This window comes from Nicotiana tabacum, chromosome 22 (genome assembly GCF_000715075.1).
Source record: "Nicotiana tabacum cultivar K326 chromosome 22, ASM71507v2, whole genome shotgun sequence".
Taxonomy (NCBI): Eukaryota; Viridiplantae; Streptophyta; class Magnoliopsida; order Solanales; family Solanaceae; genus Nicotiana; species Nicotiana tabacum.
Window position 1 is genome coordinate 221,755,778 of NC_134101.1, and position 72,089 is coordinate 221,827,866.

General features: G+C 39.8%; 3 protein-coding genes and 1 long non-coding RNA gene across 9 annotated transcripts; 2 read left to right on the forward strand and 2 right to left on the reverse strand.

The window, feature by feature from the left end:
- Positions 1-4,781: 4,781 nt before the first annotated feature.
- Positions 4,782-8,122, forward strand: LOC107800313 (LEAF RUST 10 DISEASE-RESISTANCE LOCUS RECEPTOR-LIKE PROTEIN KINASE-like 2.5). 2 transcript variants are annotated; one of them, XM_016623467.2, is made up of 5 exons: positions 4,782-5,835; positions 5,932-6,009; positions 6,156-6,188; positions 6,292-6,324; positions 6,827-8,122. In XM_016623467.2, the coding sequence occupies exons 1-5, from the start codon at positions 4,986-4,988 to the stop codon at positions 7,966-7,968; spliced, it is 2,136 nt and encodes a 711-aa protein (XP_016478953.2). In that variant the 5' UTR covers positions 4,782-4,985; the 3' UTR covers positions 7,969-8,122. The 2 variants fall into 2 exon arrangements, with proteins under 2 accessions (XP_016478953.2, XP_016478954.2); XM_016623468.2 differs by having other exon boundaries at positions 6,304-6,324.
- Positions 8,123-19,980: 11,858 nt separating this feature from the next.
- Positions 19,981-22,089, reverse strand: LOC142176798 (uncharacterized). Its single transcript, XR_012705602.1, has 3 exons — positions 21,953-22,089; positions 20,962-21,119; positions 19,981-20,285 (listed from the first exon to the last, which is right to left on the reverse strand). It is a non-coding gene; the product is annotated as an uncharacterized LOC142176798 (long non-coding RNA).
- Positions 22,090-29,804: 7,715 nt separating this feature from the next.
- On the reverse strand, positions 29,805-32,727 carry LOC107800315 (rust resistance kinase Lr10-like). Of its 3 annotated transcripts, none has more exons than XM_075245163.1 (4): positions 32,438-32,722; positions 31,754-32,020; positions 31,192-31,221; positions 29,805-31,102 (listed from the first exon to the last, which is right to left on the reverse strand). In XM_075245163.1, the coding sequence occupies exons 2-4, from the start codon at positions 31,890-31,892 to the stop codon at positions 29,991-29,993; spliced, it is 1,281 nt and encodes a 426-aa protein (XP_075101264.1). In that variant the 5' UTR covers positions 31,893-32,020; positions 32,438-32,722; the 3' UTR covers positions 29,805-29,990. The 3 variants fall into 3 exon arrangements, with proteins under 3 accessions (XP_075101264.1, XP_016478959.2, XP_016478958.2); XM_016623473.2 differs by having other exon boundaries at positions 31,754-32,023; XM_016623472.2 differs by having other exon boundaries at positions 31,754-32,727.
- A 315-nt stretch (positions 32,728-33,042) lies between these two features.
- On the forward strand, positions 33,043-36,082 carry LOC107800314 (rust resistance kinase Lr10). 3 transcript variants are annotated; one of them, XM_016623470.2, is made up of 5 exons: positions 33,044-33,500; positions 33,609-33,995; positions 34,154-34,186; positions 34,299-34,328; positions 34,794-36,082. In XM_016623470.2, the coding sequence occupies exons 1-5, from the start codon at positions 33,197-33,199 to the stop codon at positions 35,933-35,935; spliced, it is 1,896 nt and encodes a 631-aa protein (XP_016478956.1). In that variant the 5' UTR covers positions 33,044-33,196; the 3' UTR covers positions 35,936-36,082. The 3 variants fall into 3 exon arrangements, with proteins under 3 accessions (XP_016478955.1, XP_016478956.1, XP_016478957.1); XM_016623471.2 differs by having other exon boundaries at positions 33,051-33,500; positions 33,918-33,995; XM_016623469.2 differs by having other exon boundaries at positions 33,043-33,995.
- Positions 36,083-72,089: the final 36,007 nt, after the last annotated feature.

Here is a 72,089-nt window from a genome sequence, read left to right on the forward strand (position 1 = left end):
GGTGGATCCTGTTCAGCCATCGATTTGATCCCCGAAATATGCACTTTTTAGCTAGACTTTACTCCAAATTCGATCCATTCGTACTCGAGCTCGGGGTAATAACTTTGTCTCCGAAATCGGGCTCCCCCGATTTCGACCATATACAATCGCGTTAGAGAGCGCCAGTAAGATGATCCTCATTTGCTTATCCTCAAGGATATGGATTAGCACGGTAATGCTAGAGATGTGACTATTGGAGATGATAGGGTGTTGAGGATGCAGGGCCGGATATGTGTGCCCAATGTAGATGGGTTACGGGAGTTGATTCTTGAGGAGTCCCATAGCTCGCGGTATTCCAACCATCCGGGTGCCGCGAATATGTATCAGGACATGAGGAAACATTACTGGTGGTGAAGAATGAAGAAGGATATAGTTAAGTTTGTAGCCCAGTGTCTTAACTGTCAGCAGGTAAAACATGAGCATCAAAGACTAGGTGGCTTGCTTTAGAGGATAGAGATTCCAGAGTGGAAGTGGGAGGGGGTCACCATGGATTTTGTAGTTGGTTTCCCATGGACTTATAGGAAGTTCGATGCAATTTGGGTGATTGTGGATCGGCTGACCGAGTCCGCGCACTTTATTCTGGTTGGTATTACTTATTCTTTAGAGCGGTTGGCTGAGATTTACATCCAAGAGATTGTCCGCCTTCATGGTGTGCCAGTTTTCGTTATTTTAGATAGAGGCACGCAATTTACATTGCAGTTTTGGAGAGCCGTGAAGCGAGAGATGGGCACTTAGGTTGACTTGAGCACAACATTTCACCCTCAGACGGATGGAAAGTCCGAGCGCAGTATTCAAATATTGAAGGAAATGTTATGTGATTGTGTCATTGATTTTGGGGGTTCATGGGACTAGTTTCTGCCACTCGCGGAGTTTGCTTACAACAACAGTTATTAGTCGAGCATTCAGATGACTCCATATGAGGCTTTGTATAGGAGGTGGTGTAGATGTCCAGTGAGTTGGTTTGATCCGGGTAAGGCTAGGCTATTAGGTACTGACTTGGTTTAGGATGCTTTGGACAAGGTTAAATTAATTCATGAGCGGCTTTGCACGGCGCAGTCTAGACAAAAGTGTTATGCTGACAGGAAGGTCCGTGATGTTGCTTACATGGTTGGGGAGAAGGTTCTGCTAAAGTTTCACCCACGAAGGGTGTTATGAGGTTCGGGAAGAAGGGCAAGTTGAGACATCGGTTTATTGGACCCTTTGAGGTACTTTAGAAGATTGGGGAGGTGGCGGCTTACAAACTTGCCTTGCCACCTAGCTTGTCGAGTGTGCATCCAGTATTTCATATTTCTATGCTCCGGAAGTATATCGGCGATCCGTCTCATGTTTTGGATTTCAGCACGATTTAGTTGCATGGTGATTTGACTTATGATGTAGAGCCGGTGGCCATTTTTGATCGACAGGTTCGAAAGTTGAGGTCAAAGGATATAGTTTCGGTGAAGGCATAGTGGATAGGTCTGCCCGTAGATGAGGCTACTTGGGAGACCAAGAGGGAGATGCAGAGCAGATATCCACACCTATTTGAGACTCCAAGTATGTCTCTAGACTCGACCGGTCGTTTCGAGAGTTGTAGCCTCATTCCCCCATTTTCTACTTCTTTTGTACTATAAGCTGTTATATGACTTACCGGGTTAGTTAGTTCGGGTTTGAGAGATTTCATAGTAAATTGAGACACTTAGTCTATTAATTAAAACCTTAAGTTAAAAAAGTTGACCGGATGTTGACTTATGTGTAAAAGATCTCGGATTTGAATTTTGATGGTTCCATTAGCTCTGTTAGGTTATTTTGGATTTAGGAGCATTTCGGGATTGTGATTTGGAGGTCTATAGTAGAATTAGGCTTGAAATGGCGAAAATTAAAATTTTAAAAAGTTTGACCGGGAGTAGACTTTTGATATCGGATTGGATTCTCGGAAGTTGGAGTAGGTTCGTGGTGTCATTTATGACTTGTGTGCAAAATTTGAGGTCAATCAGACGTGATTTTATAGGTTTCGTCGTTTGTGGAATTTGGAAATTTCAAAGTTTATTAGGCTTGAATCCATGTGCAATTCGTGATTTTTATATTGTTTGAGGTGATTTGAGGGTTCGACTAAGTTTGTATGATGTTTTGGACTTGATGGCATGTTTGGTTGAGGTCCTGGGGGCCTCGGATGAGTTTCGAGTGGTTAACAAATCATTTTTGGACTTAGCTTGATAGCTGAAGACTGTTGGTGTTCTACATTTCTGGTTTCCTTGTACGCGATCCCATGAATTGATTTGCGATAGCGTAAGCTTATTTAGGGAAAAGGTAATTTTGTTCTATGCGATTGTAGAGTCAGGAACGCGATCGCGTAAGTGTGCTAAGTTGTGCTTCGCGAACGCGTGGCTAAGGCTGCGTTTGTGTAGAAGGATTTGAGCAAAAAAGGAGGTCAGACAATTACTTTACGTGATCGCGTGAAGCATGATGTGATCGCGTAGGTTTGAGGGGTAGTGATCCACGATCGCATAGGGGATTCCGCGTTCACATAGGGATAAAATTGTAGGGAATTATAGTTGTGCTTTGCGATCGCAAGGTATTTTCCGCGATCGCGATTGAAGGTATATCTGGGCAGGTCTAAAAGATTCAAAACGAGGGTTTTGAGTTTATATCATAAAATTGAAGTGGGATCTTGGTAGAAGGCGATTTTTGGAGAGATTCTTGCATGGGTGTTTGGGATAAGTGATTCCTATCTAATTTTGGACAAATTCCATGATTATGCCTTTAATTCCATCATCTAATTGGTGATTTGGGGTGAAAAATTGAGGAACATAAGGAAGAGTTCTTGGGCTAGAATTTTGTGGTTTTGAATGTGAATTTGTTATCATATTTGATTAAATTTGGTATGGTTAGACTTGTGAGTGAATGACTTTCAGGTTTTGTGACTTTTATCGGATTTTGAGACGTTGGCCTGGGGGCCGGGTTTGAGCCGATTTCGAATTTTAGCTATAATTTTGTATTTTTCTTGTGGAATTGATTTCTTAGCCTATATTGATTCTATTGTACTACTTATGGCGAGATTCAGGTCATTTGGAGTAGAGTTTTGCTCGGATTGAGGTAAGTAACAGTTTTAAATTTGGTCCTGAAGGTATGAAACCCCAGATTATGCGTTATGTGATTAGTTTGGAGGTGATGCACATGCTAGGTGACGGGCGTGTGGGCGTGCACCGTAGGAATTGGGACTTGGTCCATTCCGTGGAACTATAAAGTTGAATAACTTGTTTTTAGCTATATGCTCTCCCTATGTTATAGAAATTTGACTGCAAATCATGTTAGAAATCATGCTTAGGCTATATGATGACAGTATTGGGACCCGTAGAGCTCATGTACTTGTTGAATTATTTGCTATTTTCTGTCTTGTACTCAGTCACGGTTTTACTTGCGTATCATATCTTAGTCTCTTCTTGTTTCTTGTTGATACATATTATTATATCCAATTTCTGAGAGCTTTGGGATGATTTTTTTATGATTTCTGAGAGCCCGAGAGACTGGAGAGGTTGGTGACTGAGTTAGGGCCTAAGTGCCGAGCTGTGAGCTATATGTATGTACATGGATCGGGTTGCACGCCGCAACGAGCCTTAGGGATGTGTATATGAATCGGGTTGCATGCCGCAACGAGCCTTGAGGGTTGTATGTATATGGATTCGGGTTGCACGTCGTAACGAGCCTTTGGGCATATATATATATATATATATATATATATATATATATATATATATATATATATATATATATATATATAGATCGGATTGCATGCTGCAACGAGCCTTATGGATATTTATATATTATGGATCGGGATGCACGCTGCAACGATTTAGCGCTTGGGCTGAAGGAGCCCCTCCGGAGTCTGTACACCCCCAGTGAGCGCAGTTACCTATTGAGTGTGAGTGTCGAGGGCTGAGAACCGAGTGATTGAGCTATTGAGAAAGGTTGACTGACTGTTGCCCTGAGAGATTGTACTTGCTTTCATTTGTTGTTGCACTTAGCTGCTATATGTCACTGTTTTTGAAATATCTGGAAGATATTATATACGGTTTTACTTGAACTTGGTAATATATAAACTGATTTGACTTAAATTGCCGGATTTGAAAGCATGTCTACTTTCTTGCTGAAATTACTGAAAATAAACTATAACTGTGTAGCACATCACTAGCTTTTAGTTCCTTATTTATTATTGTTACTTACTGAGTTGGTTGTACTCACGCTACACCCTGCACTTCATGTGCAGATCCAGGTGTTTTCGGACACGGTGGGCATTGATTTCGTGCGCGGTTGATTGTCGGAGATTCACGAGGTAGCTACCCGGCATTCGCACTCCTTGTTTCTCCTTCCTTGTCTTTTCTTTATTTGTATCGATGGTATAAACGCTCATGAGCTCTGCGACACCCTGATTTGGGAGTTATATTTCCGCACTTGTGTTTGGGTTGTTACCCCGTTTTGTGAAAATTGTGAATATCCAAAATATCTTAATTTATTTTCTGTAAAATTTTAGAAGTATTTTAGAAATATCGGCTTGCCTAGTACCACGATGCACCATCACGACAGGTTAGGATTTGGGTAGTCACACGGCACCCCGAGGTGACTTGCTGGTTGGACCAAAAGTCAATGTTGGTGTCTCTTTTTTATCTGTGTACACTGTACATTATCAAGAAAACTCTTGCATCCATTAATGACTCTCTTTCTTTGTCAAGACTTGGACTTTTGTTTTATTTGATGAATTTGTACAGTAATGACTTCTCTTTCTTTGTGAAGACTGACTTTTCTTTCAGGATTTAGTGACTTCATTTCTTTCTTTTGCAACAGCATAATTGGTATTTTTTCGGCCAAGAAAAGGAGGGGATGAAAAATTTATCTTCTTGAATACTACTAGCAGTGTTTGGCACCAGTACTGAAAGGGAAAAACCCAAAAACAAACATAGTTAACCATAATAATGTCTGGAGGAACCAAATTTCTTTCAGTTCTTACGATTCTCATCTTCTTGCAGCTCTCTGACACCCCATTTGCCAAACAGAACCAGCGTTGTGCACCTTCTAGTTGTGGGCATATTAAGAACATCAGCTACCCCTTTCGATTGAAAACTGATCCAAAGCACTGTGGCGACGAAAAATATGAATTAAGCTGCAAAGGAAATCGCACCATATTAACGATATTTACATTTTTAGATTCTCTGAACGCCACATATTCATGGAACGCTGTAGATTCTCTGAACTACTATGTGCAAGCCATCAATTATGATAACTCCACTATCCGCCTTGTAGATCCTGGGATAAGAGAACAAGTTGTTTGCTCTCTTCCTCAGCATTCAATTACAGATTACACGTTTTTCACTCCCTCTTTTCAATATGATTTTTTTAAAAGTGATGGTTCTGATGCTCCTTTAGCTGTGAAAATCGCTATTTTCAGCTGTCCATTTGCCATGAATTCTCCCGCCTTTGTGGAAATCACTAATTGTCTCAACAGGAGTGACGCTTCCAATGTTTCTTCCAAGGGACACACGTATGCAGCTACGGGAAACCTATATCCATCTGATTTGGGAGTGGGATGTAGTGTAAACCTCATGTCACTGACTTCACGGCCTACTATTGATGATGCAAATGTTTATATTTCAATCTTAGAGCTGCATAATGCTTTGGCGTATGGTTTTGAACTTTCATGGTTTAGTGTTTACTGTAACAACTGCCCCAATATATATGAATGCGTAGGTGAAAATTCAAGGAATGTTCGCTGTCTGGAGATCAACTGCAAAGATTACAATTTTAGATTCTTCAAGGTGCATACTTGTAAGAACATTCCCAATGTCATGCGAGAATTTAACACTTTTAGCAATTTTTCTGTTCAAGTCTGAAAGATCTCACCTGCAAATTATGGTTGCGAAGGTGAAAATTCAAGGGATGTTCGTTGTGAGGATTACACCTGCAAGGTTTACAATTTTGAATTCTTCAAAACCTTATGTGGTAAGAATATTCCTGATGTTGTGCCAGAACTTAACACTCTTTTAGCATTTTTCTATGTAATCTGTAAAACTCTCTCTCATTCATATATTTTGTTTTTCCTTTTTCGTTTTGGTTCTGGAATTTCTCTTTGGATGACCACAATCAAGGTCATAAAAGACATGTTCTCAGTGTTCTTATAAGTAAGCACTCGTTCTATTGTCAATTCTGGTTTTATATATGGAAGGATTATATAAACGCTAATTAAATAGTTGCAAGTTAGATTAACTGTGTCATTAATTGTAGGTGTTCTTGCAGGAATCATCCCATGGATACTTGGTAAGCCACATCTGTTGTCTTTAAAATTCATTGATTTGTTAGGAAGAGAAGAACTGAGTAGTTCTTTATTACTCTCTGATCATTTTATATGACAAAATTTGACTAGATGCAGAGTTAAAATTATTATTTGATTATTTATTATATTATGGATAGTATAGTAAAAAATATAGTAATAGTTGAAAATTAGTATGATAAAGAAAGCACAACATCAAATTCAAAATTTAAATAGCAAATTGTGTAAGCGGTACATAATTATGAAATGATGTTAAAACAGTTTTGAAAGTAGCAAAAGGGATAGAATGTGCTTTTAGTCTATCAATCATTAATCCACTAACGTGTACTCAAAAAATATGGTGTACTACTACTGCTACTTTTGGAAACCATTTTATTTCGAAATGACAAGTATTGAAATAGCTTCCTCATAATATAGCACCTTTGTGGTTGCATTTTAATTTAAACATTCGCAATCTTTTCTTGCTTGCTTTATGATGGTTGCGTACAGGAGATATCGTTGTGGCAAAAATCATACTATTCCCATGCATATTTGTGTTTCTAATGATTGAATTACGAAGAAGGCATTTGTCGATTTTTGATGCAATTGAAAGTTTCCTGCATAGTGAGCATAATTTCATGCCTATTCAATACCCCTATTCCAACATAAGGAAGATGACTAGGAATTTTAAGGAGAAAGTAGGCCAAGGAGGTTATGGTTCAGTATATAAAGGCAAGCTCCGAAGTGGTCCTGATGTTGCAGTGAAGATCTTGACCAAGCCCAAAGCTGATGGGCAAGACTTCATCAACGAGGTTGCCACAATCGGAAGGATTCATCATGTTAACGTGGTACAACTTATTGGCTATTGTGCTGAGAGATCTAAACGTGCCCTCGTATATGACTTCATGCCTAATGGATCACTTGACAAGTACATCACACCCCGAGAAGGAGGAACTCTACTTAGCTGGCAAAGAAAGTCTGAAATTGCTCTTGGAGTTGCTCGAGGTATTGAATATTTGCATCGAGGTTGTGACATACAAATTCTACATTTTGACATCAAGCCGCACAACATACTTTTGGATGAAAATTTCGTTCCAAAAATTTCTGACTTTGGTCTTGCTAAATTATACCCCACGGATAACAGCATTGTTACTCTAACAGCAGCAAGGGGAACAATCGGATATGTAGCTCCAGAACTCATCAACAGAAGCATTGGTCCTATATCTTATAAGGCAGATGTTTATAGCTTTGGAATGTTACTGATTGAGATAGCAGGTATGAAAGGAAACTCGGCAGCAAGAGAGGATATGTCAAGCCAGTATTTTCCACATTGGATCTATGATCAATTCGACAAGGAAAAGGAAATTGAAGTACTAGACGAGACGCATGATGATGAAATGATCATAAAGAAGCTAACTTTAGTTGCTTTGTGGTGCATACAAATGAATCCACTCGATCGTCCGTCAATGACTAAAGTAGTTGAAATGCTTGAAGGTGAATTACAGGCTTTGCAAACGCCTCCTAGGCCTTTTGAATCACTGCAACCATCTCCGTTGGAATTCAATCTGAGTTCTTCACTAGGTTCAACTGAGTCTATGATTTTGGTTGAGAATTGTTCTGATTCTGCAAAAGTAGATGTAATTATAGGTTGACATGTGAGTACCACAAACTGTAACTTCACATTATGTAATATCTTTATGTAACTTTCTATTTTTGTCTTTTATGCCTTTATGTGTAAGGAACATGGATTTTGCAAATTAGAGTAGGGGTGATTGACAGGAATAGCCCAAGGGGTTGGTCTTTAAATATTGTCTCCCTTTTTTGAATGTATTTAAAATATAATCTCCATACCCGCGTAGCTCTTTAGGAATTTTTCTATTGGATCAGTTGAGTTTATGCTATATTTACTTTATCTGTATTGTTAATTGTTCACAAGCTTTATCCGATTGACATAATTTTGTGATTTTTCGTTCACTAAATTTTACCAGATTGGCGTAACTTTGTATTATCTGCAGTCCACTTATCTGTTAAATTATTCATCAAAGTCTACCCGATAGGCATAATTTTTATGTGCACCCACCCCAAATATACTCGAAATGATCTTAAATTTAAAACAAAGATTTCAAATACTAGCATAACCGATCACTACTCACAAATTTAGTCAAATAACACCAAATCAAGAAGACTCACTTTGTCTTCTTAAATAATTTCAAGGGACCAACAATAGAGTTTTTAGACTTTTAAAGCAAATCACTAAATTAGTATTTAAACTAAAAGTTTAAGTATAAATATCAATACTCAAATGATTTTAACAATACCATTAACTTCAAATTTTTCGCTCCAAAATTAAAGAATTATGGTGTTCTTAGCGAAGAAGGAGAGACGGAGAAGAAGGAGCCAAAGAGTGCAAATATATCATTTCGCACACAAAGAAAATATGAGGAGTCTATTTATTAAATTTACATAGACATTCAACTAAAACCATTCTCATTGGAGGACAACCGCAAAATTTTTCTAAATAGAAGTTGGCTAAGACTTGGTCAAGTAGACATTTTTCCATACTTCATTTCATTCCTGCTTTCTGCTCTCTTTCTCTCTCTCTATAAAATTAACTACATCACAAATTTTAACTAAAAGAAATAAAATGCTTGATGGATGAAACATGTAGGCTGACGTGGTTAGAATAAAGGGATGAGAGTGCATGCTTTAAATAAGTTTACTTAGTTAATTAGGCAAAATACATAAGTACCCACCTAACCTATAACTCAAATCCCCCTTACATATTTTCTGTGGACGATAATAATATTACACACGCAACCTTTTAAAATTGTGCCTAATACACACTACGTTTGCCAGATGGCACGCGCGTGTTTAACAAAAAAAATAAGCGCGTCAAACCAATGCATTATCTGTCCAAGTCCTTATATAAGCACACGTGCTTAAATCTTATTTATCCACTTATTTTTGTTAATTTAATAATTAAATGAAAAGAAAATGATATCCAAGCCCTTCTTCCCCATTTGGAGCCCTCCCCGGAAGCCGGCGACAACCGCAACCTCCTCATCTCCTCCCTCTTGCATCTCCTATAAGAAGATGTCAGTCATAACTCGTAATACCGGCAATGACCTCAAGCAACAAGCCGAGAACTCCATTGTCAGGTCATTAGTTTCACTGTCAGTTCATGATCGATGAGCTCAGATCTTCTCCGCGTGGGTGGAGCTATCAGATCTTTCGGCAAGCTGGTGTTCTTCGTTCAAATCTGGTCTCGTTTAGTTAAAAAAAGGTAAACAACAGCGACCTCCATTTTCGACCACTGTTACAGTGGCAAACCCATCGGTAACAATGGTGATTCCACAGCAAACAAAACAAACAAAACCTAGAAACTAAAAAAAAAAGTGAAAATTTTATAGACTAAAAAAATGGTGAAAATTCATGTTAATATTTTGTTCTGGTGGGGGTTTTCCATGGCTGATGGAGTTTAGAGGAGGAGGTCGACGGGTATGGGGTTCAGAAGAAGATGAGAAACGTGGGGGGGGGGGGGGGGGGTTTCTTTTTTGTTTGTTTTCTTTTAAATATTATCAATTGGTGTAAATTTAGTATTTTCTTTTTTTTCTTGAGTTAGGACATGTGTCACGACCTTATTGGCGCGTGACCTCACACATATTTTGAAAAGCTGGTCAAGAAAAAAGTGGTGTGTACTAGCTACACTTTAGAAAGGTTGCATGTGTAATATTATTATCGTCCACAGAAAGTGTGTAAGAGGGATTTGGGCCATAGGTTAGGTGGATAGTTATGTATTTTGCCTAATTAACTAAGTAAACTTATTTAAAGCATGCACTCTCATCCCTTTATTCTAACCACGTCAGCCTACATGTTTCATCCATCAAGCATTTTATTTCTTTTAGTTAAAATTTGTGATGTAGTTAATTTTATAGAGAGAGAGAAAGAGAGCAGAAAGCAGGAATATAAATAGTTAATAATAGATTATTTATTAATTCAGTAAATTATTCAAATATAATTAATTATTAGTATATGTTTATTGAATGTTTAGATAAACAAAGAAAATTAATCTTTTGAAGGATTAATGTGATGGATTGTATCTGTTGTAAAATTTGAGATACTATGATCCGTCCCTAGTCTGTTATAGTTTTTGACGAATTTAATCTTTAATACGTAAAAAAATTGTGAAGGATTACAACAACAACAACAACCCATTATAATCCCACTTAGTGGGGTATGTGGAGGGTAGTGTGTACGCGGATCTTACCCCTACCCTGGGGTAGAGAGGCTGTTTCCAAATAGACCCCCAACATCCTTCACTTCAAGAACTTCCCACCTTGCTCTTGGGGAGACTCGAACTTACAACCTCTTGGTTGAAAGTGGAGGTTGCTTACCATCAGAGCAACCCCTCTTGTCAAAATTGTGACGGATTAAAAAAATATATTTATCTCTATTTGTGATAGACCTTTCTTCACAAATTAGTCAATAATTTTGTGGCTCGATTATTTATTCATCACATGAATTTGTGACATTTGCGATCTACCACAGAAGCTATCCACCTTATTAGGAGGACGGTGGAACAATACAGGGATAAGAAGAAGGATCTCCACATGGTGTTTATCGATCTAGAGAAAGCGTACGACAGGGTTCCTAGGGAGGTCTTATGGAGATGCTTAGAGGCTAAAGGGGTCCCGGTTGCCTACATTAGGGCGATTAAGGACATGTATGATGGAGCTAAGACTCGGGTTAGGACAGCAGGAGGCGATTCAGATTATTTTCCGGTTATTACGGGGTTGCACCAAGGGTCTGCGTTCAGCCCTTTCCTATTTGCCCTGGTGATGGATGCTATAACGCATCATATTCAGGGGGAGGTGTCATGGTGCATGCTATTTGCTGATGACATAGTCCTAATCGACGAGACACGACGCGGCGTCAGCGAGAGGTTAGAGGTTTGGAGACACACCCTTGAGTCCAAAGGTTTCAGGTTGAGCAGGACGAAGACGGAATACCTTGAGTGCAAATTTGGGGCAGAGCCGACGGAAGCGGGAGTGGAAGTGAGGCTTGATTCTCAAGTCATCCCTAAGAGGGGTAGTTTCAAGTACCTGGGGTCGTTTATTCAGGGGTCCGGGGAGATCGACGAGGATGTCACACACCGTATAGGGGTGGGGTGGATGAAATGGAGGTTAGCGACGGGAGTCCTGTGTGACAAGAAAGTGCCACTGTTACTGAAAGGTAAATTTTATAGGGCAGTGGTTAGGCCTGCTATGTTGTATGGGACCGAGTGTTAGCCGGTGAAGATCTCACACATCCAGAGGATGAAAGTTGCAGAGATGAGGATGTTGAGGTGGATGTGCGGGCATACAAGGAATGATAAGATTAGAAATGAAGATATTCGAGAGAAGGTGGGTGTGGCCCCCATGGAGGACAAGATGCGGGAAGCAAGACTCAGATGGTTCGGGCACATTCAGAGGAGGAACACTGATGCACCGGTGAGAAGGTGTGAACGACTGGCGGTGGTGGGTACGAGGAGAGGTAGGGGGAGACCTAAGAAGTATTGGGGAGAGGTGATCAGGCAGGATATGGCGCGACTTAGGGTTACTGAGGACATGGACCTAAACAGGGAATTGTGGAGATCGAGCATTAAGGTGGTAGGTTAGGGAAATTGTGATGTCTTTGTTACAGCACACTAGAGTGAGACTAGCCAGTTAGGAAGTAGTCTTAGGATGCTATTGATCAACTACTGATGATGGGCTTTATCTCATGTGTATTAATACCTTACATCTTTCTCGTATTTCCTATATCTCTTATATTGCTGTTACTTTGTTTTTTATGGTATTTATGTTATGTTATGGATTTTATGGTACTTTATGTTGTTTTATTATGAGTCTATTGATAGTACTAATATAGTGTCTCTTGTTGCCTCTTTGAGCCGAGGGTCTCCTGGAAACAGCCTCTCTGCCCCTCGGGGTAGAGGTAAGGTCTGCGTACATATTACCCTCCCCAGACCCCACTTGTGGGATTACACTGGGTTGTTGTTGTTGTTGTTGTTGTAATAATCTATCACAACTCAGTCACACTTAACTTTTTCTTTTCTTGCATTAATGAGTTCAATAATGTTGTGGTAATGGAGATGAGGTAGACATGTGCGAATACAAATAAATTGTCACGACCCAAACCGAAGGGCCGCGAAGGGCACTCGATGCCTTACTCAACCGAGTACCAACATAACATATATTTCTTATTATACTATCTTAAGTAAATGAGCCAGAAACCCGTCATGAGATAACAAGAATAAATCATAAGAGAATACTCAACATATGACGATCCAACATGATATACAAATTTATACATGTGACATACAGGCCATTTGTAAACTCAACGCATAGGCCAATAAGGCCATACACGTATCCATAAACCTGATATCTGTCTACAAGCCTCTAAGAGTACATAAAATCATAAAGGTCGGGACAGGTCCCGCCATACCAATCAATACATATCCAAAGCATACTGACCAAATAGGCAACTCCAGAGCAAGTGGAGTGCACCAACACCTCCGCTGAGCTGATAGCCTACTAGGAAGACTGTCAACCTATCAATCGGGACCTGCAGGCATGAAACGCAGCGTCCCCAAGCAAAAGGGACGTCAGTACAAATAAAGTACTGAGTATGTAAGGCAGGAAAGCATAAACAAGAACATTAATGTAAAGAGAGATAGAGGAGATACAACCTGTAACATCTGTGTGCCTCTGGGAGCTACTGACATGAAGTGCATAATACATAGATATACATAAACTTTTAAAAACATACGCCTCTGTAGGCATCATCATCATCATATCGTACCCGGCCTCAAATAGGACTCGATAAAAACTTACCCGACCATCAAAAGGCTCGGTAGAATCGTACCCGGCCACGTGAAGCTCGGTAAATCCAACTGATCAGTGGTTGCACAATAGGTGTCGTACCCGACCTACTATAGTGCGGCTTGGTAGATCAAAATAGATATTTTATATAATGCATGCTAGACTCATGGAATCACGTTCTAAACCTTTCAGAGTGACGTAAGGTCCTTTCACCTTTGATTAGCATTATGGACATCATACCATCAATATGAACTTCACTAGGACTCAGGGATCATACATACTTTCTTAGAATAACTTTGTACGGAAATAACAACATGTACAACCTTATTTGCTAGGAGTAGATTCATTATGAAATAGTGTATCGTTTATGTTCATTTCAATTTAGATCATGCCAAAAGAAAGAATAAAGTGCCTTAACATACCTTAACCATGGTGAGTCCTTAATACCTCCCAATCTACTCTTCAAACAACTCAACTCAATCCACCATTACATAAGGAGATTCAAAATCAGTGTTGAATAAAGGCTAAATCTGCAATTTAAACTTGTAGCTTGTTTATATAAATTCGGGTAGCATCTCCCCTGTAACAAGAGTGTCCTCCAATATAATATACCCACAAAAATTACCAGAGAAATCTAGCAATACATAATTATCAAAAACAAGACACCATAAAACAACAACAAGTCATAACTATTTTACAACGAGCGACAAGCTCCAATTGGAATTCATATACCCCATATCATCCCTTATAAACCTTTTATTTTAACTTAATAGTATAATTAATATGATAATGAAGTCATTCATCAGTAATTCCAGCCTTATACCATATATCCATAACAAATAAAATGATCCACAACTCCAATTATTCTTAATTGGCAACTTTATTCACTAGTTCATGTCTAGTTCATCCATTTAACTCAACCGATGTCAATATAACCTTAAGAACTTGTTGGAACACAATATAATTACCTCCTACAGTAGATACAAGTCGAAATCTATGTTATATTTAGCTTACAATATCCCAACATACCCCAATCAATTCATACCAAAAACAACGACTATAGTAGTGTCCAACACCTCGAAAGTATTATAAAGAATTACTAATCCATTATTTCACCAATATGTGGTGTTTCTCCACACCATTTATCCTCCAAAAACTCCATTAAATAGCAGCAAAATATATAGCTCAAAAGCTACACGAAACAGCCCACAAAACAGTCCATTACAAATGAAATAACTCGAACTCACGGCTTCCGATCACCATCCCGTGAGTTCTAAATATTATGAAATGAATTAATCAACCTTACTTGATATTTAAGATCTTGAAACCAGAAATTAGGCATTTTTATTAACTTCAAAATACCTTCCAAAACTCAAACTACAAAGAAAAAGAGAGGTTATATAGCAATACTTACGTCGTGGGGATAGTTCTTGTGTTATTGCTTCGTGATTTCGTGCCTCGGATGATAGTATCGTTGAAAATCCTTATGGAGGACTTGAGGATGAGTTTAGGGGTGTTATATGGTCGAGCTCTCTAGAAAACCAAAGTTAGAGACGAGATAGAGAGAGAAACATCCCCTTTTCTAAAAGTCAAAAAGGTGCCACGTTCCACTCTCTTATTGGCCTTTTTTCAAACGCTTATATCTTTTTATCCGGATGTCGAATAAATAAACGGTTAAGAGCGTTGGAAAATACATTACAAGACCTTCAATTTTGTATATAATATGTCCCAAAAAGATCTCATATAACACACGAAATATATTACTAAAAAAACTTCATTACAAGGTAAATCCTTAGTCGATTTTTTCACAACTTAAATCCGATTTTTCTCAAACTTTATACTTCATATTCAAACATCATATATAGTCATATCATGTCTTTAAACTCATTTAAATCATGATTAACAAGTTTCATTCATCTTAACTTGCGTAACACTTCGGCAAACCTTTCTTGTCCTTGTAGAAGGATTTCATCTTTTTTGAGTTTACATTACATAATCCTATAATGATAGTAACATCTGAAGTACGGGGTGTAACAACATGTACCCTTATAAACATTTATCCTTGAATATTAACTCTCAAAGTCTTGAAAACAAAAATATAGGATGTAACACCATTAAGTTACTTTATATACTTTCCAAGAAGATCTCATTTTCAAGCTTCCATCAACGGACTTACGACGTACTTTCACATACAAAAATATGGGTTGTAACATTATTACCCCCTTTGGAACATTTGTCCTCGAATATTGTCTGATGCGCTTCTCATTCTCATACCATATGGCTTTTAATACTTTAACATTGTCCTTTGTCATCTAGGCAATTGTTCTATGAATAAATTTAAAAACCAGGGCATTCCCCCCTTTAGTCCTATTCTCACCTCGCGAATTATGGCCGGAGTCCTTCCGATCTCGTAACTTCGACTACCTTCTATGATGTATCGTATATGACTATGCCCTTTTATGCACGACTCTTCTCTCCTTTTTCCTCCAGCTTTTTGCCAATATGTTGGCTTCGCTTTGTGAATACAAATATAGAACTATGACAAGATGTCCGTCTGGGCATATATAGGTATACTTAAGCTCTTCGTTTGGTACTTTGCTGAATGTACGACTATTGCTATATTTCGTTTTATAGCCTTGGTATTATTACCGAGGTGTGCTACACAACTCTAGGTTACTTTCTAATTGCTTGTCCCATAACCTGCTGGCACAACCCTGCCACATTAGGAACATATAATCGACCTCGATATCTAAGGACTCTATCTCACCCTACTACATTAGGAACATATAATCGACCTCAATATCTAAGGACTCTATCTTCTATAATCTCAAGTAGTGTCTTCTCCTTTTGAAGGGTTGTATCTATATAATGATCTAGCACATGATCTTCATACTGGCATTCCTTCACTTCAGCTACTAAAGAGGAGATTTTCATGTCCTAAGTAGTAACTCTGGTACCACATGCATCTAGTAATCGAATTCCAAGATTAGCTAGCAGATGAATCTCGCAAGCTATCTCACTCTTCTATGCCTGTAAATTTGATAGGCTAAACATAGATCTACGATTGAGGACGTTGACTAATACATTCGCCTTCCCTGGATGATATAAAGTATAAACGTCATAGTCCTTCACTAACTCCAACCATCGCCTCGGATGTAATACATTGTCACTAAGGCTCGCGTCTCATCGGGGAACATCTGAAGTGATTTTCTTGATGCACCTAGGGACGATACTATACTTCAATATGCATTTTCATAACATCCCAACGTATTCATCTTATGGGGCATTCTAATACCGTGCCATCCATGAAATCTCTTTTCTTTAAATCATTACTCAATCGAAGGCCCAAACGTCATTCTCTTAACTATCACAATTACACCTTTATTCTACTACCAGGGCAGTATTCCATCTTTTCTAATTGCTCATGTTCTTATACTCCTCTGAGTTCATTCAAAGTGTACCGAGCTTTCTATAGCTCATGGAAATCATCAAACCTCTTGTTTTGACGGGTTTAGTCCTGAGACCTTGCCTATTATTGTCACCTTCTCACTCATGTTTACCATACTTACCTTTAAATCTCGCACCGTATCTTCTATCAATTTCATAACCTCCCTTCTACATTAGTGGAATTCACATCCATACCTTAAAGCTCTACTATAATACTTGCAACCCTGGTGCATACACAATCTGGTAGGAGCTTCGTATTAACGTCTTATGAGGCTAGTTTTCTAATTGCTTTATCGTAGATCTTTTATAGAATATGGTTGTTGTACTATCCCTCTTATACCTCTGCTATTAAAAGTGCTCATGTTATGGTTTGAGTCACGATTTCTATAATCATCTGGGTCTAACAATCGGACTCGTGATGTAACTTTCGAGCTTCCTCTACCTTATCAGCCTTTAATTAAGCTTAGGCTATCTTCCAATCTTCAGCTTAGGGTATTAGCTATTACATTAGCCTTTCATGGACTCTATGTAGCATCCATGATATAATCTTCTAACAATTCAAGTCTTTGTCGGTGACGTGGACTTAATTCTTTCTTTTACTTATACTAGAGTCTCCTATAGTTGTATGAATGTCATGGATATAAATCTGAAATCTTAAGTGCGTTCACAACGTAACCAACTCTGGGTCATTGATTGAATAATTCCTTTCGTGCCTTCTCAGCGTTCTCTAAATCTAAGCAATCACTTTTCCTGGTCGTTATGACACTTGTTGCGTGAATACTTGGCTTATCTTATTGCCCACCAATACTTGAATTTCCTATAACTCATATGATCTCAAATATCACTTCTGACTTCCCGTTCATTAATCACGATAGGTGCCACTTTCTTATGGAGTGTATACCATATTGTAGTGAGACTGTTGTTACAAGATCATTTCTTCTTTAGATCGGTTATACTTAAGTTGAAGCCTCTTCCTTATTTCCTCAGCTAGTCTTTCTTTGTAGTACTTAAGGAGATCTTCTGGATCTTGTAAAGTTACGATCTTGTTATACTGTATACCCAAAGGAATTTTCAATATTCTTACTCGCCTACAAACATCCTTAGTTACATACCTTCGTACCCTCGTGCTCGTAGGGTTACTTCTAAACTCAGATTTTGATTGTCTCCTTAGTGGCACTATCCATTATTTCCATAACACTTATACGATACCTTTAGTAATCCAACTCTTATCTGAATACTTCTCAAGGTTACGACATCATATCTGCGAGACTGAATTGACTAGATTAGGATTCACAACGTTTATCTTGCATGATTTGCTTATAACCTTTTGTCTAGCCATAACTTGGCTTTTCCTGAATCAACTACAAACTACTCGTTGGTCCATTCTCATATCTATATTCCTCGTAACCTCTCTTTGGTTATTTACTTTGTCTTAAGTTACCTCCCACACTCACTCCTTATGTATCAAGTATTCATTTTCACTTATTTATCAACATCATCGGGTGTGCAACACTTAAAGCTTCTCTCTCCGACGTCATACTTGCATAATGTTCTGGAGTCATATCATATCTATAGGATCTGAATAGATTCTGTCTCATTCCTTTCACCCTTTTACCTCAATCCTCCTTTACTATTCCATAGTTACCTCTTCATCTTGCCATTTTTTCACATCTTCACTAACATCTTACTCGCCTTGCGGTAACCCCTCTCTATCGGGGATAATCGAATTTATTACGCATAAGGGCGACACTTAGTGTAACTGGCACACTTAGTTCCCTAAGCTTAACTCTACTCCACGTGCTTGCTTTAGGGAAGGATCTTCCTAAATGAACCTTAAAGGTTATTATTTTGTTGTCCATTCTATTATTATCGGAATGTTATCTCTGAAATTCTCATGATATCAACCATTATAAAATCCTTCAGTCCCTAATTCATGTTCAGTTTATCTTGTTCACCAGCACATACTGATTTTTATTATTCTGGGGTCTAACCTTTCCTCCTGGTAATCACATTGAAGGCACCAACTCATTTCTCGGAATAAGGATATAACTTTATGGCTTATACTCTTTTATTGCCTCAAGGCCTGTCACCTCTTGTATTTTCCTTCACTTGACTATGGACTCTATCATTGTGTCATATTTTGATTTACCGTTATCATCCATTTATCACATCTTACTCATGATTCTTTATTTACTCCCTTCTTATTCTCCGGATAATATCTTTATCTATCACTTTATTCTGAAAACTCTGACAAAATGTTCTTTCCCTTTTAGCTCCCCTTTCTTCATCTCACTGGCTCTTCGGAATGCCTAACATTCTCTTTTTTCTTTACTCGGGGCTGGAGTCATACTAAGGTAAATATTTGCCTATTCTAGGATCTCACCGCCTATCTTATGAAATTTCTGAATATTCTAGTATTCATATCTGATTATACTATTCTAAAGTTCACCATCTAGGTGTCTCACAAGAAGATATATTACCACATTTGCGCTATTGTTCGGAAACATGAATTAATAATAACAATCCATCCATAATTTTGAGTTACTCTAACCCGAGTTGAATCTTGATATCACCTTATTCTTTTAAATTATATTTGTTAGCTCCCATAGGGCAAAACTGAGATGAGTGTCGTCAATTGTATATATCACCGTTAATATTGAAGGTAACACCAATACTTACATTTCTCTGCCTGAATTGTAAATACTGATAATCTTCATTAACTAGGTACCTCGTACCCTTCGTCATCTTGCTTGTTTTACTTACTGAAACTTGTGTCTACTTTCCGATTCACTTATTCCTTTTTACCATACGAGTGGATAGATATTCTTGCCTTAGGGATCCTTATCAAGAAGCTTACACATCTTATAACACACATGATCTGCTGAAGACCCCACATTTGCTCATCATAAGCATGATGCAAAATCGAGTTCCTCTGACTCAACTCTTCAACAACCACATTCAATCTCATACCATCTATTTATTTGGATGAGGTATTGTTGTATTACGAACACAATAGAATTTAGAAGTTTGAATTTTTACAATTGAGCTCTACAACACGATCTAGAGTAAGAAGAAAGAGTGACAATCCTAAATGCCCCGTAGCCTCCTGCTTATAAGTGTGGTACACAACACACCCATAAACAAGACTCTACTAGACACGGATTGTAGACTCCCTAGGACAGAACTGCTCTGATACTACTTTTTTCACGACCCAAACCGAAGGGCCGCGAAGGGCACTCGGTGCCTTACTCAATCGAGTACCAACGTAACATATCTTTCTTATTATACTATCTTAAGTAAATGAGCCAGAAACCCGTCATGAGATAACAAGAATAAATCATAAGGGAATACTCAACATATGACGATCCAACATGATATACAAACTTATACATGTGACATACAGGCCTATAAGGCCGACATGACCATTTGTAAACTCAACACAGAGGCAAATAAGGCCATGCACGTATCCATAAACCTGATATCTGCCTACAAGCCTCTAAGAATACATAAAATCATAAAGGTCGGGACAGGGCCCGCCATACCAATCAATACATATCCAAAGCATACTGACCAAATAGGCAACTCCGGAGCAAGTGGAGTGCACCAACACCTCCGCTGAGCTGATAGCCTACTAGGAAGACTGTCAACCTATCAATCGGGACCTGCGGGCATGAAACGCAGCGTCCCCAGGCAAAAGGGACATCAGTACAAATAAAGTACTGAGTATGTAAGGCAGGAAAGCATAAACAAGAACATTAATGTAAAGAGAGATAGAGGAGATACAACCTGTAACATTTGCGTGCCTCTGGGAGCTACTGACATGAAGTGCATAATACATATATATACATAAACTTTTAAAAACATACGCCTTTGTAGGCATCATCATCATATCATACCCGGCCTCAAAGAGGACTCGGTAAAAATGTACCCGGCCATCATAAGGCTCGGTAGAATCGTACCCGGCCACGTGGAGCTCGGTAAATCCAACTAATTAGTGGTTGCACAATTGGTGTCGTACCCGACCTACTATAGTGCGGCTCGGTAGATCAAAATAGATATTATATATAATGCATGCTAGACTCATGGAATCACGTTCTAAACCTTTCAGAGTGACGTAAGGTCCTTTCACCTTTGATTAGCATTATGGACATCATACCATCAATATGAACTTCACTAGGACTCAAGAATCATACATACTTTCTTAGAATAACTTTGTACGGAAATAACAACATGTACAACCTTATTTGCTAGGAGTAGATTCATTATGAAATAGTGTATCGTTTATGTTCATTTCAATTTAGATCATGCCAAAAGAAAGAATAAAGTGCCTTAACATACCTTAACCATGGTGAGTCCTTAATACCTCCCAAGCTACTCTTCAAACAACTCAACTCAACCCACCATTACATAAGGAGATTCAAAATCAGTGTTGAATAAAGGCTAAATCTGCAACTTAAACTTGTAGCTCGTTTATATAAATTCGGGCAGCATTTCCCCTGTAACAAGAGCCTCCTCCAATATAATATACCCACAAAAATTACCAAAGAAATCCGGCAATACATAATCATCAATAACAAGACACCATAAAACAACAACAAGTCATAACTATTTTACGACGAGCGACAAGCTCCAATTGTAATTCGTATACCCCATATCATCCCTTATAAACTTTTTACTTTAACTTAATAGTATCATTAATATGATAAAGAAGTCATTCATCAGTAATTCCAGCCTTATACCATATATCCATAACAAAGAAAATGATCCACAACTCCAATTATTCTTAATTGGCAACTTTATTTACTAGTTCATGTCTAGTTCATCCATTTAACTCAACCGATATCAATATAACCTTAAGAACTTGTTGGAACACAATATAATTACCTCCTACAGTAGATGCAAGTCGAAATCCATGTTATATTTAGCTTACAATAGCCCAACATACCCCAATCAATTCAAACCAAAAATAACGACTATAGTAGTGTCCAACACCCCGAAAGTATTATAAAGAATGACTAATCCATTATTTCACCAATATGTGGTGTTTCTCCACACCATTTATCCTCCAAAAACTCCATTAAATAGAAGCAAAATATATAGCTCAAAAGCTACACGAAACAGCCCACAAAACAGTCCATTACAAATCAAATAACTCGAACTCACGGCTTCCGATCACCGTCCCGTGAGTTCTAAATATTATGAAATGAATTAATCAACTTACTTGATATTTAAGATCTTGAAACCAGAAATTAGGCTTTTTTATTAACTTCAAAATACCTTCCAAAACTCAAACTACAAAGAAAAAGAGAGGTTATATAGCAATACTTACGTCGTGGGGATAGTTCTTGTGTTATTGCTTCGTGATTTCGTGCCTCGGATGATAGTATCGTTGAAAATCCTTATGGAGGACTTGAGGATGCGTTTAGGGGTGTTATATGGTCGAGCTCTCTGGAAAACCAAAGTAAGAGACGAGACAGATAGAGAAACATCCCCTTTTCTAAAAGTCAAAAAGGTGCCACGTGCCACTCTCTTATTGGCCTTTTTTTTCAAACGCTTATATCTTTTTATTCGGATGTCGTATAAACAAACGGTTAAGAGCGTTGGAAACTACATTCTAAGACCTTCAATTTGATATATAATATGTCCCAAAAAGATCTCATATAGCACACAAAATATATTAATAAAAAAACTTCATTACAACGCAAATCCTTAGTCGATTTTTCCGCAACTTAAATCCGATTTTTCTCAAACTTTATACTTCATATTCAAACATCATATATAGTCATATCATGTTTTTAAACTCGTTTAAATCATAATTAACAAGTCTCATATTCATCTTAACTTGTGTAACACTTCGGCAAACCTTTCTTGTCCTTGTAAAAGGATTTCATCTTTTTTGAGTTTACATTAGATAATCCTATAATGATAGTAACATCTGAAGTACGGGGTGTAACAACATGTACCCTTATAAACATTTATCCTTTAATATTAACTCTCAAAGGCTTGAAAAAAAATGGGATGTAACATCATTACATTACTTTATATACTTTCCAAGAGGATCTCATTTTCGAGCTTACATCAACGGACTTACGACGTACTTTCACATACAAAAATATGAGTTGTAACATAAATAAATAAATAGAAAATTTTATTTATCATCATTAATATTTAGTAAGTCTAAAATTGACAAAGAAGGTGATAGAAAATTCCATATATACCGTATTGAATATTCTTACATTAAGACTTTTTTTCTTCACATTATTGTTTCAGTCTATCTGTCCTCTTTCATTTAGTTTTAGTGTAATGAATTTTCTTTCTCCAAGATTTTGCAGGAAAGCAAAAGGTCGAAGGAGAGTTGGACTTAGTCAGGAAAGTTAGCATTGCTTATTCTAGAAGATAGACTAGACAGTGAGTCCAAGCAAAAAAAGCGATTATTCAAATTAGATGATCCCGTACATTTGACGTTTGAGAGTAAGTATAGTTTTGTCCCTATTCTATTATCTTGAATATTGGGGACATTAGTTCATTTTTACTTCAAAATTTGTAGGAAAGAAAAAGGTACATGAAGATAAGATGTTGGTCAACCAATATTTGAGCATTCTTTAGGTGTCAACTTCAACTTTCAGCTCTTGTTTTGTGTCTTTGAAAATTTTACCATTGCTTAGTCAAGGAAATAGACTAGATAGTTGCAATGAGTTCAAGCAAAGAATTATTAAGGTTTGCCCTGAATTTTATCATAATTAAAATTATTTTTTTTTGGTGTAACAAAAAAAAATTCTTGGTGGAAAAGAGTCCTCGGTTGAAAAGGTCTCTTCCATATTTAGCTAACTTTTTCTTATAGGAGAAGTTTTGGACTTTTATAAATTGAGGCTTTCTTCTTACACAATTATAAACAACATTATCCACAATGTAGTTAGTAAAAGAGTCTCTCAGTAAGTCTTTTTCTTTTGCTATTAGTAGATTTATATGGATCACTTGACCATACCATATTAAGAAAGTATGTTTCTTTAGTATATTTTCATTGTTGCCCGATTTGTCGTCGCTAAGATTTAATTTACCCTATTAGCTTTTGCATGACGCCTTATTATTTCGATCCCAACAAGTGATATTAGAATCAACGGTTAAATCCAGATTGAAGGCAAGTTCAAGGCAGGTTCAGCTGAAACAATGACCATTTAATGATAATGAAGCTTTCTTGTCAAGAAAAAGTTCAAAGTACTACATGTGGAGATAAAACCATATTTCAATATTCCTGCTGGATCTTTAAAAGCAAAAAATTATTTTTAACCCATATTTATGGGCCCTAATATTTTCAACTTGTTTTAAATGAATTATGCGTTCCGAGGTTTTAAAATTTTTTTCAGCATCACCTCGATTTGCGTGCACAGTCCGGGTGCGTAGTCAGAAAGCCATTTTTGTGAAAATCTGTGAAAAATGATGAATTTTAACTTTAAAATAGATTTAAGTTGACTTCGGTAAATATTTTAGGTAAACGGACTCGGACCCATGATTTGACGGTCCCGGAGGGTCGGTGAAAATATATGGGATTTGGGCGAATGCCCGGAATCGAATCTGAGGTCCCAAGACGGAGAAATGAATTTTTTAAAGAAAAATTGTTTTCTGAAAATATTTCTGAGTTTTGGAAATGAAATGTGTTTAAAACTCGATGATATCGGGACCGTATTTTTGTTTCGGAGCCCGGTACAGGTCTTATATGTGATTTAAGATAAGTCTGTGAAATTTGGTAAGAAATGAAAGTCATTTGAGGTGATTCGGGTCCGTAGTTGTGAAAATTCATACTTTGAAAGTTTTCACTATGCATCCACCTCAAAGATTTCACTATACTTTGAGGTGGGCCAACTCTGCACTACTTTCACCTTCTTCGGATCCACCTTGATCCCTTCACTTGACAATAAGTGACCCAAAAATGCCACAGAATCTAACCAGCACTTACATTTTGAGAACTTTGCATATAATTTCTTTTTTCTCAGGGTCTGAAGCACAGTCTTCCGGTGCTGCTCATGATCCTCCCGACTACGGGAGTACACCAGAATGTCGTCAATACACACAATGATGAAAGAGTCAAGATAAGGCTAAAATACATTATGCATCAAATGCATAAATGATGTTGGGCGTTAGTCAGCCAAATGACATCACAAGGAACTCGTAATGACCATACCGAGTCCTGAAAGCAGTCTTCGGGATGTCTGGCTCCTGAATCTTCAATTGATGATAATCTAAACATTCAATCTTGGAAAACACTCTGGCACCCTGTAACTGATCAAATAAATCATCAATACGAGGCAAAGGATACATGTTCTTTACTGTAACTTTGTTCAAGTAGCAATGATCAATGCACATATGCATAGAACCATCCTTCTTCTTCATGAACAATACCGCGGCACCCAAGGTGACACACTGGGCCGGATGAAGCCCTTATCAAGCAACTCCTGTAACTACACCTTCACTTTTTCAAATCAAGAGGAGACATACGATATGGAGGAATAGAGATGTGCTGAGTGCCCGACAACAAATCAAGACCAAAATCAATATCTCTATTAAGCGGCATGCCCGGAAGATCAGCCGGAAACACATATGGAAAGTCCCTCACTACTGGAACTGACTCAACTGTAGCGGTATCAATACTGACACCTCTCACGTAAGCTAGATACATGTCACACCCCTTCTCAACCATTCGTTGAGCTTTAAGAAATGAAATAACTTTGTTGGGAGAGTAATCTAAGGTACCTCTCCACTCTAATCGCGGTAAACCTGGCATAGCTAGCGTCACGGTCTTGGCGTGACAATCAAGAATAGCATAATGGGGCGACAAATAATCCATGCCCAAGATAACATCAAAGTCTACCATGCTGAGCAATAATAAATCAGCTCTGGTCTGAAAAACACTAAGAGTAATCAAACATGACCGGTACACACGATCCATAACAAGATAATCTCCCATAGGAGTAGACACATAAACAGGGAAACTCAAAAAATCCCGAGATATGCCCAAATACAGGGCAAAATAAGATGATACATAGGAATATGTAGAGCCTGGATCAAATAATAACGATGCATCTCTATGACAGATCGGGACACTACTTGTAATGACAAAATCGAAAGCAAATGCCTCTGTACGAGCAGGAAGGGCATAGTATCTGGCTTGGCCTCCCCCTCTTGGGCGACCTCTACCTACCCGACCCTACCTCGAGCTGGCTGAGTAGGTGGAGTGGTAGCTGGTGCTGTAATCATAGTCTGGGGACCCTGTGGAATATACTGTGGCTAATAAGTCTGTGGAGGTGCACCTCTCCTAAGTATAGGGCAATCCATCACCATATGGCGAGTGTCGCCACACTCAAAACAAGCTCTAGGAGGGCGTGGATGCTGTGACTAATCTGGATGGTCTGCTGGACTGGCCACTAAAAGCACCTCGTGCAGGAGGCACACTAGATACTGGCGGTGCATAATAAGGCTCCTAGGGCCTAGAAGGGGCTTGGAATACCACTGGCGGTTGGAAGAGCTGAATCAACGGGGCGACTCATATAGCCCCTACCATGTCAAACTGCAGCGGGGCACGAGCACAAGAATAATGGCCAAACTCTCGAGACCTCTTGGCATCTCTCTCCTCTCTCTCCCGAGCAAGCATGCCCTCCACCCTCCTAGCAATACTCACAACCTGCTGATACGAGATATCCATATCTAACTCCCGCGCCATGCTAGTCTTGATGCTAGGTTGGAGTCCCTCAATAAACCGGTAGACCCTCTCTCGAACTGTAGAAACGAAGGCCGCTGTGTGTCTAGCCAAATCACTAAAACGAACTGCATTCTCTGACACAGTCATAGCACCCTGGCGCAACTGCTCAAACTCGACGCTCCATGCATATTTTAGGATCTAGGGAACATACTCCCTCAAAAACATATCCGAGAACCGAGTCCATGTAAGTGAAGCTGCCTCAGCCGGACTGTCCAAGTCATAAGCACGCCACCACTAATAGGATGCTCCCTAAGCTGAAACGTAGTGAAAGAAACCCCACTCGACTCTGCTATGCCCATAATACGGAGGATACGGTGGCACTCCTCTCGAAATCCCTGAGCATCCTCTAACGCTAGGACACTGAATGTAGGAGGGTGACACTTCTTGTACCTCTCGAGTCTACACTGCTCCTCCTCTGAAACTGCTGCCCTATCCTCGGGCTGAATTGGGGCTACAGGTGGCACCGGTATAACCTCTGGAATCTGATCAAACTAAACCCGCTGCTCTAGGGTGCGGGCGGCAGGAGTCTGTGCTCCTCCCCCGGACTGAAATGTGGCAGGATCAAGGGGAATCAACCCTGCGTGAGCTAGAGTACTGAACATGCACATGAGTTGTGCAAGGGTCTCCTGAAGAGCTGGTGCAGTAGTAGTAGGAATCTTAGGTGCTTGCGCTCCGACTAGAGCTACTGGTGGCTCCTCTGTGGCAACTCATGCGGGTGCTCTGGCTGCACCACATGGACGTCCTCGACCTCTACCCCGGCCCCGGCCTCTGGCGACTCTAGCAGGAGGCGCGGGTGCCTGGTCATCTCCGGTTGTACATGTCCTCACCATCTGTGAGAGAATAGAATATAGAAGTTTAGAACTTTGAAGTACACAAATCTTCACACAACAAGGAATCAAAGAAGTGTAACTTTCCTAGCAGTTCCATAGCCTCCCGAAGATAAGTGCAAACGTCTCCGTACCGATCCGCGAGACTCTAATAAACTGGCTTGTGACTCACTACACCTAAAGAACCTAGAGCTCTGATACCAATTAACTAATTTAACGATGTTATTTTATTTTAAAATATTGAACTCAAAGTGTTGCATATTATATATTGTGATTATATTAATATGAATAGAAAGTACGAAAATCAGTCCTTTATATAGTAGATGTTGAGAAAATACTCTAGGGGGTAACTTATGTATTTTATCAATATAAAATAATATATATACACACTATCATATCTTTTTTTATTTTTTTTTAAGAAAAAGAATCTATTACACAAAGAAGGAAAGGAAAAGAGACAAAAGACAATGAAAAATTGTACCTATATTTAAAGCCCGTTAGTATTGGCTGAATTTAAGTAGCTTTTAGGTACCAAATGCTAAAAAATACTTTTAAGTAGTGTAGCTTAATTTTTCAATAAATAGTTACATAAGTGATGAAGGTGAAGATAAAAAGTTTGATGTGTTTGATAAAATAATTATTTTTTCTATCTAGATTGATCGAATACCCTTAAAACTGTTAAACTAAAAATAAGCTTATTACTGTAGTATTTTAAATTTTAGATTAATTCAAATACCCCAAATTACTATGAGTATCATTAAGTTATAAGCTGATTAGATACACTTATTTTAACAAATGCATAGGATTTATTTACATGACATAATTTAAATACGTCAAGGAAAGAAATTACAGCTTGTGCAATTTAAATTTTTGCTAAATCATCACAAGCAAAAGAGCACAAAATTACTGTCTTTCTTTATTCCCTATGAGCAGAGGAGAGGATAGAACGATAATGGAAGCAGAAAGAAAGAAAATGGAGTTAGGGTTTTTAATTAAGGGAAGGGTCTAATTTTATTTGCCACGCAATTAACCCTAAACAAACCCAATGCTGGTGAGATTATTGGAAACCCTGTCCCTCTACAGATTTTTTTTGTTTGTGTGTGTGTCTTCTTGAGATGGTATCTATATAGTGAATGCAGCAATCAGTTTATTCAGTTGCGGATATTTAGAACAATGAACTCTAGTGTAAAGCCTTCATTTGTTGTGATGAAAGCAATTGGATGAATCACATACATTCTAATTTGGGATTAAGGTGTAGTTGATTGATTAATTCTTGTTATCACATTACAGTATTAGAGCTTCATACATTGTAGCTTTCTTTTTTCCAGAATATGCTTGCTAATATTAGAAAATCTCAGGGCCTCCCAAGATATCATAGCAGACACCATACATTTGCACATTTCTTGCTGCCATGTGACTAAGAGGTCACGGCTTGAAATGCTTTGGCGTAACGGGTAAAGTTGCTTTGGCGTAACTGGTAAAGTTGTTGCCATGTGACTAGTGGTCCACCCTTTCCCCGAACCCGCACATAGCGAGAGCTTAGTGCACCAGGTTGTTTTTTTTCATTGACGATTGCTAACATTTGATGATATCTTACTTGTTTGAGTTCATTACAGTATAGTATAGAAACAAATATGTGGAGAATGTGTTTATGCAATGACAGCAAACTGTTACAAGGCAGATATCAGCCAAACTTGCTCGGGAAAAAGAAGGGTATATTCACCTGTCAAAAACAAAGAGAAGAGATGTCCTATATTCACACCTAATATTAGTCGAATTATCATTGTAGAACCCACGGAAAAAAAGGACATCAACGTGAGAAGCTAGCTCGTGCAAACGGTGAACCAGTAACCAGCTAATATTTTCGTAGAACACTAGGCAAATATTTTATCTTGAGAGGCTTGCTCATGCAAATGTTGGATATGTATGTGCTAATAGAGAATCAGCAAAAGAAAACAATCAAAAAAGAAGAACAACAAAAGAAGACGAGTAGTACTCTGCGGCACGGCCTTGCTATTCATTTAAAGCTCCCCAGCGTACACTACAAACATAACGGTAACTGCTTGAGGTAAAAGCTCATCTAGTTTAGATTAAAAACGAGAATTCACCGGGAAAATCAACCGTGTGTTCGGCTTGTATCTCCCTTCCGCAGAAAAATCAAAACAGGCATGATTATGAAATTTGGAAACCAATTCATAGACAAAGGTCATGAGTGTCGGGGTCCTATTTCTTGGCGCCAAAAATGGGCAATTGGGCGCCAAGGCAGGCAGTTGGCATAAGAATGCTTGGCACGTTGAAGGAAAATGTTATCTTGAAGGCAGTTGACATAAGCATGCTTGTACTCCTTTTGCAAAGTATTAGTTGGTGTTTTCTTCTGACATGACTGAATGTGGTAAGTTTTCAGCTAATTATATTCTTAGTGTTGCATTAGTTATGCGGAGATTATATTTTCTTATATGGCTAATCAAACATTGTACTGATGCGGCCTAGCTAGCAACGCCATTGTGTTATTCTATAATGGATTTCATGCGAAAATTATTTTACTGATGTGGCCAATCAGATGATCCCTTAGGGTACCTGTAATAACTTTTGAGAGAGCGTTAAGTTGAGAATCATTTATTAGAACAGTTAACTACTTAATGTTACAGGGAAAAACAAACTAGACACAGTCACAATAATTATCTTGCACATGTAAAAGAGTTGTGTCGTAGGACTAAATAACTCAACAGATATCTAATCAAGTTACTAAAATTCAAGCTTCCACTTCCATTAGATGCGGCTTCCATTCATTCTAGTTCTGATATTTCTCTCAACTCTTCTCTAGAAGGGCATTCCACCAGTCCAGCTCCTACGTGGGTGGTGTATCTTGCTGTAAAAGGTGGAGGGATAGTTAGATTGCTCCCATCTCCTTCTAGCATTTGAGTAACAACTTTGATGGAGGGTCGATCCGTTGCATTCCACTGGATGCACCAAAGTCCTATAATAGCCAATTTCCTTACAATTATGATATCATCATCTTCCTCTATCCTGATTTTCAACTCTTCTCCTTCATTCAACTGTTGATGAATCCACTCAGGAAAGTTCACTTGGCTATTACTGGCCTTTGCGTCAAAATTCTTCCTTCCTCCAACCATTTCATGTAGCATCATTCCAAAGCTATAGACATCAGATTTATGAGATGCTTTTCCAAAATTGCTGGATAATACTTCTGGTGCAATATAACCCATGGTTCCTCTAGCTTCAGTCATGGTTACAGCACTTTTCTCTTTAGAGCATAACTTGGCAAGACCAAAATCAGATATCTTTGGGTTCAAGTTATGGTCTAACAGAATATTTTGGGGTTTGATATCGAAATGAAGGATTTGTTGGTCACATCCTTGATGAAGATACTCCAGTCCTTTCCCTATACCCATAGCAATATCTTGAAGCTTCTTCCAATTAAGGATAATGCGATCTTTGGAACTTGCTGGAAAAATGAGTTTGTCAAGTGTCTGATTTGGCAAATATTCATACACGAGAGCGTTTCTGAATCCATCAGCACAATAGCCAACTAGGCGAACCACATTGAAGTGGTGGATTTTTCCCATTGCTGCAACTTCATTAATAAATTCTTCCCCATTTCCTATGGAGTCATTTAGCACTTTGACAGCAACATGAATTTCATTAGATAGTGTTCCTTTATAAACAACCCCGTAAGCTCCCTCTCCCAATCTTTCCTGAAACAGATTCGTTACCTTCTTAAGATCTGCGTAAGTATATCTAGTAGGCCTGAGAGCTCTGTAGTCTTCCAGAAACTTTTCAACTCTCGCTTGATTCTCTCTTTCGATTTTGCTTGAGCTATAAAACTCATAGAGTGCCAACATAATAATTCCCAAAAGAATAAGACCTAGAACTCCACCTGGAACATTTCATCTCACACATCATACAGAAGGCAACTCAAATATGTAAGGTAGAAAAAGATTATGCAAAAACTCATACAGTACATACCTGCAATCAGTGGTTCCTCTAATTTGCCAGCTGTCAGAATCAAATTAAAATTTGTTATGGCAAAGTGAAGTACATAATCGTTTTGTCAAGATAGTAAACATTGATGCATCCAAAATTTTGTTTTCCTGTGCTTACACCAAGATAGTTTGGTTTGACGTTGAACATGTATTAGGCTGGATTTCAAAACTGTGACCTTCGTATTCAGGAATCGGAGTTACTGCACTCCAATCAAGCTTGATGTGATTTTGATTTCAAATATTTAATTGGATTTGTGTAGTCTAATTGGGGACTTGGCTTAGGCTAGTCTAAATGGGTTCATGTTCTCTTCTATTTCGTGTCTGTTGTTTGTTTTTTAAAGTCATGTAAGTGAATCCTGTTTCAAGCTGACTTTTCATTAATCTTAATAGTATCATGTAAGCCTATTTGCAGTTTCTTACTGGCAGGAGAAGATAAACCGGAATAGAAAGTAAGCAGGAATTGGAGCTGTTTTATTTATGGACATCTACGTTCTCTTTTGTAATTAATTATGCAATCAAAATACAACTTTGAAATGAGTTAATACCTTTTGTAGTGTATGGTCGGTCAAGACACTGGGTTCTCAGTTGCTTAGTATAGTTCTTGAAGCCACAATCCTTTCCAAGACCTTCACAGTAGCTACATTTCGGATTTGACCAACGGAGTTGAAGGTAATTGTTTCCCATACTGTAGGGAACAGATGGAATTTCGAGAATCTTTTTGCAAGTTGCAGGGGGGAGTTCATCCAAAGACCATGAGGAGTAAATACCAACTATTGCTTTGTCAGAGGCACAAGGTTGTTGGCCCCAATAACCTGCTGTGATACCAGAACATTTGAAAACTGAATAGTCAGCTGGTGAATAGGGTTCATCAGTTAAAAAGAAAGGAGATGTTGATAAATTAAGGTGGACTAGCTTAAGAATAAGACAACGTTCAGGATCATAAAGGCGAATCTGCTGAAACATATAATCAATTTCTTCAACAGACAGTCTAACTGAATTGGAAAGGGTGAGTATAGTTTTGTTTTTGCTGTCACAAAATAACTCGAATCCAGGATAGCCACAATATTCGGGCTGATGTTGAAGCCTGAAGGGAAAATGAAGGCTAGGGCCATCACTTCCACACCTGGACTCTTTGCAATCATATGCTCCTTTACCGGCCATAGCAAAAAATACTATGTTGATGAGAAGTAAGTGCAAGAGGAAAAAGATGGTCATCTCAACTGGAAGACCTTAAAAATGAAGCTTGCAGTTGTGCCAGTGGCAAATACCGAACTTCGACAAGTCTTGCATTAATCTGTTTAAAGGGCAGCACGGTGCACAAGGTACCCTGCTTTCATGCAGATCCGGAAAGGGCCGCACCACAAGAGATATGATTTAAATAGCCTACCCTAATGCAAGCATTAATATGTTTGTCAGTACTAAAAATAAAAATTTATCTCCATCCATGGATGACTGGAATACAAAGACATATGTCACTACAAGACTTGGATCCTTGTGTAGAATAGATGACTTTTCTTGTTGGACTAAAAGTCAATATTGATGTATCTTTCTTTATTTGAATATGGGCTGATTAATCTTATTGGTTGATCTGTCTACACTCTACATTATCAAGAAAAGTCTTCCACCCATAATTTGACTTGTTAGAGTGAGAGATGTAATGACTCTTTCTTTGTGAAGACTTGGACTTTTGTTTTATTTAATGACTTAATTTTCTAGAGTCTACAGTATTAAGATAAGTCTTGCATCATTATTTGACTTATTAGATGACTTATTAGAATGAGAACATACTGACTCTTTCTTTGTGAAGACTCGGGACTTTTCTTTCAGGATTTAATGACTTTGTTTTACTTTCTTTTGCAACAGCATAATTGGTTTTCTGTGGGCCAAGAAAAGGTGAGGGATGAAAAATTGATCTTCTTGACTACTACTTGCAGTGTTTTTGACCAGTGCCGAAAAGGGAAATACCCAAAAACAAACACACAAAAAACATGTCTGGAGGAACCAAGTTTCTTTCAGTTCTTACAATTCTCATCTTCTTGCAGCTCTCTGACACCCCATTTGCCGAACAGAACCAGCAGTGTGCACCTTCTAGTTGTGGGCATATTAAGAACATCAGCTACCCCTTTCGATTGAAAAATGACCCAAAGCATTGTGGCGACGAAAAGTATGAATTGAGCTGTGAAGGGAATCGCCCCATATTCACCATGTTTATGACAAATTGGAATGGGTCCCTGAACTACTATGTGCAAGCCATCAATTATGATAACTCCACTATCCGCCTTGTAGATCCTGGTATAAGAGAACAACTTCTTTGCTCTCTTCCTCAGCATTCAATTACGTTTTACACTCTCCCTTTTCAATTTGGTTTTACTAAACCTGATGGTTCTTCTGCTTTTTTAGCTGTGCCAATCACTATTTTCAGCTGTCCATTTGCCATGAATTCTCCCGCCTTTGTGGAAATCACTAATTGTCTCAACAAGAGTGATGCTTCCAAGGGACACGCCTATGCAGCCATGGGCAAATTATCACCATCTAATTTGAGAGTGGGGTGTACTGTAAACCTCATGTCAATGACTTCATGGCCTATTGATGATGCAAATGTTTATATTTCAATCTTAGGGCTGCATAATGCTTTGGCATATGGGTTTGAACTTTCATGGTTTCGTGACATTTACTGTAACAAGTGCGGCTTTAATTTTGGTTGCGAAGGTGAAAATTCAAGGGATGTTCGCTGTGTGGATTACACCTGCAAGGTTTACAATTTTAGATTCTTCAAAACCGTATGTGGTAAGAATATTCCTGATGTCTTGCCAGAACTTAAGACGTTTTTAGCATTTTTTTCTATGTAATATGTAAAGGTCTCTCTCATTCATTTTCTCACCCTCTCTCTCTATTTTGTTTTTGGGGGGGTTCTTGGATATGCTCTTTGAACAAACACAATCAAGTTACTCAAAGACATGTTCTCCGTGTTCTTGAAAGTAAGCACTCGTTCTATTGTCAATTCTGGTTGTATACATGCTAGGATTATATAAAGGGTAAATAGTTGCAAGTTGAGATTAACTGTGTTATTAATTGTTGGTGGTCTTGCAGGCTTCATTCCATGGATACTTCCCATATTTGGTAAGCCACATCTGTTTTCTTTAAAATTTATTGATTCTTAGGAAGAGAAGAACTGAACTACAGAACGCTCGACTTGAAACCAATCTAAATTAACACAGACTGAATTCCTTTTTATGTTTCATTTCATATGACAAAATTTGACTACAAGCACAGGTAAAATTATCATTTAATTAATATGTTATATTATGGATAGTAATAAATAAAATAGAAAAGTAATAGTTGAAAAATATCCCAATTTATGTTGCGGACTCACGTTTTTAGTCTGTAATAAGAATGTTACTTTCTTATTTAAAGACAATTTAACTTTAAACTTCTCATTTTATCATTAATTAATTTTTTTATATTGACAAAAATGTCTATGGTTCGTTTTATATCACAAATTCAAAAGTCTTTCTTTCTTACCTAAACATTGTTGCAGTCAAACACTGCCACACAAAAGTCTTACTTTATGATGGTTGCATACAGGGGTTAGTGCTGTGGCAAGAATCGTACTACTCCCATGCATATTTGTGTTTCTAGTGATTGAATTACGAAGAAGGCATTTGTCGATCTTTGATGCAATTGAAAGTTTCCTACATAGTAGAAACAATTTCATGCCCATTCGATACCCGTACTCCAGCATAAGGAAGATGACTAGGAATTTCAAAGAGAAACTAGGCCAAGGAGGTTATGGTTCAGTATATAAAGGCAAGCTTCAAAGTGGTCCTAATGTGGCAGTGAAGATCTTGACCAAGCCCAAAGCTGATGGGCAAGACTTCATCAACGAGGTTGCCACAATCGGAAGGATTCATCATGTTAACGTGGTACAACTTATTGGCTATTGTGCTGAGAGATCTAAACGTGCCCTCGTATATGACTTCATGCCTAATGGATCACTTGACAAGTACATCACACCCCGAGAAGGAGGAACTCTACTTAGCTGGCAAAGAAAGTCTGAAATTGCTCTTGGAGTTGCTCGAGGTATTGAATATTTGCATCGAGGTTGTGACATACAAATTCTACATTTTGACATCAAGCCGCACAACATACTTTTGGATGAAAATTTCGTTCCAAAAATTTCTGACTTTGGTCTTGCTAAATTATACCCCACGGATAACAGCATTGTTACTCTAACAGCAGCAAGGGGAACAATCGGATATGTAGCTCCAGAACTCATCAACAGAAGCATTGGTCCTATATCTTATAAGGCAGATGTTTATAGCTTTGGAATGTTACTGATTGAGATAGCAGGTATGAAAGGAAACTCGGCAGCAAGAGAGGATATGTCAAGCCAGTATTTTCCACATTGGATCTATGATCAATTCGACAAGGAAAAGGAAATTGAAGTACTAGACGAGACGCATGATGATGAAATGATCATAAAGAAGCTAACTTTAGTTGCTTTGTGGTGCATACAAATGAATCCACTCGATCGTCCGTCAATGACTAAAGTAGTTGAAATGCTTGAAGGTGAATTACAGGCTTTGCAAACGCCTCCTAGGCCTTTTGAATCACTGCAACCATCTCCGTTGGAATTCAATCTGAGTTCTTCACTAGGTTCAACTGAGTCTATGATTTTGGTTGAGAATTGTTCTGATTCTGCAAAAGTAGATGTAATTATTGGTTGACATGTGAGTACCACAAACTGTAACTTCACATTATGTAATATCTTTATGTAACTTTCTATTTTTGTCTTTTATGCCTTTATGTGTAAGGAACATGGATTTTGCAACTTAGAGTAATGGGAGTTGTAAAAGAAAGTGTGGCTTTCCCTATGACTTATTGTTCAATCTCCCCAAATTGTTTATCTCATGATGAAAGGATGTGCCAGATTTATCTTTTCAGAAATGTGCAAATAGCAGGAGTGATTGTCAGGAATGGCCCAAGGGCTTGGTCTTTAATTATTGTATCATTTTTGAATGTATTTAAACAATAATCACTAGACCCGCGTAGCTCTTTTGTAATTTCTTTATCGGATCGGTTGAGTTTATGCTATATTTACTTTACCTATATTGTTAATTGTCCACAAGCTCTACCCTATTGGCATGATTTTGTGATTGTTTGTTCACCTAACTCTACCAAATCGTCGTAACTTTATTTTATCTGCACTCGACATATCTATTAAATTATTCATCAAAACCTACCCGATAACATAATTTTCAAGTGCAACCACCCCAAATTTGCTCGAAATGATCTTAAATTAAAAACAAAGCATTCAAATACTAGTACAAACGATCCCATAATCAAATAACTCCAAATTAAGAAGACTCACTTTGTCTTTTTAAACACTTTCAAAGGACTAATAATGGAGTTAAAATCACTAAATTATTATAAACCAAAAGTTTAAGTATAAATAATCAATACTCAAGTGATTTTAACTTCAAATTTTATGCTCCAAAATTAAAGAATTATGGTGTTATTACCGAAGAAGAAGAGACGGAGAAGAAGGAGCTAAAAGGGCAAATATATAATTTGGCACACAAGAAAAAGATGAGGAGTTTTCAAAGGACCAACAATGTAGTTTTTAGATTTTTAAAGGAAATGACTAAATTATTATAAACTAAAAGTTTAAGTATAAATAATGAATACTCAAATGATTTTAACTTCAAATTTTAAGCTCCAAAATTAAAGAATTATAGTATTCTTAGCGAAGAAGAAGAAGAAATAGAGAAGGAGCTAAAGAGACAAATATATTATTTGGCACACAAAGAAAAGATGAGAAGTCTATTTATTAAAAATTATTAATTACATAGACATTCAGCTAAAACTGGTCTTTGGAGGACAACCACATAATTTTTCTAAATAGAAGTTGGCTAAGACTTATACCCACTTCTCAAGAGGCCAAAAATGTTTTTCTTTTTTCAAAAACTCTTTTTTATCCCAACTTGAGGTGTTTGGCCAATTTTTTTTTTTTTTTGGAAAAAAAGTGCTTTTGGGAAGAAACAATAGCAATTTTGAGAAGCAGAAAAAAAGTAGTTGCTTGCCAAAAGCAGAAGTAGAAGTTATTTTTACTTTTCTTCTTACCAAAAATACCTTTAACAAAATATAATATATGCCAAAATAACTGTTAAACTTAATACTTAGTATATAAATGTATAAGTACAACAAGAACAATTACAACAACAACATACCCAGTATTATCCCACACTGTGGGGTCTGAGGAGGGTAGTGTGTACGCAGACCTTACCCCTACCTTATAAGGATAGAGAGGCGGTTTCCATTTTAGAATAGCTTTCTAATATATAGGATTTTAGCGGTGAATGCTTTTATATTTCTTGAATAATTTTTAATATATTTAATTTACATTAATAGAATTAAGTACTTTTTAATTTTATTTTAATATTTTACTTAAATAGAATTAAAAGATCTAATTATTGCCTGTAATAACTAAGTTCATATCAAGATTTAATTATTGCTTGTAATAACTAAGTTTCAATAAAGAATTCTACAGTTTAGACTAAGTTCATATCAAGGAAGACAGATAATTTTTCACTAAACATGTTGCACAGAGTTTAGATATGCAGTTATGGCACGTAGGCATGCTTTCCTAAGCTAAACAGGATAGTTACATATACTAGTATTGCTCAATTTTGAGAAACAACTATTTGCTTAATGAAAACAAGGTTTTTCAACAACTAGCCCGTGTACGCACTCGTCACCTTACGTACATGGCGCTCATATATCATGCAATACGAAATCCTAAGGAAGTTTCCCCCACACAAGGTTAGGCAAGCCACTTACCTCGAACCAAGCTCAAATCAATCTGAAATCACACTCATGCCACGAGTATCCAACTCCGAGTGGCCCAAATCTAGTCAAATCAATTACATAACGTAAATATAGCTATAAACAACTAGTTTAGCTAAAGAAATCAAAGCTAAGATGAGAAAATAAAAAAAGGTCCAAAAATCCTCCTCGGGCCCACGTCTCAGAATCGGGTAAAAGTCACAAATTATGAATACCCATTCACTCACGAGTCTAAGAACAAAATTACAAAATTCGGCCTAAGACTTTTTCTCAGTTTTTCCCAATTTTGACCCTAAATCCGAATTAAATGATGAAATCAAGCATAGATTAATGGGATATAATAAAAAAGGAGTTAGGAATCATTACCCATAAAATTCCTCCGAAAATATCTTCAAATTACGCCTTCGACCGAGCTCTCAATCAAAATTTATAGTTATGAACTCAAACCCTCGTTTTCGAACTTTAAAATCTGCCCAGATGCGTTCTTCTTCGCGAACGTGACACCACCATCGCGAACGCGATGAGCAAACTTCCATTGGCCCAAAATTTCTCTTTCGTGAACGCGTAACTTATACTGACTGACCCTTCGCGAATATGGGGACCTCTTCTCAAACGCGTAAGCTTAATTCCTGAAGCTCCCTCCAGCTCATTCCTCTACACGAACGCGAGGACCATACCGCGAACGCGTAGGTTTAAGGTCCCATACCTTCGCGAACGCGGGAACATCATCGCGAATGCGAAGTATAACTTAGATTCCTCTCCCAAATGCTCTACGCGATCTCGAGACCCCTCTCGCGAACGCAATGAAGGATTCTTCTGCAACAAAACACCAGAAATCTACCACTTCTCTAAGTCTAAAAATGACCCGTTGAGCATCCGAAACACACCCGAGGACCCCGGGACCTCAACCAAATATACCAATCAATCCTAAAATACCATACGAACTTAGTCGAGCCCTCAAATCACATCAAACAACGCTAAAATCACGAATCACCCTCCAATCCAAACTTTAAGATCTTAAAACCTCAAAATTCTACAACCAATGCTGAAACCAACCAAACCATGTTCGAATGACCCCAAATTTTGCACACAAGTCATGAGTAACACTACAGACCTAGTCCAACTTCCAGAATCAGATTCCGACCCCGATATAAAAAATTCCACTATCGATTCGAAACTCCAAAAATTCAACTTTCGCTATTTCAAGCTTAAATGAGTTGCGGACCTCAAAAATACAATTCGGACACGCCCCTAAGACCAAAATCACCTTACGGAGCTAACAGAATTAATAGAATTCCATTCTGGAGCTATCTTCATATTGTTCAACTACAGTCGAAATTCTAAGATTTAAGCTCTCATTTAGGGACTAAGTATCCCAAAACACTCTGAAATTCAAAACAAATCACCCCGACAAATCACAATAACAGAAATAGATATGGGAGAAGCAGTTAATAGGGGATCGGGGCGTTAATTCTTAAAACGACCGGCCGAGTTGTTATATATTCGTAATTTGATACTTAAAAGCACTTCCTGAAAAGCTTGGCCAGAGACAAATTATTGCTCAAAAGTGTTTTTTCAAAGTAATTAGCCAGATACAAACCGCTTTTCTCCAAAAATATTTGTTTCAAAAGTACTTTTGAAAAAAACAATTCTCAAAATAAGCTGATTTCTCCAGCTTGGTCAAACAGGCTATTAGTCATGCATACATTTATCCATACTTCATTTTATTCGTGCCTTTTGCTCTCTCTCTCTAAATAATTAACTACATCACAAACTTTAACTAATTAAAAGAAATAAAATGCTTGATGGATGAAACGTGTAGGCTGACGTGGTTAGGATAAAGGGGTGAGAGTGCATGCTTTAAATAAGTTTACTTAGTTAATTATCTTTTATCTATAAATATTTAATAAATGATTATTTATTAATTCAGTAAATTATTCAAATATAATCAATTTTTAGTATATATTTATTGAAATTTCAGATAAACAAAGAAAATTAATTTTGTGAAGGATTCATCTGATGTATTATATCTGTTATAATATTTGCGACAATATGATCCGTGTTAAAGTTTTATCCTAAATTTCTATTTTATTAGAGTTCTTTCCAGGGAAAAAGACCCCTAAAATGAATAAATCTACTTCATATGACTTATCTTCTTCTTAGAAGACAAGTTTTCACTTCATATGACTTATCCTTTTATACCAGGTTTCATCTTCTATAAATCTACCTCATATGACATATAGAAAAATTATTTCTCATCATTAATATTTAGTACTAAAATTGACAAAGAGGGTGATAGAAAATTCCATAGACTGTGTTGAATATTCTAATATTAGGACTTTTTTTTTCTTCACATTTTTTTTCAGTCTATCTGTCCTCTAATTTCATTTAGTCTCAAGGATTTTCTTTCTCCAAAATTTTGCAGTAAAGCAAAAGGTAGAAGGAGACTTGGACTAAGTCAGCCCATGGTCGGCAGAGTTAGCGTTACTTATTCTAGAAGATAGACTAGACAGTGACTTCAAGCAAAAAAGGTGATTATTCAAATTAGATGATCCTTATGTTTGACGTTTGAGAGTAAGTATAGTTTTGTCCCTATTCTATTATTTTTAATATTGGGGACATTATTTCATTTTTACTCCAAAATTTGCAGCAAAGAAAAAGGTAGATGAAGATAAGATTTCGGTCAACTATTGGTTGAGCATTCTTTAGGTGTCAACTTCAACTTTCAGCTCTTGTTTTTTGTCTTTAAAATTTTTACCACTGCTTAGTCATGGAAATAGACTAGTTAGTTGCTATGAGTCCAAGCAAAGAATTGTTACGGTTCGCCCCGAATTCTATCATGATTAAATTTTTTTTTTTGGTGTGAAAGAACTTTTTTTTTAACTAACTAAAAAAAATAAAAGTCAATCAGATGTTGATTTGTGAGAAGAAGGGCTCGGATGTGAATTTTGATGTTTCGGATAGCTTTGGGAGATGATTTGGGACTTAGGAGCGTGATCGAAATGTGTTTTGGAGGTCCGGAGTGGACTTAGGCTTGAATTAGCGAAATTGGAATTTTGGCGTTTTCCGGTTGATAGGTGAGATTTTGATATAGGGGTCAGAATTGAATTCCGGGAGTTGCATTAGGTCCGTTGTATCATTTGGGATGTGTGTGCAATATTTCAGGTCATTCGAACATGGTTTGATAGACTTTTTGATCGAAAGCGGAATTCGAAAGATTTTGGGAATCTTAGGCTTGAATTCGATGTGTTTTGGTTGATTCGATGTTGTTTGAGGTATTTTGAGGATTGGTATAAGTTTGAATAGGGGTATATGTCTTATTTGTGCTTCTGGTTGAGGTCCCGGGGGCCTCGGGGTGATTTCGGGTGGTTGACGGAAAAATAGGAATTTGGAAATGGCAGTTGAAGTTTTAGGACTGCTATCATAACCACATCTACGGTTGGGAGGCCGCAGGTGCGACACCCGTAGATGCGGAAGTAAGTCACAGAAGCAGAAGGGGCCAAGGAGAGCTGGAGCGGCAGAAGTGGCCGTGACGACTCGACCGGTCGTCTTAAGAATTTAACGCCCCGATCCCTAATTATCTGTTTTCCCTAAGTTTATTTCTACTAATTTAATTCGTCGGGATGTTCGATTTTGAGTTTCAGAGAGTTTTGGGATACTTAGTCCCTAAATGAGAGCTTTATGTTGGAAAGTTGACCATAGTCGGAACGGTGTGAATACGACCTCGGAATGGAAATCCGATGGTTCCGTTAGCTTCGTTGAGTGATTTCGAGGTTGGGAGCGTGTTCGGATTGTGTTTTGGAGGTTTGTAGCTAATTTATGCTTGAAACGCCGAAAGTTGAGTTTTTGAAGTTTCTGATCCGATAGTGAGATTTTGATCCGAAGGTCGGAATGGAATCCCGAGAGTTGCAGTAGCTCTGTCATGTCATTTGGGATGTGTGTGCAAAATTTCAGGTTATTCGGAGATGGTTTGGTTGAGTTTTTGATCGAAAGCATATTTTGAAAAAATTTAGAGTTCTTAGGCTTAAATCCTTGATTAATTCGAGGTTTCGATGTTGTTTTAGGTGTTTTAAGGGTTGGTACAAGTTTAAATAAGGTATTAGGTGATGTTGGTGCTTTGGGTTGAGGTCCCGGGGGCCTCGGGGTGAATTCGGATGGTTGACGGAGGAATTTTGGAGTTTAGATTGCTGCAACAGCTGTTCTTCTGGTATTTTCGCATTTGCAGTTTGGGGACCGCAAATGCGGAGCTGCAGAAGCGGCGTAGAGGACCGCATAAGCGGATTTTTGCCTTCCCTTCAGTTTCCGCAGACGCAGAGGTTATACCGCAGAAACGGTTTCGCACCTGCGTAAAGGTGATCACAGCTGTGGTCCTGGACTTTTTAATGGAAGTCGCAGATGTGACATAGGATCCATAGAAGCGGGACCACATATGCGATCCCAGGGCCGCAAATGCGGTAATCGCTGGGCAAAACATATAAATAATTACCTTTGCGAAATTTAGCTGTTCTTCCACCATTTTCATCCGGGTTTGAAGCTTCTAAGAGGGATTTTTGAGGAAAACAAATGGGAATCACTTGGAGGTAACGTACTTGACTTCATAACTCGTTTTTGTGTGATTAAAGACCTAATTAGAGATGAGAAATTTGGGAAAGATGGGTAATTAGGGCTTGAGTTTAAGAGACCTTTGAATGATGATTTGAGGGGTCATTTGGACTCCGATTTCAGTGTTCTTGTTACGTATAGACTTGTAAGAGTACGAGGTTTCTGAAAATGTAAATTTTACCCAATTCTGAGATGTGGGCCTGAGGGGCATTTTGGTTATTTTTACATAGTTTCACATATTAGCTTAGAGTTTAATTGTAGAATCAGTACTTGAAGTGTTATTTACAATATGCAATTGAATTTAAATAGATTTGGGCCATTTGGAGTCAGATACTTGTGGCAAAAGCGTGGTTTCGGGTTGAGTTTGAGCTTGCTCGAGGTAAGTGGCTTATCTAACCTTGTGTGGGGGACCTTCCCCTTAGGATTGGTATATTTGGTAATTGAAATGTCTTGTACGTGAGGTGACGAGTGCGTACTTATGAAAATTGTTGAGAAATCCGTTTTTCCTTAAGTATTTACTAGTATGTTCCTTTTCCTGCTTTCATTACTTGTGCTAAATAACCTGTTGTTAATTTAGAGAAGCATGTCTAATTGATTTCATTGCCTTATTTGTTCAACCTGCTTTACTTGAACGCCGTGCAGCATGCTAGGCTAGAATTACTTGATGCCTTGATATGAAATTTCCATTCTGAATATCTTCTTGCTGTTGTTTATGTATTTACATTGGGACTACGGATGTGGGATTCCGGTAGCTCCCCCTTGTCTGTTTACTTTGGGACTACATTCTTGACTTCATAACTCATTTTTCTGCAAGTTTCGATTGTTTTCTGCACTTGTTAGGCTTACCTAGTCGTAGAGACTAGGTGCCGTCATGATAGTTCGCGGAGGGCGAACTGAGCTTGTGACAAGTTGGTATGAGAGCTCTAGATTCATAGGAGTCACGGAACACAGGCCGGTTTCTTAGAGTCTCGCTGATCGGTACGGAGACGTCTGTACTTATCTATGAGAGGCTATGCAATTGATAGGAAAATTTTCACTTCATTTGATTTCCTTGTCGTGCGATATTTTGACATCACAATTCTAAACTTCTGTCTTCTATTCTCCCATAGATGGTGAGGACACGTGCTACTCGAGATGACCAGGCACTCGCGCCCCCTACTGCAGCCATCACACGCTGTGGCCGGGGCCGGGGTAGAGGCCGAGGACGTGCACGTGGTGTAGCGAGAGCACCTACGCGAGCTGCCGCCGAGGTACCACCAACGGATCCAGCGGGAGTCCAGGCACTTGACACGTCTACTGCCACTACTACTCCATCCCTTCCAGAGACTGTAGCGTAGTTCATGAGCATGTACACCACCTTGGCTCAGGCAGGGTTGCTTCCCCTTGCTGCAGCCACATCCCAGGCCGGGGGAAGAGCATAGACTCCCGTTACCTACAGTCCTGAGCAGCGAGTGCATGTTGAGTAGGTCCCAGAGATCATTCCTATACCGCCTGCAGTGCCAGTTTAGCCCGAGGACGGAGCAACTACTTTAGAGGATAAGCAGCGGAGACTTGAGAGGTTCAAGAAGTATAATCCTCCGGTATTCAGTGGACTAGCATCAGATGTTGCCTTGGGATTTCTGGAGGAGTGCCACCGTATTCTTCGTACTATGGGTATATCAGGATCGAGCAGGGTTTCCTTCACTACTTTCTAGCTTCGGGGAGCCGCCTATGAGTGGTGGCGCACCTATGAGTTAGACAGTCCAGACGAGGCTGCTTCACTGACTTGGACCCAGTTCTCAGAGCTGTTCCTGAAAGAGTTTGTTCCTCAGAGCCTCAGGGACGCATGGCGCGCAGAGTTTGAGCATTTGTGCCAGGGTGCTATGACTGATTCAGAGCACGCTATCCGTTAAGCCAGATTGGCTAGACATGCACCAACCTTGGTTTCTACTGTCCGCGAGAGAGTTCGCCGGTTTATTGAGGGCCTCATTCCCAATATTAGGTCTAGAATGGGTCGTGAGTTGGAGATGGACATTTCTTATTAGCAGGTGGTGAGCATTGCTAGGAGGATTAAGGGTATGCATGCTAGGGAGAGAGAGGAGAAGGAGGCCAAGAGGTCTCGAGAGTTGGGCCATTATTCTAGTGCTCGTACGCCAGCTGCAGGTCGTCATGGTAGGGGTTATATGAGTTGAACTATTCATTCAGCTCTTCCAGCAGCCAACAGTGCTCCGGCTCCTCCTAGATCTCAGGAGCCTTATTATGCACCTCCAGTTTCTAGTGTGCCCCTTGCGCGGGGTGCTTTCAAAGGTCAGTCCAGCAGACCTGGCCCTATCCAGTCACAGCCACCACGTCCTCCCAGAGCTTGTTTTGAGTGTGGTGACACACGCCATATGGTGAAGGATTGCCCCAGACTTGGGAGGGCTGCACCTTCACAGACTTCTCAGCCACAATGTGCCCTGCAAAGTTCTCAGGCTATGGTTACAGCTCCAGCTGCTACCCCACCTGCCCAACTAGCTAGGAGTGGAGGTCGGGGAGGTAGAGGTCGCCCTAGAGGGAGAGGCCAGTCCAGATACTATGCCATTCTTGCCTGTACCGAGGCTGTTGCCTCCGATTCTGTCATCACAGGTATTATACTGGTTTGTCACAGAGATGCATCGGTTCTATTCGATCTAGGCTCCACTTATTCTTATGTGTCTTCTTATATTACTCCGCATTTGGGTGTACCCCGAGATTCTTTGAGTTCCCCAGTTTATGTTTCTACTTTTGTGGGAGATTCTCTTATTATGGACCGCGTTTATCGGTCGTGTTTGGTTACTCTCCATGTTTTTGAGAGTATGGCCGATTTATTGTTACTCAGCATGGTTGATTTTGATATTATCTTGGGCATGGACTGGTTGTCGCCCCATTATGCTATTCTTGATTATCACGCCAAAATCGTGATGCTGGTTATGCCAGGTGTACCGCGTGTTGAGTGGAGTGGTACTTTAGATCACACTCCCAGTAGAGTTATCTCTTTCCTTAAGGCTCAGTGTATGGTTGAGAAAGGGTGTGACGTGTATTTAGCTTATGTGAGAGATGTCAGTGTTGATACCCCTTCAGTTGATTCAGTCCTAGTAGTATGGGATTTTCCCGATGTGTTTCCAGCTGATCTTTTGGACATGCCACCTAATAGAGATATTGATTTTGGCATTGATCTGTTGCCGGGCACTCAGTCCATTTCTATCCCTCCATATCGTATGGCTCCTCCTGAGTTGAAAGATCAGTTACAAGAATTGCTTGATAAGGGTTTTATTCTACCCAGTGTCTCACCTTGGGGTGCTCCTGTCTTGTTTGTGAAGAAAAAGAATGGTTCTATGCGTATGTTTATTGATTATCGCCAGCTGAACAAGGCTACAGTGAAGAACCATTATCCTTTGTCTCGTATTGATGATCTATTTGACTAGCTTCAGGGCGCACAGGTGTTTTCTAAGATTGATTTGCGCTCAGGGCACCATCAGTTGAGGATCCGGGAACTAGATATCCCGAAGATTGCCTTCAGGACTCGGTATGATCATTACGAGTTCCTTGTCATGTCGTTTGGGCTAACCAATGCCCCAACATCTTTTATGCATTTGATGCACAGTGTGTTCAGGCCATATCTTGACTTGTTCACCATTATTTTTATTGATGATATTCTGGTATTTTCTTGGGGTCGGGAAGATCATGAGAAGCACATGAGGACTGTGCTTCAGACTTTGAGAGAGAAGAAGTTATATGCTAAGTTCTCAAAATGTGAGTTTTGGTTGGATTCAGTGGCATTCTAAGGCCACGTGGTATCGAGTGAGGGTATTCGGGTAGATCCGAAGAAGATAGAGGTCGTGCAGAGTTGGCCCAGACCATCCTCAGCTACAGAGATTCGCAGTTTCCTTGGCTTGGCGGGCTATTACCATCGTTTTGTGGAGGGTTTTTCATCGATTGCATCCCCTATGACTAGGTTGACCCAGAAGGGTGCTCCATTTCAGTGGACAGAGGAGTGTGAGGCGAGCTTTTAGAAGCTCAAGTCAGCTTTGACTACGTCCCCAATTTTGATATTGCCTACAGGTACGGGGTCTTATATGGTCTATTGTGATGCCTGGAGGGTTGGCCTCGGAGCGGTGTTGATGCAGGACGGTAGGGTGATTACCTACGCATCCAGATAGTTGAAGATACATGAGAAGAATTACCCTGTTCACGACCTCGAGTTAGCTGCCATTGTTCACCCCCTGAAGATTTGGCGCCATTATTTATACGGGGTTCCCTGTGAGATTTATACTGACCATTAGAGCTTTCAACATTTATTCAAGCAAAAGGATCTAAATTTGCACTAGAGGAGGTGGCTAGAGTTGCTGAAGGATTATGACATCACTATTTTGTATCACCCGGGCAAGGCCAATGTAGTGGAAGATGCCTTGAGTCACCGAGCGGAAAGTTTGGGGAGTTTGGCATGTTTACCAACATCAGAGAGGCCTATGGCGATGGATGTTCAGGTCTTAGCCAGCCAGTTTGTGAGATTGGATCTTCCGTAGCCTAGTCGGGTTCTAGTGGTTTCTCGGTCTTCCTTATTTGATCGTATCAGGGAGCGGCAGTATGATGACCCTCATTTTCTTGTCCTCAAGGATAAGGTTCAACACGGTGATGCCAGAGATGTGACTATTGGTGATGATGGGGTATTGAGGATGCAAGGTCGGATTTGTGTACCCAATGTTGATGGGCTTCAAGAGTTGATTCTGGAAGAGGCCCATAGTTCGCAGTATTCCATCCATCCGGGTGCCGCAAAGATGTATCAGGATTTGAGGCAGCACTATTGGTGGAGGCAGATGAAGAAAGATATAGTTGGATTTGTAGCTCGGTGCCTCAACTGTCAGCAGGTGAAGTATGAGCACTCGAGGCCGGGTGGGTTGCTTCAGCAGATAGAGATTCCGGAGTGGAAGTGGGAGTGGATCACCATGGACTTTGTAGTTGGACTCCCACGGACTTTGATGAAGTTTGATGCTATTTGGGTGATTGTGGATCGGCTGACCAAGTCCGCTCATTTCATTCCTATGTGTACTACTATTCTTTGGAGCGGTTGGCGGAGATTTATATCCGGGAGATTGTTCGTCTGCATGGTATTCCAATTTCCATTATTTCAGATAGAGGTACTCAGTTCACATCATGATTTTGGATGGCCGTTCAGAATGAGTTGGGTACTTGGGTAGAGCTGAGTACAAAATTTCACCCTCAGACTGACGGACAGTCCGAGCACACTATTCAGATTCAAGCCGAACCAATTATAAACCACAACCCATTTTCATTTTAAATAAATCATTTTCTAACACGGTTTAATTACGAATTATCATAATAAGTGTTTAAAACAGCAAGATAGATATGTGGAAGTCAACAAGACATAGAAACTACACAGCCCACACTGATCTAGTGTCACAAGTCTAGAGCCTCTAATACAAGTCTGAACAACCTACTACATAGATAGTCTAGGAATGCACAAAAGTAATAAGATAGAAGGGAGAAATCTGGGTTGCGGATGCCATGCAACTACCTCGAAATCCCCGCCAATTGCTGAACGATTGAAAAGCTCTCACTCGGCCTCTAGGGCACCTGGATTTGCACGCAAGGTGCAGGGAGTAATGTGAGTACTCCAACCCAGTAATAAAGATAAATAGTGACTGAAAATAAGAAAACACGTATACACAGGGTATTCTATAATGATGCAGTTAAATAGGTAATTTGTAAGCAGTAAACCAATGAAAAGCAAAATAAAGTACTTCTACAACAAATAAACAGGTAATTGACAGACAATTATGATAAAGTAAACACATAGAAGTTCGCACCTCGGGCACAATATCAACAATTTCTGCCCCTCGGGCTCAATATCACATCACAATGGGTACCCACGCTCACTAGGAGTGTGCAGACTCAGAGAGGGGCCCCTTACGGCCCAACCGCAATATCAAGCCATCTCGTGGCATCAAATCTAGGCCCTCAGCCTCATATCAATCAAGCCACCTCATGGCGTATATATGTATCTCAGGCCCTCGGCCTCATATCAGTATTAGTGTTCCTCACAATATAGGCCCTCGGTCTTATTTAGTCCAAAACAAATCATCACAAGCCCCTCGGGTTATAGTAAAACAATGTTTTCAGCCCAAACATCATTTAAAATATCATTTAAGTCTTGAAAACTGAGAAAGAATAGCTGAATAGTAAAAAACGTGGGAAAATATCATGACTGAGTTCAAGTAACATGTCAAAACTGTGAGAAAATATCACTAAATAGCCCCTAAGGGTTCAAATAGTTGGCACTAGGCCCAATTATGGCATTCAGCCCAAATAATGATGACAACACATAGTTACAATCAAATACGCGGTAAAATCATCAATCGGGATGGACCAAGTCACAATGCTCAATAGTATACGACCCCACGCTCATCATCAAGCACGTGTCTCACCTCAATATAGCACTACGATGTGCAAATTCGGGGCTTCAAACCCTCTGGACATCATTTACAATCATTACTCACCTCAAACTGGCTTACTCTCTAGCTCGCGACGCCTTTGCCTCTTGAATCGGCCTCCACGCGCGTCGAATCTAACAAAAATCAGAATGAATACGTCATAATATACTAAGGGAACAAACCCCAAGCGAAAACAATCGAAAAATATCAAAAATTCCGAAATTAGCAAAACCCGAGCCCCGGACCCACTTCTCAAAATTCAGAAATTTTCACATCATTAGATTCCTCGTCTCCCCACGAGTTGATACATATCAAAAACACATGAATCAGAGCTCAAATGACCCCTCAAATCCTCAATTTAAGCCCTCTTAAACTCAAGCCCTAAACCTCCATTTTTAGCCAATTAATTCCTTATATTTCAGTCCCAATCCATGAAATATTACCATGGAAGTGTGTTTTAGGTCCGAAATCCTTACCTCAACGAAGTTTCTCTTGAAATCTCTCTTCAAAATCGCCCAAAAGCTCTCAATCCGAAGTTAAAATGGTTAAACCCTTCAAAAATCGCGAAGAAAGAATATATATACATTCTGCCCAAGAGTTTTCGCATCTGCGACCCCTCCACCGCATCTGCGGTCACAAGTCCGCTTCTGCGGAACTCACTTAACCAGCCCAAATCCGCTCATGCGATCTCCCTTCCGCATCTGCAATTCCGCAGATGCGGCCCAAAACTCTGCTTCTGCGGTTCCTGACCCTCAGCCCAAATCTCGCATCTGCATCCTTCTCCCTCGCACGTGCGGCACCGCACCTGCAGTCCCCAAGCCGCAGGTGCGAAAACACCAGAAACAGCAATTGTCTGAAATCTCTTAAGTCCCAATTCTTCGTGTTAACCATACGAAATCATCCCGAGGCCCCCGGGACCTCAACCAAAAGCACAAACATGACCCAATACCTTATTCAAACTTGTTCCAATCATCAAAACACCTCAAACAATATCAAATTACCCAAAACTCATCGAATTCAAGCCTAAGTTTCTAAAATCTTCCGAAACACGCTTTTGATAAAAAACCCAACCAAACCACGTCTGAATGACCTGAAATTTTGCACACACATCCCAAATGACACAACGAAGCTACTGAAACTCTCGGAATTCCATTCCGACCCTCATATCAAAATCTCACCTATCAACCGAAAATCGCCAAAATATCAACTTCGCCAATTCAAGGCTAATTCTACTCCGTACCTCCAAAACCAATTCCGATCATGCTCCTAAGCCATAAATCACCTACCGAAGCTAACCGAACCATCGGAACTCACATCTGAGCTCTCTAACACATAAGTCAATATCCGGTTGACTTTTTCAACTTAAACCTTCTTAAAAGAGACTAAGTGTCTCATTTCTTACCAAATCCTCTCCGAACTCAAACTAATCAATCCGATCACATAAAACACAGATAATGAAGCATAAAGAAGCAAAAATTGGGGAAATGGAGCGGTAACTGATGAGACGACTGGCCGGGTCGTCACATCCTCCCCAACTTAAATAGATGTTCGTCCTCGAATGGGTCAAGAAACATACCTGAAGCCTCGAATAGGTGAGGATATCTGCTCCGCATCTCCCGCTCGGTCTCCCAGGTAGCCTCCTCCATGGGCTGACCTCTCCACTGCACTTTCACTAAAGCTATATCCTTTGACCTCAACTTCCGAACCTGACGACCCAAAATAGCTACTGGCTCCACATCAAAGGTCAAATCATCATCCAACTGAATCATGCTGAAGTCCAAAACATAATACGGATACCCAATATACTTCTGGAGCATAGAAACATGAAATACCGGATGTACACTCGACAAGCTGGGTGGCAAAGCAAGCTCATAAGCTACCTCCCCAATCCTCTGAAGCACTTCAAAAGGCCCAACGAACCTAGGACTCAATTTTCCTTTCCTCCCAAATCTCATAACACCCTTCACGGGTGAGACCTTCAACAGAACCTTCTCGCCAACCATGTAGGACACATCTCGAACCTTCCTATCATCATATCTCTTTTTTCTTGACTGCGTTGTACGAAGCCTCTCCTGAATCAGCTTCACCTACTCCAAAGCATCTTGTACCAAATCAGTCCCCAATAGCCTAGCCTCACCGGCCTCGAACCAACCAACTGGAGATCTACACTGCCTCCCATACAAAGCCTCATATGGAGCCATCTGAATACTTGACTGGTAGCTATTGTTATAAGCAAACTCTGCAAGCGGTAGAAACTCTTCCCATGATCCTCCGAAATCAATGACACAAGCATGCAACATGTCCTCCAATATCTGAATAGTACGCTCGGATTGCCCGTCCGTCTGAGGATGAAAAGTTGTGCTCAACTCTACCTGAGTACCCAGCTCTCTCTGCACGGTCCTCCAAAACTACAAAGAAAACTGAGTACCTCTATCTGAAATGATGGAGACTGGAACACCATGCAAGGGAACAATCTCTCGGATATAGATCCCTGCCAATCGCTCTAAAGAATAGGCAGTACACATATGAATGAAGTGCGTGGACTTGGTCAGCCGATCCACAATCACTCAAATAGCATCGAACTTCTTCAAAGTCCGTGGAAGTCCAACAACAAAGTCCATAGTGATCCTCTCCCGCTTCCACTCAGGAATATCCATCTGCTAAAGCAAGCCACTGTCGACGCCCCCTTTTTCTCTAACCGTGGGATCAGAAATCGGGTATACGACATTGGGAGGACAACTCTATTCCCTTTCGAGAATTGAGTTTAAAAGTTGAAGAGTTGCCACCTAATGATTATAGTGCATTAGGACACTTTTTTAGAAGAGTTTGAGTTGGAAAACCAGAGTTCGGGTAAGGGCTAGAAATTATCTCGAGAGGAAGGTGTTAGGCACCCCTCAAGATCCACTAGTGTGGTTCCCGGCCATGTTACAATTGTGACTTTACAAGTAAACAATCAAGACTCAAATAAGGACTTGCATACAACATTGCAATTAGGTTGAAAACTTTTGAAGGTAAGTAGAAAGGGCAAAAATTTATGAAAAAAAAAGATTTGAATAGTTTTACAAGAAGAGATGAAAGCAAATAAAGGGAGGGGGTCCTAAGTTTATAATGAATATGGATCACTTCAATGCAATACCCAGCAATCACTCCTCAGAAGAGGGGTCGCACGTGATAGTAGCGCATTGGTCATCATATCCATATATACCCTTCCCACCCCGTTAAGGTGTTAAAGCGCGAAATGGTATCGTTACTTATTACATGCTATTACCCGTCCCAATCCTATCAGTCTCAGAGGCATATGGGACTACTAATCCTAAAGGGGAGGGAGTTGGGGCTTTTGCAGAGTTTTCAAAAGGATAAAAATCTGGGAGACAAGCAATAACAAATAGCAGTTAAAAGGGAAACAAATAGCAATTAAGGCTCAAGTCGGCCTCCTCATTCAAAGCATCAGATTATTTAACATGACTTACAAATACTGGTTTAGTCTGTATTAAACTTAACGTAGCAAGGGTGGCTAATTTATCATATATTTTCAGATAAGAAATCTGAATTAGGCCTGCCTGCTGGTTGTAATTATCAAAACTGATGCAATTATAAAATTTTACCCTAAGGATTGCCTAGGCATTAAACAGAACCAATAGGCATGATATCTATTAGATTCAAAAATAAAGAAGTAAACTGATTGCAGAAAAAGAATTGTCAATTACAGGGACATAAGATCTGCAGGCATTAAACATTATTGCTACTGATTTTAGGCTTATAAGCGAGTTGACGATTAAGGTTCAGTTAACAGCTCCTATAGACATGCTTTCTAGGTGTTACTGATTTGAGCACTGTTATTGCTTATGCATGAATCCTATAGAAAGGTTGTCTACATGCAATTGATTAGGTATTTAAATCCTATAATAGGTTTGCCTAATGACGGATGCAGAATGCAGAAAGTTCTATAGGCATGGTGTCTATATGAAGATGCAGAATTTTAGAATTGGCTTACAGGCATGGAATCTGTTATAAAATTGCAGAAAACCCTATAGATATAGTATCTATATGAGAATGCAGAAAATCCTATAAACATGGTATCTATATGAGAATGCAGAGTTTCAGTGATTTAGAAAATGCAGAACTTTAGAAAAATGGTAATCCCTATGAACATGGTATCTACATGAGTGCAGAATTTCGGAAGTATAGTAATTCCCTATGAACATGGTATCTACCCCCTTGCATGTATAGTCCCCTACCCTTTTCCACTAGCCGACCCCAAATGTTTATTACAAGATTATTACAGAGCAGAATGAATAAGAAAAATATATCATAAATTAAAGATTCCAACCAAGGAGAGCCTAATTCAGACCCCAGGTCTGAAATATGAAATAAACCAACTTCCAAAGATCAGATTCCAAAGCCTTCTCTCATCCGGGGTGTTTCAGAGATCCAAGGAGTTTCAGGAACTCCAGACAGTGCTTACACCCCAAATATATTGCAGATTAGATTATAGTGCAGTGTGGAAGTGCCAGCCCTTAAATGTCCAAGTTCAGAGGGAACTCAAGGTCCCAAAGCAAGGCTCAAAAGAGAGGGGCAGAACTTAAGGTTCTAGGAATAGGTGTAGGTGCAATAGAGGGGAATTAGGGAATGCCAAGGCAGGCTGGTGGTCATACCCAACAATTAGGAGTGCTGGCACACCCCTGAATAGCCTGTCAACTAAAAATTAGAGAGTTAGGACCTATTGAAGGCCAGGTTTAGCCCTGGACAACAACTTGGATGCTGCCAGGCTATACCTCAACTCAACACACCTAAGGGAATGGGGTATGGGAAATTGAAAGAGTCTAGGATCCAAAGGATCCAGTTTTAATCTATGGACAATAACTTTGTGTATTGCCATGTCTTAAACCACAGCTCAAGCACATAAAGGGGTATGGGGAATGGGATTCATTGCAGTAACAGATAGCAAGACATAAGCATACTATCATAGAAGTTGAATTCTACAGATCAGTAAAGTAGGCATAGACATAAAAACTTATAAGTAAACACATTGGGGTTGATGCTAGAATCAAAACTAGGACATACCAGTTTCAGGAAAAACAAATGAAAGCAGAAGTCTTGAGAAAGCCAAAGTGCAGAAAGTTTTAGAAGGGGTAGTGAGAATTAAGTGAAGTGTACTCCGTTAAGGTAAAAAGAAAAAGAGTCGAGTATTTATAGCTTGGAAAATAGGTAGAGAGTAAGGGAAGAATCATAGTAATTATGGAACTATGTATCAATTATAATCAATCAATATAAGAACTTCTTTTAATTAAGGAGTTCAAACTCAAACGGTAACGGACAACAATCAGTTAAGGAAAGAGAATCAAGTAAACACCTTGTGTAAAGTAGGAAATTAGGGGCAAATACATAGGGGTTTAACTAAGGAAAGAAAATTTTAAAATATACGGTTAGCCCAAATAAGGCAAGAACACAGTAAATCAATTAGTACCTAGTAAATCAAGGAATCAGGGATTCGACATTACCAATGAACCAAGTCAGAAAGAGAGGAAAGATTTTAACTTAAGGAAAATCAGTAGCAATCAATTAGACCTATTAAAAGGGATTCTGAATCAATCACAAGTTAGAAAGCCCTTTTACAGAAAGGTTCATCACATATAAAGAGCATACATACACATTAAGTATGAAAGAAAAATTGTCATGCCATCGTAAAATCAGTGGAAAATCCATTAACAGAGTTTAGAAGAGTTTATCAAAAGGTCAGAATCATATGAAACTTCGAAATTGATCTAAATGAGTTGGGGGTTTTGAAATAAGAACCCCAGTTCGGGCAAACCATAAAGCAAAGATGAGAGGGCCAGCAGTTGAATCGAAATATGTTCAGAGGTTTATGTAAAGAACTGAAACTTCTAACATGCTTCTCGCAGCAACAGAAGTCATGAATAGCATGTAAATACAATAGAAGAGTTCAAAGCAACAGAGTAAAGAAATTAATTCGAAGCATGATGAGAAAAAACTGATAAGAACAGTAGAATGAAGCATGCTTAAGAAGATCCTTTTAGAAAAGGCTTAAACAAAGTTCAGTAGAAGGAAAAAATAATAAGAGCACTTAAGAACACGATAGAAGAATACAGTAGGTGAAACATACCAGAACATGGTAGAAGAAAATAGTAGAACATAGTAGAAAAACATACAAGGACATAGTGTAGAAAACACAATAGCAGAACATACAAGAACAGAATATAGAAAGCACGGTATAGGAACATATGTGGTAGAAGGAACACACAAGAACACAGTAGAGACAAATACATACAAAAGAAAAGGAGAAGAAAGTCAAATAAACACTTACGCATTTTCAGAAAACCCTAGATGGTAAAAGAGGCTTCGGAAAGCAATTTTTGAAGGAAAAGTTAGGGAAATCGTTTGAACACTCAAGTAGAGCATAGATACACAACAGAAGAAAAATTGGGGAAAACTTTGACGGGTTAGGGTTTCAGAAAAGCCGTAGAAAAAGCTTTGAAAAGGTCACCGATCTGAGTCGGAGAGGTCAGAATCAGGCTCAAAACACCATGGTATGCCGGAGCAAGGCCGGAATCTTCGAATCGGTGAAGGTCTGAGTGAAGACCTTCGAGGTCTGGCCTCGAACCTTCAAGCATCAAGCATGCAAGAGCCGGAGGAGGTGAGTATAGGTTGTCCATGGCCTGAGAAGCCATGGACTCTGGTGAAAACACGGTGGAACAAGGTGGGAGAAGGCTAGGGTTCCGAAGAGCCTTTAGAGAGTCTGAGAGAGTTTTGGGATTCAGAGGCGGTGTCATAGTGCAAATGGGGTTAGGGTTAGAGGGGTTAGGGGATTAGAAAAGGAAAGGGTGAATCAGGGTCGTTGATCAAAATGATCAACGACCAGGATTTAAAAGAAAATCTGGACGGCTTTGAAAACAGGTTAAGGGGTCGAGTAAAAATAAGAATTGGGTCGTCCGAATTTGAGTTTGAAATTGGGTCACTTTTAGGCTAAAATTGAAATGTAATGGGGCTATAATTGAAATGAACTGAGGCTACATGTTAAATAGCCAGTTTTACCCCTTTTTATTTATAAAAAATAGTAAAATGATTTTAAAACAAATTAAAAGCACTGAGCTAATTAATAATATATAAAAATTAATATAAAAATATTTTAAATGATTTTATGGTTACAAAACGCTATTAATCGTAATATAGGCCGTAATTGCAATTTTATGTAATTTAGCTTTAAAATATCAAATGAATTTGTAAAAATATGCAAAAATCACGTTAATTATATTTTGGTGTAACTATGAGGATGGAAATAAATTATTCACCAAAATGATAATTTCAAAAATAATTATTGGATTTTGTACTGTTAAACTAGACAATAAATTGGTTTTGAAAATCTTTAAAAATTTGGGAAAAATACCAAAATGCTTGGGAATGCTTATATATGTATACACATGCTATTTTGAAAGTATTTTGAGTATAAAAATATATAGGGAAAATTGGGTATCAACAACTGCCCCTCTTTACCTGGGAAGGATGAAAAAGTTGTCGTGTAAAGATATGATGGCCAATTTTGACCTGAAGTGGCGATTTGAAAGGAGTTTTGACCGAGCTCTGGTTTTTGAGCCGCCTACATATACCTGGTCTTACAGAATCAGGTCATATGTAGTTCCGGAACCATTGACAGAATATGCCGATGGAGATTTGAAACAAACGAACGCGATGTTTAGATTGAAGAGGTTTTCTGAAAAATCGATAGGCTGCAGGAATCGGAGCGAGATCGCTTCTGCTGAGACGGCCATTGCCAGCCGATGCACCTACAAGTAAGCAATACGAGCGCATATTGTGCGTAAATTTAAACGTGATGCAAATTTCTATTGGACCATGAATGTTGTCCTTGGACGGTTAGGATGACGTCCTCGAACCATGATGTCCTGGGCCATGAGGCATATAGTAAAGGATTTGCAGGCTATGAAATGATGTTCTCGGGCTATGAGAATGGTGCCTTTGAACTATGATGCCTTTGAATAATGATATGCAAAAGATAAAATGGGGTCCTCAGACCATGACATGGCGTTCTCGGGCTATGAAAATGGTGCCTCCGAACAATGACGCCTTTGGACAATTTTGCGATCTTTCAGCCCATGAAATACAGAAGGTGGAGATCTTTCAGCCGATGCAAGACGTAAATAAATGGTGGCGATATTTCAGCCATGCAAGAAAGATAAGGTGGCGATCTTTCAGCCAATGCAAGAAAATAAAGTGGCAATATTTCAGCCGTGCAGGATGGAGACAGAGCTTAGTCTCGGAAGGCAGAAAGGTACCCTTGTGCAATGCGGGAAACGTAGATTGAGGTAGAGCTTAACCTCGGAAAGCAGAAAGGTAGCCTTATGCAGAATGCAGATGGAGGTAGAGCTTAACCTCGGAAGGCAGAAAGGTAGCCTTATGCAAAATGCAGAAAAATGCAGGATGGAGGCAATGCTTAGTCTCGGAAGGCAGAAAGGTAGACTTATGCAAAATGCAGATGGAGACATAGCTTAGTCTCGAAAGGCAGAAAGGTAGTCTTATGCGATGCAGATGGAGGTAGAGCTTAACCTCGGAAGGCAGAAAGGTAGCCTTATGCAATGCAGAGAAATGCAGATGGAGGTAGAGCTTAACCTCGGAAGGCAGAAAGGTAGCCTTATGCAGTGCAAGAATGTAAAAGGACGATTAGTAGTAAGATATCTTATCTGATTATGACAATATGACTGTTGGGGAGATTGTATACGGATAGCAATTGCGGATAAGTGATGATTCTGAGAAGTTGTATTCTTGAGAGTGCATAAATATACCTAATGATATTGCGAATTGAGTGCCTGCATCCAAAGAAAAATCGTGAGTTCTGTAAGGGGAAAGGTTAGTTCGTCTTCCTCGGGCTCTTGACGTTGTGTGTTATTGGCGTGGCGTCGCTAAACAACAACAATTCAGATAATAGTTATGCATGCTTTAGTAAATATAGCGTAAATATATGATCGAAAATAGCTTTCTTTAGATGAAACAACGACTGCGACGTGGTTCAAGACATTGCAACCTCTTTTTCTCCGGAATTTTGAGGGTCCTCCTCAAAATTCTGCCCCAGTTTGCTCAGCGGACATTTCTGACGGCTATGCTGAATGACTAAAAACATCTTTGGAATTTTGAGGGTCCTCCTCAAAATTCTGCCCCAGTTTACTGGGCTGGCACTTCTAGCGATGCATGAACTAAAATTAACTTCAGAATTTTGAGGGTCCTCCTCAAAATTCTACCCCAATTCCAATAGCGGGGAAAAATGGAATTTTTATTAAATTATGACCGAACCCATAGGGCTGCCTATGTATCCCCTCTTAAACGGGAATCAGGTCAGGCATATTTCAAATTACATCATAGAGGGAATCATAAGTGGTTACACATAATATCGTTTTACTGCATCTAAATTGATTGGCTTCGGCCAGACTTCTCCATCCATCTCTGCAAGAATAAGGGCTCCTCCAGTTAGAACCCGATGAACCATGTACGAACCCTTCCAATTGGGAGAGAACCTCCCCTTGGCTTCATCTTTATGTGGGAATATTTTCTTCAACACCAGCTACCCTGGTGTAAACTTCCTAGGCTTAACCCTTTTGTTGAAGGCTCTGGACATTCTGTTCTGATACAACTAACTGTGACAAACTGCATTCATCCTTTTCCCATCTATAAGGGCTAACTGCTCGTAGCGACCTTTTACCCATTCTGCATCATCCAGTTCTACTTCTTGTATGATCCTTAAGGAGGGAATTTCTACCTCGGCGGGGATGACCGCCTCTGTACCATAAACCAACATGTAGGGAGTTGCTCCGGTCGATGTGCGGACTATAGTGCGGTATCCCAATAAGGCGAATGATAGCTTCTCATGCCATTGTTTGTGCCTTTTGACCATCTTCCTTAGTATCTTCTTGATATTCTTGTTGGTTGCTTCCACAGCTCCATTCATCTAAGGCCTGTAGGCTGTAAAGTTCTTGTGTTTGATCTTGAAAGTTTCACACATTGCTTTCATCAAGTCGCTGTTGAGATTGGAACCATTATCAGTGATGATTGACTCCGGAACTCCGAACCGACAAACAATGCGGTCGCAGATGAAACCCGCCACAACCTTCTTAGTGACCGCCTTGTATGATGCTGCTTTGACCCATTTGGTAAAATAATCGATTGCCACTAAGATGAACCTGTGCCCATTTGATGCGGCAGGCTCGATAGGTCTGATAACATCCATTCCCCAAGCGGTGAATGACCATGGTGAGTTTGTCGCAGTAAGCTCGTTTGGAGGCGCCTTTATCATATCTTCATGTATCTGATAGCGATGGCATTTGCGAACATACTGGATATAGTCTGTTTCCATAGTCATCCAAAAATTCCCTTCTCGGAGTATCTTCTTTGCTAAGATAAAACCATTCATGTGCGGCCCACAGGTCCCTGAATGCACTTCGTCCAATAGCCTGGATGCTTCTTTTGCTTCGACACACCTTAGTAAACCCAAATCGGGAGTCCTTCTGTATAGGATTCCTCCACTGTGAAAAAGGTTGCTGGATAGCCTACGAAGTGTGTGCTTTTGAGTAGCGTTGGCAAGTCTTGGATATTCCCCTGTTGTCAAGTACTCCTTGATGTCATGGAACCATGGTTTTCCATCCGCTTCTTCCTCAACGTGGGCACAATAAGCTGGCTGATCATGAATCTTTACTGGGATGGGATCAATGAAATTTGTATCTAGATGCTGGATCATGGATGACAAAGTAGCCAATGCATCAGCAAACTCATTCTGGACTCTGGGGACGTGCTGAAATTCTGTCTTTGTGAACATTTTCCTCAACTCCTGTATATGATGCAAGTAGGGAAGTATCTTAGAGTTCTTGGTTGCCCACTCTCCTCGAACCTGATGTATGAGCAAGTCTGAATCCCCGATCACTAGTAACTCCTGAACGTTCATGTCAATGGCCATTTTGAGCCCCAAGATGTAGGCTTCATATTCGGCCATACTATTAGTACAAGGGAACCTGAGCTTGGCGGATATCGGGTAGTACTGGCCAGTGTCTAATATTAAGACTGCTCCTATGCCAACTCCTTTGAAATTTGCAGCTTCGTCGAAAAACAACCTCCAACTATCATAGGATTTTGCAATATCTTCTCCTATGAAAGATACCTCTTCATCAGGAAAATACGTTTTTAGGGGCTCGTATTCTCCGTCCACGGGATTCTCGGCGAGATGGTACGCCAAGGCTTGCCCTTTGATTGCTTTCTGGGCCACCTAAACAATGTCGAATTCACTTAGTAGGATCTGCCACTTGGCGAGCTTGCCAGTGGGCATGGGCTTTTGGAAGATATACTTCAGAGGGTCCATTCTGGATATGAGATAAGTAGTGTAAGCACAGAAGTAATGCCTTAACTTCTGAGCGACCCAAGTCAGAGCAGAGCAAGTGCGTTCTAAAAGAGAATACCGGGCCTCGTACGGCGTGAACTTCTTACTAAGATAGTAGATGTCTTGCTCCTTTCTCCCTGTTTCATCATGTTGTCCTAGAACACAACCGAATGCTCTATCCGATACCGCAAGGTAAAGCAATAGGGGTCTTCCCGGCTCAGGCGGAACCAAGACCGGTGGCGTTGACAAGTATTCCTTAATTCTGTCAAAAGCTTTCTGACAATCATCAGTCCGTTTGGTAGCAGCATCCTTCTTCAACATTTTGAAGATAGGTTCACAAATGACCGTGGATTGAGCTATGAACCGGCTGATATAGTTGAGTCTTCCCAGGAAACTCATCACGTCCTTCTTGTTCTTTGGCGGTGGCAATTCTTGGATAGCTTTGACCTTTGATGGATCCAATTCTATTCCTCGATGACTCACGATGAAACCCAATAATTTTCCAGCAGGAACCCCGAATGCACACTTGGCGGGATTCAGTTTCAGATTGTACCTCCTCAGTTTGTTGAAGAACTTTCTTAGGTCTTCCATGTGATCCCTGGCTTTCTTGGATTTGATGATGACATCATACACATATACCTCGATCTCCTTGTGTATCATGTCATGAAAGATGGTAGTCATGGCTCTTATGTAGGTGGCACCAGCGTTCTTCAAACCGAATGGCATCATTTTGTAACAGTACATTCCCCACGACGTGATGAAAGTCATTTTCTCTGCATCTTCCTCATCCATCCATATCTGATGATACCCAGTGAAACAATCAACAAAAGGCTGCAACTCATGTTTGGCGCAGTTGTCGATAAGAATGTGTATGTTAGGCAAGGGGAAGTCGTCTTTGGGACTAGCCCGATTGAGATCCCAGTAGTCAACACAAACTCTAACTTTCCCATCCTTTTTTGGCACTGGAACGATGTTGGCTAACCATGTCGGATACTCTACTACCCTAAGAACCTTGGCTTTGACTTGCTTGGTAACCTCTTCATTGATTTTCAAACTCATGTCGGGTTTGAATTTCCTGAGCTTCTACTTTACCGGCGGGCATATTGGATCTGTTGGCAGTTTGTGAGCTACAATGGATGTGCTGAGACCAGTCATATCATCATATGACCAGGCGAATATGTCTTCATATTCCTAAAGGAACTCCGCGTACTCTTTCTTTTTTGACGGTAATAGGTGAATACTGATGCGTGTTTCTTTGACATTCCCTGTATCTCCTAGATTAACGACCTCAGTTTTGTCCAAGTTAGACTGGCCTATTTTCAAAATTCTCAACTCCTCTGACGACCTCTTCTGGTATATCATCCTCTTCTGAGTCCGTATCCATTTGTTGCGTCGTCTCGTTGCAAGTCACAATCGTTGGTTCATCGTCAAGGCAAGTAATAATAATGCTGTGTAAAATAAAGTGAATGATAGAAAAATAATAAGAGCGAGATATATAATAAACTAAAATGCTTCGATTAAATTCGTAATTTTTTTGAGTATCAGAGCTCTTTTCAGAATTAAAGATAATGCAGAAATAAAATCAGCTAGTAAAAAGTAAAGTGTGATGCATGATGCTTTTGTTTAGCCTTGCTACCCCGAAGCTTTCCGGGCCCTGGTGGTTCTGATTGACCAATTGCTGAGGCACTCTCCTCGGTTCACAACTTGTATAGAAGGGCCTTCCTCCCCTTCCTCCTTGAAAATAACACAGCAGTCCATATCATCATCCTCCAGGAACAGATTCTTCACGGCTGCCAATGCTTCATCTTCCTCCGACCCATATATAATATCTGCTGGCTGGAAAGTCTGCTCTAAGTGAGGTATCAAATGCTCCAATGGGTAGTAGGGACAGCGCCATGGTGGTGACCAGTGATTGAACTCCTCCCAAGTGTACTCATACCCCAAACCAAATGTAGTGCCATGTTTCTTCAGCTTGATGGGTTTGGCGATTCCCTGGAGGTTTTTGCCGAGTCCCTTTCCAGGTTCGTATCCACACCAATTCAGGATACTTTCAATCTTGTTATCCCACCATTTATCTTTGTCTACAGCGTTGACTCTTTCAATGTGGTGGTATGTTTCTCCGCCTATTCTCCTTCTACCTCCAATCATCGGGATGGTCTGGCGACTATATATGGGGTTGCTACCATCGCCATGAATGATCACCTCTTAGTGATTCCATTCTAACTTCACTGCCTGATGCAGGGTCGATGCTATAGCTCCAACGGCATGGATCCATGGTCGTCCCAACAACAAATTGTAGGATGCTGGGACATCTATCACTTGAAAGTCAACGTCAAACAAGGTTGGCCCCATTTGCAAACATAGGCTGATCTCTCCGATAATAGACCTTTGGGACCCATAGAAGGCTTTGACATTGATGGCCCCCTCTTTCATCTCGTGCAGGCTCTTTCCCAATGTTCTGAGAGTTATCAATGGACAGATGTTGAGGCTAGAGCCTCCATCGATCAAGACTCTAGTGACGAAGTAATCCTCGCATTGCACGGTGATGTTTAGGGCCATGTTATGACTCAGCCCTTCCGGCGGTAGCTCATCTTCGTGGAAGGTGATTTTGTGGCTTTCCAGTATTTGTCCTACCATATTTGCCATTTCACCCCCAGTTATGTTGCTGGGCACATAAGCTTTGCTCAATATCTTCATCAAGGCATTTTTGTGTATGTCAGAGATCTGTAGAAGAGCCAGGATGGAGATCTGTGCTGGCATTTTGTTCAACTGTTCAATGACGGAATATTCCTTAGCTTGCATTTTCTTCCAAAGATCATCGGGACCAGCTTCAGTAGTCCATCCCGAGGCTTGCTTACCGGACTCAGCTAGGTGCTTTGGAGTATAAACCCTGCCTGCTTTGGTCATACCCTACGCAGCAATTGCTTCTCTCGTCTTGGACTTTCCTTTCCTCCTTGCTTTAGCTGTGTAATCCCATGGTATGACAATTGAGTGGAGCAGTGTTATGACTGACATTGCTACAGGAATGGGTACCCTCAGTGGTAACACAGCAACTTCAAAGAGTACAGGTGCCTTTGGAGACCCAAACTCAACCTCAATTGGCCCGGTCACCTTCGCAGAAGAAAGTGCTTCAAATTTGAGAGGTATAGACATGTTTACTTCATCGCCTTTGGAGGTCTGGTTCTGGACAACAATCGGGTTAAGTGTGACTGCTGGTTTCTTTAGCTCATCATCCTCAGCAATCAATCCTATCGATCCTTTGGGGTCCCAGTCATTTTCGATCTCGATCATGTGAATGTCCCCACCTCTGTGATCAGGCAGAGGGTTGTTGCGGACATTGGGAGTAGGCTCCTTTTCTATGATAACCTTATTGTTGATCAGAGTTTGAATCTTGTCCTTCAACGAGCGGCACTCATCAATGGTATGTCCCTTCATGCCGGAGTGGTACGCACAGGTCTTATTAGGGTTGACCCACTGGGAAGGATTTTCTAGAGTTATGGCGGGGATAGGGAGACATAACCAGCAGCTTTAAGTTTCTCATATAGCTGGTCAATTGGTGCAGTGATGGCTGTATATTGTCTGGGAGGTCTGCGGTCAAAATTTGGTCTGGGTCTAGGGAAATTTTGGCGAGTGGGAGGTGATTAGTAGTGAGAGGGTTGGGCGTTATAAGCTTGGTAAACAGGTGCAGGTTGAGAGTATCTCAGTGAAGTGGGTTGATATGCAGGAGGTGGAGATGATTGGTAAATGGGTGGTGGATTTTGGTAAGAGGGTGTGTGTGCTTGGTAATTCGGGATAGGTTGATATGTAAGTGGAGGTGACGGGTAAGTATGGTATTTTAGTGGTGATTTGGCTCCCTGTGCGACCATCACGACATTGACATCCTTCTTCTTGGATGTGCCACCAGACTATAACGCCTTGTTGGTGGCCTGCAATGCTTCAAGATTAGTAACCATACCATTCTTAATTCCTTCCTCAATTCTTTCTCCCAGCTTGATGATATCGGAGAATTTCTGGCCCTCAATCAACATCAACCTCTCATAATATTGTGGGTCCTGAGCCCGGACGAAGAATCTGTTCATTTGTTCCTCTTCTAGGGTCAACCTGACCTTAGCAGCCTCTGATCTCCAATGAGTAGCATACTCGCGGAATGTCTCGGTAGGCTTCTTCTTCAGATTCTGGATGTAGAATACATCCAGTGCATTCTCTGTATTGAATCGGAACCTATCCATGAAATTCGATGCCATACCTACCCAGCTTGTCCATTTCTCGGGGTCCTGACTAATGTACCAGGATAAAGCATCCCCCTCCAAGCTTCTCATGAAGAGTTTCATCGGATTTTCTCATTCCTTTCGACTCCAACCAACTTATCACAATATGTCCTCAAATGGACTTTGGGATCTCCCGTGCCATCGAACATTTCAAACTTGGGAGGTTTGTATCCCTCCGGAAGTTCAACATCTGGTTGAATGTAGAGGTCCTCATAATTCAGCCCCTCTATGCCTTTGTTACCTTCCATGCCATGGACTCGACTGGTCAACTTCTTGAGTTATGCTGCCAAGTTTCTGATAAGAGAGTCCTTGTTATCAGACTCGGGTGTACTTAAGATTGGTTGAGTGTGGTGGGGTATGGTATCTACGTAGATGAGAGTGTTGTGGGGGTGGTCGTTTGTGGTGTTCAGTGGTTTAGGAATGAGTAGTGGAGTGTGGCATGTGTTGCAGTGTTGAGTATGAGTGGGTTGCATATATGGTTGTGGGGTGTTCTGTGGAGGTGCGGGATTTTGAGCATTTGAAAAGTTGACATCAGGAACGGTGAGAGTGAATGATAAATTTGCCAAGTTCTGAACTTGATCCAATTCTTCTTGGAACTTCAACAGTTTCTGCTCAAGTTAGGCTGCAGTTTCCTTAGCAACCGGGGTACCCTGAGGAATCTCAATTCTTTCAATTTCCTTTCTGGCGCTTGAATATCCCATTCTACATTTTTCCTTGTTCCGGATATGACTCGGAGGAGGAGGAGGAGGTGGAGGGCCCTTGGATCTCGTACTGTATGATGATGAAGCCAGAATGCACGAACTAACCTTTGGAGAGGGGAATGAAAATAAAGAAAAACAAAAAAGGTAACAAGTTAGTGCGGGTTATGAGAAGGAAATGATGCAATATTTAAGCACATTGTGCAAGAATATAAATCGCATCCTAATTTGGGTGCCTCGTTGTGCCCGAGGTAGGCCTAGCGACAAATTAATTTGGAGAACTTATAATGCTAAATGCCTCATTTTATTGATAAAAATAAGACGAATCCAAAACAATGCTAAGTAACAGAAAATAAAATGTCACTAGTGGCCATCGACCTTATTACACCATTAAAAGCAAAATAAAAGACTCCTAACTACTTGGTCTCAAAAGGACCTTCCCCAGATTTGGTATCTTTATCCCCCTCGAACAGCTTCACCAGCTCGCGCAGTCCTAATAGTAGATAAGCTTAGGCCAAATGTCCGCCTGCATTCCCTTCAGCGTTTCGACAATCTTCAATCCTCTTGAGGAACTTTCCTTCTAGCTCCACTAGACCCCTCTCCAAATACCCTAGTCGCTTGTTGGCGATGACAGCCATATCCTTCCATTCCTCGCTCAATGAGCTTCTTGTATTTCCCGATGCTCACTTTCACACTCTCAAATTCTCTTGCGTAGTTGATTGTACTTAACCTGTGCTTCAGCTTTCTCGTCGATGATTTTGTGTCCGTGAATGAACCCGGGCTGACCCATACCATTGTGATTATCTTCCAACCAACCTGAATAGTGCGGCATGCAACCAACATGATACCTATCTGGCTCAATATATTCTTTCCCCAAAACAAGCTTGCAATGCCACATATGTTGAGCTTGGCATTTGTGAGGGCTATCATCGTCCTGGAAATCAGCCCCAAAGTGACTCATTTTGTTGACCCTTGGTATGATTTGCTTCCTTTCAGCCTACCTCATTGCTCGGAGGGAAACGTAGGGATAAATTCCTCTTAGACCAATGAGTATGAGAAATGGTGCGTCTCAGGATCGAACAATGAATTCTTCCGTAGGGAACCATTCGACCATCCACTGTACGTGGTCTTCTTTTAGATTCTCAAATAGCTCCACCCATCTTCCAGCGTCCTCTGGCTGAGTGAACATGTTAGGCATAGGCTGGTTGAAGGCAATGTGATCATCCCAGTCTCTGCGTAAGATCTCTTGTCGGTATTCTCCTTTATAGAGGTGCTCCATGATCCAGAGCTGAAGTAATAAATTGTATCCCTCAAAATGACTGGCTTTTCGCTGACAGTTGTCCAGAGCCCGGTATATCTCAGCAACAATCATGGGCACTATACTGAAAGGTTGTCCGCCAATTCCTTCCATCAGAGTCTTGGTTACCATGGTCAGTCTGATGTGAATCCTAGCCTTCTTCATAGGGAACACTATCATCCCCAGGAAACAAAACATGAATACGAAGACCCTTCTGTGAATATGCCCAGTGAGGTGAGGGCAAATTCATCTTAGTAGGTGCGGTATGACTTGTTATGGCCGTACCTCTCGTACAAATAGTCGAATGGGATGTAGGAGTCTTTCAAACAGGTCAAGTCTGGGTTCTTCTTCAGTCCCATCATCTTAAGGAAACCCCTACCCATGCGATTCTCTGGCATAAGCAAACCTGGAGTCTCCCAAGGAATACCAGCTAAGCCTCCTATTTCTTCGAGCAAAGGAGTCATTTCAAGGTCCCTGAAGCGGAACACGGACCTGTCACTATCCTAGAACAGAGTTGCAGCCTCTATGATTTTGTTGTCAGGCTGGATTTCTAGAAGAGAAGGAAGATTTCCTAAGTATTTGCGGACGAGTGTCTGATCACTGGAGTGGAGATCTTCCTACCAATTCAGAAGCCTTGGATGAATGTTGGTTACCATGCCAAATCAGGGGACTTCGTGCCTCATTTTCTGCAAAACAAAGTGTTAGACCCCTACCCCGCCACACTCGACTATTTAAACCAATAATTAGCATAAAAACATTTAGTTCTCCAAATAAATGCACAGAACGTGTAGGTGTCCGTTTGGGTTTCAGGGAAACCCGATGGACTTTGGACAAGGCTATCTTAATGAGTCATTATGTGGACAACATAACTGACTCGACTAGGTTTGACCATGATGCATGCACAGTTAGATAGAGTAAGGTTTCTATCGGGGTATTAGACAGGTACCCTTGAGCGGACAACTCAAGAGGGAAAGGCACGAAACCATCGACTGCACTGCTGATTGACTGGTTTTACCGCAAATATGCCTTTGCCGAATTTAAAGGGTAATAATATTGGAAGAGCGCAACCACTCATTATAAGCATTGCTATGGTATTTGTCTAGCACGAGTGGAATATGATGTTGAAGATGCAGTTTATAAGAATGAAACAAATTGACATATATTTTCACGTTCATAAGATAAATGATTACAATAATTGCAGTAATTACAACAGTATTGAAATAAAGCAGTAAAGGAAAGAAAAGACATAAAGAGCCAAGTCAGTTTCGTAGTGAAAGAATAAAAAATAGTAAATAAAGCAATTAATGAGATAGTAAAGTCACAAGCAACATACAATGGTAAAAACCTAAAGAAGATCCCCAACAGAGTCGCCATGTTGTCGACGCCCCCTTTTTCTCTAACCGTGGGATCAGAAATTGGGTATACGACATTGGGAGGACAACTCTATTCCCTTTCGAGAATTGAGTTTAGAAGTTGAAGAGTCGCCACCTAATGATTATAGTGCATTAGGACACTTTTTTAGAAGATTTTGAGATGGAAAACCAGAGTTCGGGTAAGGGCTAGAAATTATCTCGAGAGGAAGGTGTTAGGCACCCCTCAAGATCCACTAGTGTGGTTCCCGGACATGCTACAATTGTGACTTTACAAGTAAACAATCAAGACTCAAATAAGGACTTGCATACAACATTGCAATTAGGTTGAAAACTTTTGAAGGTAAGTAGAGAGGGCAGAAATTTATGAAAAAAATAGAATAGTTTTACAAGAAGAGATGAAAGCAAATAAAGGGAGGGGGGTCGGCCCTAAGTTTATAACTAATATGGATCACTTCAATGCAATACCCAGCAATCACTTCTCAGAAGAGGGGTCGCACTTGATATTAGAGCATTGGTCATCATATCCATATCTACCCTTCCTACCCCGTTAAGGTGTTAAAGCGCGAAATGGTATCGTTACTTATTGCATGCTATTACCCGTCCCAATCCTATCAGTCCCGGAGACATATGGGACTACTAATCCTAAAGGGGAGGGAGTTGGGGCTTTTGCATAGTTTTCAAAAGGATAAAAATCTAGGCGACAAGCAATAACAAATAGCAGTTAAAAGGGAAACAAATAGCAATTAAGGCTCAAGTCGGCCTCCTCATTCAAAACAACAAATTATTTAGCATGACTTACAAATACTGGTTTGGTCTGTATTAAACTTAACGTAGGAAGGGTGGCTAATTTATCACATATTTTCAGATAAGAAGTCCGAATTAGGTCTGCCTGCTAGTTGTAATTATCAAAACTGATGCAATTATAAAATTTTACCCTAAGGCTTGCCTAGGCGTTAAAGAGAACCAATAGGCATGTTATCTATTAGTTTCAGAAATAAAGAAGTAAATTGATTGCAGAAAAAGAATTGTCAATTACAGGGACATAAGATCTGCAGGCGTTAAACATTATTGCTACTGATTTTAGGCTTATAAGCGAGTTGACGATTCAGGTTCAGTTAACAACTCCTATGAACATGGTATCTACATGAGTGCAGAATTTCAGAAGTATAGTAATTCCCTATGAACATGATATCTACCCCTTGCATGCATAGTCCCCTACCCTTTTCCACTAGCCAACCCCAAATGTTTATTATAAAATTATTACAAAGCAGAATGAATAAGAAAAATATATCAGAAATTAAAGATTCCAACCAAGGAGAGCCTAATTCAGACCCCAGGTCTGAAATATGAAATAAACCAACTTCCAAAGATCAGATTCCAAAGCCTTCTCTCATCCGGGGTGTTTCAGAGATCCAAGGAGTTTCAGGAACAACAGGCAGTTCTTACACCCCAAATATATTGCAGAATTAGATTATAGTGCAGTGTGGAAGTGCCAACCCTCAAATGTCCAAGTTCAGAGGGAACTCAAGGTCCCAAAGCAAAGCTCAAAAGAGAGGGGCATAACTTAAGGTTCTAGGAATTGGTGTAGGTGCAATAGAGGGGAATTAGGGAATGCCAAGGCAGGCTGGTGGTCATGCCCAACAATTAGGAGTACTGGCACACCCCTCACCAGCCTGTCTGCTAAAAATTAGAGAGTTGGGACCTATTGAAGGTCAGGTTTTGCCTTGGACAACAACTTGGATGCTGCCAGGCTATACCTCAACTCAACACACCTAAGGGAATGAGGTATGGGAAATTGAAAGAGTCTAGGATCCAAAGGATCCAGTTTTAATCCATGGACAATAACTTTGTGTATTTCCATGTCTTAAACCACAGCTCAAGCACATAAAGGGGTATGGGTAATGGGATTCATTGCAGTAACAGATAGCAAGACATAAGCATACTATCATAGAAGTTGAATTCTACAGAGCAGTAAAGTAGGCATAGACATAAAAACTTGTAAGTAAACACATTGGGGTTGATGCTAGAATCAAAACTAGGACATACCAGTTTCAGGAAAAACAAATGAAAGAAGAAGTCTTGAGAAAGCCAAAGTGCAGAAAGTTTTAGAAGGGGTAGTGAGAATTAAGTAAAGTGTATTCCGTTAAGGTGAAAAGAAAAAGAGTCGAGTATTTATAGCTTGGAAAATAGGTAGAGAGTAAGGGAAGAATCATAGTAATTATGGAACTATGTATCAATTATAATCAATCAACATAAGAACTTCCTTTAATTAAGGAGTTCAAACTCAAACGGTAATGGACAACAATCAGTTAAGGAAAGAGAATTAAGTAAACACCTTGTGTAAAGTAGGAAATTAGGGATAAATACATAGGGGTTTAACTAAGGAAAGAAAATTTTAAAATATACGGTTAGCCCAAATAAGGCAAGAACACAGTAAATCAATTAGTACCTAGTAAGTCGAGGAATCAGGGATTCGACATTACCAATGAACCAAGTCATAAAGAGAGGAAAGATTTTAACTTAAGGAAAATCAGTAGCAATCAATTAGACCTATTAAAAGGGATTCTGAATCACAAGTTGGAAAGCCTTTTACATAAAGGTTCATCACATATAAAGAGCATACAAACACGTTAAGTATGAAAGAAAAATTGTCATGCCATCGTAAAATCAGTGGAAAATCCAGTAACAGAGTTTAGAAGAGTTTATCAAAAGGTCAGAATCATATGAAACTTCGAAATTGATCTAAAAGAGTTGGGGGTTTTGAAATAAGAACCCCAGTTCGGGCAAACCATAAAGCAAAGATGAGAGGGCCAGCAGTTGAATCGAAACATGTTCAGAGGTTTCTGAAAAGAACTAAAACTTCTAACATGCTTCTTGCAGCAACAGAACTCATGAATAGCATGTAAATACAATAGATGAGTTCAAAGCAACAGAGTAAAGAAACTAATTCGAAGCATGATGAGAAAAAACTGATAAGAACAATAGAAGGAAGCATTCTTAAGAAGATCCTTTTAGAAAAGGCTTAAACAAAGTTCAGTAGAAGGAAAAAATAGTAAGAGCACTTAAGAACACGATAGAAGAATACAATAGGTGAAACATACCAGAACATGGTAGAAGAAAATAGTAGAACATAGTAGAAAAACATACAAGGACATAGTGTAGAAAACACAATAGCAGAACATACAAGAACGGAATATAGAAAGCACGGTATAGGAACATACGTGGTAGAAGGAAAACATAAGAACACAGTAGAGGCAAATACATACAAAAGAAAAGGAGAAGAAAGTCAGATAAACACTTACGCATTTTTAGAAAACCCTAGATGGTAAAAGAGGCTTCGGAAAGTAATTTTTGAAGGAAAAGTTAGGGAAATCGTTTGAACACTCAAGTAGAGCATAGATACACAACAGATCTAAAAGAAAAATCGGGGAAAACTTCGACGGGTTAGGGTTTCAGAAGAACCCTAGAAAAAGCTTTGAAAAGGTCACCGATCTGAGTCGGAGATGTCAGAATTAGGCTTAAAACACCATGGTATTCTGGAGCAAGGCCGGGGATGGCCGGAATCTTCGAATCGGTGAAGGTCTGAGTGAAGACCTTCGAGGTCTGGCCTCAAACCTTCGAGCATCAGGCATGTAAGAGCCGAAGGAGGTGAGTATAGGCTGTCCATGGCCTGAGAAGCCATGGACTCCGGTGAAAACACGGTGGAACAAGGTGGGAGGAGGCTAGGGTTCCGAAGAGCCTTGGGAGAGTCTGAGAGAGTTTTGGGATTTAGAGGCGGAGTCATTGTGCAAATGGGGTTAGGGTTAGAGGGGTTAAGGGATTAGAAAAGGAAAGGGTGAATCAGGGCCGTTGATCAAAATGATCAACAGCCAGGATTTAAAAGAAAATCCAGATGGGTTTGAAAACGGGTTAAGGGGTCGGGTAAAAATTAGAACAGGGTCGTCCGAATTTGAGTT

What these genes read in the sequence shown, in the direction of transcription:
- LOC107800313 (XM_016623467.2), top strand. Translation starts at nt 4,986, where the DNA reads ATGTCTGGAGGAACCAAATTTCTTTCAGTTCTTACGATTCTCATCTTC. An exon ending in ATTCTTCAAAACCTTATGTG is followed by an intron (nt 6,010 to 6,155) that starts GTAAGAATATTC and finishes ACCACAATCAAG; the next exon opens with GTCATAAAAGACATGTTCTC. An exon ending in TGTTCTCAGTGTTCTTATAA is followed by an intron (nt 6,189 to 6,291) that starts GTAAGCACTCGT and finishes CATTAATTGTAG; the next exon opens with GTGTTCTTGCAGGAATCATC.
- LOC107800315 (XM_016623472.2), bottom strand. Translation starts at nt 32,423, where the DNA reads ATGACCATCTTTTTCCTCTTGCACTTACTTCTCATCAACATAGTATTT. An exon ending in CCGACCATACACTACAAAAG is followed by an intron (nt 31,222 to 31,753) that starts GTATTAACTCAT and finishes TGATTCTGACAG; the next exon opens with CTGGCAAATTAGAGGAACCA. An exon ending in AGAGGAACCACTGATTGCAG is followed by an intron (nt 31,103 to 31,191) that starts GTATGTACTGTA and finishes GAAATGTTCCAG; the next exon opens with GTGGAGTTCTAGGTCTTATT.
- LOC107800314 (XM_016623469.2), top strand. Translation starts at nt 33,197, where the DNA reads ATGTCTGGAGGAACCAAGTTTCTTTCAGTTCTTACAATTCTCATCTTC. An exon ending in ATTCTTCAAAACCGTATGTG is followed by an intron (nt 33,996 to 34,153) that starts GTAAGAATATTC and finishes AACACAATCAAG; the next exon opens with TTACTCAAAGACATGTTCTC. An exon ending in TGTTCTCCGTGTTCTTGAAA is followed by an intron (nt 34,187 to 34,298) that starts GTAAGCACTCGT and finishes GTGGTCTTGCAG; the next exon opens with GCTTCATTCCATGGATACTT.